The sequence below is a fragment of the Ovis canadensis genome, chromosome 7 (assembly GCF_042477335.2).
Source record: "Ovis canadensis isolate MfBH-ARS-UI-01 breed Bighorn chromosome 7, ARS-UI_OviCan_v2, whole genome shotgun sequence".
Taxonomy (NCBI): domain Eukaryota; kingdom Metazoa; phylum Chordata; class Mammalia; order Artiodactyla; family Bovidae; genus Ovis; species Ovis canadensis.
The window spans coordinates 33,454,664-33,526,752 of record NC_091251.1 but is presented as its reverse complement, the minus strand read 5'-3'; the positions used below and the strand labels follow the sequence as shown (position 1 = coordinate 33,526,752).

At 42.9% G+C, this 72,089-nt stretch overlaps 1 non-coding gene and 2 pseudogenes across 1 annotated transcript; all 3 read left to right on the top strand.

The window, feature by feature from the left end:
* Positions 1 to 37,138: 37,138 nt before the first annotated feature.
* On the top strand, positions 37,139 to 37,981 carry LOC138444046 (voltage-dependent anion-selective channel protein 3-like; annotated as a pseudogene).
* A 3,710-nt stretch (positions 37,982 to 41,691) lies between these two features.
* On the top strand, positions 41,692 to 41,817 carry LOC138444461 (small nucleolar RNA SNORD22). Its single transcript, XR_011258486.1, has one exon. It is a non-coding gene; the product is annotated as a small nucleolar RNA SNORD22 (small nucleolar RNA).
* Positions 41,818 to 54,905: 13,088 nt separating this feature from the next.
* Positions 54,906 to 71,829, top strand: LOC138444045 (WASH complex subunit 3 pseudogene; annotated as a pseudogene).
* Positions 71,830 to 72,089: the final 260 nt, after the last annotated feature.

The following is a 72,089-nucleotide window of genomic DNA, read 5'->3' as shown; positions in this document are numbered from 1 at the left end:
GAATTATCCATACTTATCCATATTTATGCTAGTACTAATGTACTTACATACAAATAGGAGTGAGAGTTTCCCCCAGCCAACACTGTGACTAGCATCACAAGGAGGGTGGGTGTACAGCAATGTTCTATCAGTTAGGGCTCTCTTGCTAAAGGAGAAACCCTTCTGTATTCCAAGGAGAAAACAGTTAGAAGCTTACGTAATGATTTGAAGAGTTGGAGAAACAGTATGGAAACTGTGGCTGATTCATGAAATCAGGAATGGGTAGATCCTAGCAAAACTGCTGACAACAGTCCCAGCTGTCTGCAACACCAAAGCAGTGGATTCCCGGGAGGGGGCCGGAAGCCGGAGCAAATCATATGTCTATCATACGTCCAAAGCGTCTGCTCACAACTGCCAGCAGAGACACTAACTTTTCTGCCTTCCAAATGTCCTGTGAGCACCTTTAATTGACAGTCTTTAACCCAATGCAGAAATGTGATACTGGGAACTGGAGCTCCAGGCTTCCCTGCAGTGCAGACAATGGAGAAAGTGGTGTGGTTGACATCGAATTGACAAAGATGATCTGGTACAAGCAAATTAAGCCAAACACCCTCATCAAGGGTGGAAGGCACACAGATGCCATCCAAGCCTGTGACTCCTCCTGTATTAGCACAGAACCTCATGAATATGAGGCCTGGGCAGAAGTAGTGGCTTAATAATTCAGCCATCTTCCCTTTCTTTCTCAGATGTCAGGCTGCCTGCAAGTCTCAGATATGGATCTGACATATCTGAGTTTCAGCTATCTCCCAGGAGACACAGGCTCAGTCTAGCAGTGCCCTCAAGCATAACGAGACTCTTCAAAGCCCAAGCCCAAGAGAGTAAGGCCCAACAAGAGGAAAGAGTTTCCTCCTACTCTGTCCAAGTCCTCCCTGGGGCATCCCTTTGTAGGGTCCAGAGCCTCCCTGATAACTGACATGAATACTCAAGGCCACATGCTTTCAATGACACCAGAAGGGTACGGTCTGAACATATGGCCCCTCAGTTCAGTTCAGTGCAGTCACTCAGTCGTGTCCGACTCCCTGTGACCCCATGAATCGCAGCACGCCAGGCCTCCCTGTTCATCACCAACTCCCGGACTTCACTCAAACTCATGTGCATCGAGTCAGTGATGCCATCCAGCCATCTCATCCTCGGTCGTCCCCTTCTCCTCCTGCCCCCAATCCCTCCCAGCATCAGAGTCTTTTCCAATGAGTCAACGCTTCGCATGAGGTGGCCAAAGTACTGGAGTTTCAGCTTTAGCATCATTCCTTCCAAAGAAATCCCAGGGCTGATCTCCTTCAGAATGGGCTGGTTGGATCTCCTTGCAGTCCAAGGGACTCTCAAGAGTCTTCTCCAACACCACAGTTCAAAAGCATCAATTCTTCGGCGCTCAGCTTTCTTCACAGTCCAACTCTCACATCCATACATGATCACTGGAAAAACCATAGCCTTGACTAGACAGACCTTAGGCGGCAAAGTAATATCTCTGCTTTTCAATATGCTATCTAGGTTAGTCATAACTTTTCTTCCAAGGAGTAAGCATCTTTTAATTTCATGGCTGCAATCACCATCTGCAGTGATTTTGGAGCCCCCCCAAAAAAAGTCTGACACTGTTTCCACTGTCATATAGAGGGTGGATAAACGACAAGGTCTTTCTTACTGCATAGCACGGGGCACTATAATCAATATCTTGTGATAAATCAGAGTGGAAAAGAACATACATGTATAACTGAGTCAATTTGCTGTACAGAAGAAATTAATACAACATTGTAAATCAACTATGGAAAAATGGTATGGAGGTTCTTTTAAAAACAAACAAACAAACAAAGAACTACCATATGATCCAGCAATTCTACTCCCGGACATATACCAGAGACAAAACTAAAATCAATAACATTTTTTTAAAAATAGAGGAGGAAGGTGATTTCAGTTGGACACACCGAGTTTAAGCTGTCTGCAGGACAGCCAGGAGAGGAAGCCAAATGGCCCTGGGGCCAGGATTCTGTGTATTCTCTTGCAGTGAACACACAACAAAATCGCCCCAGCCCTTCCAGAGGCACTGTTGTTCCTCCAGACCTTTCATGCCCTCAGGGAGCCCCTGCAGACCCATCTCCTCTCCACCAGGATTTTCCCTCAGTTCCGTCATATCAACCATTACTGTTAACAAATGCACAGCCCATGTTCTAGCTCTGGGATACTGAGTGTGGTAACTTGATCATCAAAGAGCTGTCACTTGATAAATATTTGTTGAGTGGAATTGAATCAAACTGATGGGAAAGGCTAAAACTGTTTCAATTATTTTACCTGAAGCTGCTTCCAAATCAGATTAGAGGAGAAATCAGTTAGGGCCAGACTGAGCCAAAAGCAAGAAGAGACCATTTGTATCTAGAGTCCTGGCCCCATACCCTTAAAATTCTTTTTGGTACTGCTACATCCAAATCCACCAGCTAACAAATGCTAATCCCCCGGCTGTGAAGAATCCAGGTGACACGAGGGCACTGTGGTCAACCAGAGTTGGCATTCTGGTTTAGAAGGAAGCAACTCACTCCTTCCCCTCCCCCTGCCGTACCCTCTGGGCTGGCTGTGCTTTCCCCATGGCAGAGACAAAATGTGGTGAGTTACCTTGGCCCTCTACTTTCCTTTGAATCTGGCTAGAAGGCTATGCCTGTGATGCTGGCCATGAGTACACCCAACAGAGAAGATCCTGGCTAGTCCTTGTTTCCAGTGAAAGAAGGCAAAGCTCTGCGGCCTGAGCTAGACTGGGCCTGGCTGGGCTGAGCTCCTCCTGGAGCTGGCCTGGCTTTGGGGGTGCAGAAGCACTGACCCTCTGGTCCCTGCCTCTTCCAGGGAGCTGAAACTCACAGGACAGAACTGAGCAACACAGAACCTGAAAGCTGCAACTATATATTATGTTAAGGGTCCAACCCCACTCCATCACCAATTAGAGTGCTGTGTCTCAGTGGGTTCCTTAGAAACCAGAATTCAAGGTAAAGTTTGGAGGCTGTAACACTTTACTGTGGGTCCAGACTTCAAAACTAAAGGACAAAGGGCAGTGAGTGGAGGAAGGAGGGCAAGCAGATTCAAAGAGGCCTGCCATAGAGTTATCCACAGCCTCACCAGAAACACACCAGCTGCTCAGTCATGCGCAGTGTCTGGGAGAGGCTTCGGAGAATCACAACGCCTCTCAAGAACCTGGCAGGGACTGAAAGAGCAGGAACCTTCTTTGTTAGCTCCTTCCTCTCTCCTCTCACTCACATCCGTGGAGAGTGAGCTCTCCTATACTTCCTGCTTTGTTATCCACTGCTGGGGAAGCCTCAGGTCTAACAAAGTCAGCCTGCTTTTCTAGAATCCTTGTGGTCGTAGAATATGGGAGAAAGAGCAACACAGACTTACTTCTTTTTGTCTTCACCATATATTTTTTTAAAACTGGGCATCATCCAAAAGAGAGGGTTTGTGCAGTTTGGGAGTTTAGTTGTGATGACTTAAGAGTCTTGGCCGGTGTCTAAAATCGCTGTAGTATTTCTCAAGAACTTCAAATCAGTTTTCAGAAACAGGAGAATATTAAAGAATTTATTACTTTTAAAACAGATACTTTAAAATAATATGCATTTAATTTTTTTTTAGTGCACAAAAGAAGTCTAAATAAGACAACCACAAAGGCTAGTGAATTGGACACTTTTTCTCAGCTGCCTCCCCCACTTTTTAAAAACTTTTTATTTTGTATTGGGGTATATTTAATAAACAATATTTGTGATAGTTTCAGGTGAACAGCAAAGGGATTTAGCCACATATATACATGCATCTATTCTCCCCAAAGTCCCCTCCCATCTAGGCTGTCGTATTCAGCTCCCCTTCTACTCTTTCCATTGCTGCAGCAATAAACTTTACGAGGATGTAAACGTCCTCAGTGCTGTGTCTATCTTGCTCTCTTCCCTGTGTGTTTCTAATGCAGGGCCATGGGACTCATGGGTGGTCTGAAAATGTAAGGGAGTTAACAAACCCTGGGACAACCCCGGACCAATGGGGGAGGGAGTTGGTGGACAACTGATCCCCCTCCTGACCTTTGAGTGGAGAATCCAAGGCGCACTCTATAGGGCTTCTCAGAGGATGCCAGTGGCTAGAGTCCCAGTCTCCAACAGTAGTGAAAAACTGGAAAACACATCTTTGCGCTGGCTTTCCCTTCCTCTCTGGTTTACTTTCCCCACTACCTCCTTCTTTCTCCTGAGAGTATCCTCCAAAAAATTGCCTACATGCAACCCTGTGTTGGGCTTTTACTTTTGGGGGAAATTGGAGGGGGGAGGCTAGAAGAGTTGGTACCAGAAATAATCGAAAGGAGACCCTAGAGTAGGATCCTGAATCTGAATCACTCTGTGCTCAAATGCAAGTCAGGAAGCTTCCTTGCCTGACGTCATGGAGCAGGTATGACCCCTGTCGTGCCATAGCATCCCAAGATTCCTAAGACGGAGATGCAGTGCAGGGTAATCAAGCATTGGGATACAAGGTTGCTAAGGCACTTGAACAATATGAGGGCAGTGATGATTGTAAGGACTGAGAGTTTGCTGGCTTATTAACTACTTTATAAGCCTTAAAGAAAGAAAATACAAGCTCAGCTTAGTCATCAATAACAAAAGTCACTCTGTGAGTTCCAGAAAGATCCAGCCATTTTATTATTTAGATTAACTGCCTGAACTCCGTAAAATGTTAAGAGTTTGAAATCTCTGCCCTGGAGTCTCCCTGGGGGCCATGCTTTTCCCCATCCAAGAGGCAAAGACTGCCTTTTTTTTTTTTCCCGCTTACAGTCAGCATCAGAGACTGAGGGGATGGGACAAAACAAGGATATTAGTCATGACCTTTCACTTCATTTTGCAGATGAGGAAACTGATAAGTAGGAAGTCATAGAACATAGTCAAGGTTACACACGGGGTGGTAGCAAAACCAGGAGACAGTTTAACCCTTAGAATTTTCCTTAGTGCACCCATCACATTTTGGAGGCCAGGAAAGGAGGGGAGGTAAGGAAACCTTTCTCACTTCTCCCTTTAGCAGTTATACTGACTTGACACCTGCTGTGCCCCAATACAAAACTATCTCTCTTGACAAATTTGGGTGACTATAAACTAACAGTGTATGGCCCACTATTGGGTAATCAAGCAATTATTTTTTAATGTAACCCAGGGATCACACTTCCCTTAGGATGAGTCTCCCTGAATCCCTATCCTGCTTACTCATAGAGAACCCCATTTTTTTACCAAGATTTCATGATGTTTCTGTTTATCCCCAAGATAACCTTGCTGCTTAAAGATGCAACAGTTCCATCCAAACTGTCCCTACCTCTCTTACCCCCTTGCCTTGGTCAGGACAGCTACTTATTTCTACCACAGGACAGTCTTTTCATCTCATCACTAGTTCTCCACACATGCAGAAAAATTTCCCCTCAAACCACTTTCTTTTAAGTCTGGACACAGATATATTCCTATATTTCCCAGGCATAGAATTTCACAAAATTTTGCTTCAGCCTTATATAATAATAGGACCAAGTCACACTGCAGAAAAGAAAATGTGTAACAGGTAACTAGTTGCGTCAGCTCCTAGATTGCCCAGATTATGATCATCCATAGGAAACTACCCATTAACCAGGGCTCTTTTTGCTCCGCCCCCCCCTCAACTTGCAGCAAAGTTGCAGGGCTAGAGATGGGCCATTGGCCATTTCTGTACCTGGGAACATATTTCCAGTGAAACAAAGAAAATCTAAGTTTAAGGCCAGCTTTCCACCAAGTATAATGATTTACAGAGATGCCAAATCTATGTGCAACGAAAACAAATTGTTGCATTATTTCCATAGCAGTTTGTTTCTTTCCTATCCACTCCACAGTAGTATCTTGGTTTGATTTGACATAACCAAAGGGCCCTTGAAATATTTTCAGAGTCAATAAAGCAAGGGCCCTGCTCCCTAAAGATGAATTTGAACCTTCACCATTGATGAATCAAAACTTACTGACATTGCAAATGACTGTGACTAAGAAGTCTTCGTCAATCTCCTACTGCTCAGGCTCCTGCACGGAGGTTGTGAACATTTGTCTTCTACTGCAAGGATGTTTGGAATTGATGGCATGAACCATGTTCTTAACATCCTGTGCTTTCAGTATTTGGATGTATATTAGATGAGGATTCTCTCTAGTTGCAGAATGTCCTAGAGTTAGTCTCAGGGCAAGGATGCTGGTGTCAATGTCATTGCTTATGCTCTGCAACAGGAGAAGCCACCACAACTAGAGAGTAGTCCTTTCTCGCTGCACCTAGAGAAGGCTGTCAAAAAAAACGAAGACCCGGCACAGCCAAAAAATTAACAAACAGCAAAGATCCCCTGGAGGAGGAAATGGCAACCCACTCCAGTATTCTTGCCTGAAGAACCCACGGACAAGGGAGCCTGGTGGGCTACAGTCCATGGGGTCACAAAGAGTCAAATACTGCTGCTGCTGCTAAGTCGCTTCAGTCATGTCTGACTCTGTGCGACCCCATAGACGGCAGCCCACCAGGCTCCCCCATCCCTGGGATTCTCCAGGCAAGAACACTGGAGTGGGTTGCCATTTCCTTCTCCAACGCATGAAAGTGAAAAGTGAAAGTGAAGTCGCTCAGTCGTGTCCGACTCTTAGCGACCCCATGGACTGCAGCCCACCAGGCTCCTCTGTCCATGGGATTTTCCAGGCAAGAGTACTGGAGTGGGGTGCCACTGCCTTCTCCAAGTCAGATACTACTGAGCAACTAAGCACACAGAATGTATTTTAAAAAGACTATCAAAAAAAAGAAGAAGAAAACAGGCCTGCTTAACAACAAAACCATGCAACAGAAGCATGAGATATGCCCAAAACAATAACATAATGGGAGAATGAGATCCTCATCCTGCCTGGTGATGTACGTTAATGATTCTTAGGACATGTTCTTCTACAGCATTAAAAACAAAACTATAAGGATAAGGTGACCATATACTGAAATCTGAGATGATTTACCATATCTTAGCATATATTACCACTCTTCTGCTAAATTGAATAGCACTATGACAGTCCGGGAGTTGGTGATGGACAGGGAGGCCTGGCGTGCGGTGATTCATGGTGTTGCAAAGAGTCGGACACGACTGAGTGACTGAACTGAACTGATGACAGTCCTGGCTTGACCATGAAGGACAAGAAAACTCCCCTACTTGACATGAAGGAGGAGCTGATGATGGAAATTTGACATCTATTCAAGAATGAGAAAGAAGGTCTTCTTCCTCTCCCCACTTTTCCTTTGATTGGCACTAGTTTAATTGCTAAATTGTGACTGACTCTTGTGACCCCCAGGATTGTAGCCCACTAGGGTCCTCTGTCCATGGGAATTCCCCAGACACATATACTGGAGTATGTTACCACTTTCTTCTCCAGGGGATCTTTCTGACCCAAGAATCGAAGCCAGGTCTCCTGCATTGAAGGCAGATTCTTCACCAGCTGAGCTATGAGGGAATCCCATTCCCCTTGATTATAAAAACATAACCAGTAAGTTCTCACTGCAGCACTCCCTTGCCTGGCAACCTGCATCTCTCACAAGCGTCCTATATTAATAAACTCTTCCCTTACTCGTCACTGCCTCTCCCTGAATTTTGTCTGTGCTGAAACAGAAGAACCTATGCTCTATGTCTGTGCGTGCTCCGTCTCCTCAGTCAAGCCCGACTCTTTGCAACCCCATGGACTGTAGCCCGCCAGGTCCCTCTGTCTACGAGATCATCCAGGCAAGAATACTGGAGTGGGTTGCCATTTCCTCCTCCAGAGAATCTTCCCCACCCAGGAATCAAACCCAGGTCTCCTGTATCTCCTGCCTTGGCAGACGGGTTCTTTATCACTGAGCCATCAGAGAAGCCAACCTAATTTCTACGAAGTTCAAAAAAGAATTCTGTGGTCTCAGCATCACCTTAGGGAGGATGTTAATGAGGGAGAAGGAAAGATCGAGCTGGGAGACAGGGCACCTGGCGCTCCTGTGGGCTGACTGAATACCGGCAGAGTTGTTGCACATCAATTCTGGGAAATCCCTTCTATTTAACTTGTGGCAAAAAATTTATCATGGGACATGATTCTGACACCTTACAAGTTCTTTTTGCTTTCTTTTTAAGAGAAAAAAGATGTGGAGGGGAAAAGGAAGGGTGGGGAGTTGTCTAATGCGCACAGAGTTTCAGTCGGGGAAGATGAAAAAGTTCGATGGTGGTGATAGCTACACAAAAATGTAAATGGACTTAATGTCAAAGAACTGTACACTTAAAAATGGTTACAGTGGTAAAGGTTATGTTATGTATATTTTACCACAACAAAAAATTTTATTTTTTAAATTTTTATGGAACTATAGTAAGTAGATTTACAATATTGTATACATTTCAGGTATACAGTACAGTGATTCAGCTGTATATGCTTATTTACATGTATTATATATTCTATTTTTACATCCTCTTCCATTATAGGTCATTACAAGATATTGATTATATTTCCCTGTGCTATACAGAAGGTCCTTGGTGATTATCTATTTTATGTATTTGTTGTTATTCAGTCACTAAGTCATGTTCAGCTCTTTGCAACCCCATGGACTGCAGCATGCCAGGCTTCCCTGTCCTTCACTACCTCCCAGAGTTTGCTCAAATTCTTGTCCATTGTGTTGATGATGCCATCCTCTGTCACCCCCTTCTCCTCTTGCCCTCAGTCTTCCCAGTGTCAGGGTCTTTTCCAATGATTGTCTTTTCCCATCAGGTGGCCAAAGTATTAGAGCTTCAACTTCAGCATCAGTCCTTTCAATGAATATTCAGGGTTGATTTCTTTTAGGATTAATTGGTTTGATATTTTTGCAGTTGAAAGCACTCTCAAGAGTATTCTCCAGCACCACAGTTCAAAAGCATCAATTCTTTGGCACTTGGCACTTCAGCACTCTTTATGGTCCAACTCTCACATCCATACATGACTACTAGAAAAACCATAGTTTGACTGGACAGAACTTTGTCAGCAAAGTGATGTCTCCGCTTTTTAATACACTGTCTAGGTTTGTCATAGCTTTCCTTCCAAGGAGGAAACATCTTCTAATTTCATGACTGCATTTTACGTATAGTGGTGTATATACTTTAATCCCAAACTCCTAATTTATCCTTCTCCCCTCTCCTAAAAAAATTCAAAGAAAGAAGACGCCAGCATCAGGAAGGACTTGATCCCCAGAAGCCATGGACAAGCTTGCCAAGGGAGTTGCTACTTGGACCACTTGAAGCAGCGGAGGGATTAGGAGCTGCCACCACAGCTATCAGCTCCAGGAGGAGACACTCGGACCACAGCCCATGCCCAACTACCCCCATGAAGCTAGGGACTGGGTATTCATGATTCTTTAAACCCAATAATGACAGGCTTCACATTATTAGGTATTTAGGTCCCATTGTATACATTTAAGAGAGTGATATAACAGTTTTATTTCAAAATGAACATTTGAGTTATGCCAGAAATTATTTCCTTTATAGTGATTTAAATGTAGACGTTAACTCAAGAAGGAATGAGCACTGAACTAGTTTTTCAGAATTCTTTCCAGGGTTCATGGGCAAGAGTGTGGGGACCACCGCTTTCTCTGGCACTGTGATTACCTTCGCACGTGTGAGAGTGCCGTAGACAAGCAAATGCCAGCCGGGTTCAAGTACCAGCACTCACAGGCTTGCTCTCCCACGCGTGTCATTTGGCTCTGCACTCAGAATCACCTGGACCTCCCTGGTGGTGCAGTGGGTAAGAATCCAGCTGCCAGCGCAGAAGACACAGGTTTGACCCCTGATCCGGGAAGATCCCGTATGCTGCGGAGCAACTAGGCTGATGCTCTGCAACAAGAGGAGTCACCACAAGCAGAAGCCGGTGCGCCACAGGGAAGAGCAGCCGCCACTCGCCGAAACTAGAGAAGCCCAGTGACGACCCAGCACATCCAAAAATAAATAAATAATTGGTTTTTTAGAAAAAGAAGGCACCTCCTCAAAAGCCTTCTCTGACGCCCTCAGAAAGCAGCAAGCCAGTGCCTTCTGCCCTAGATTTTCCTGGCTTGACCTCCCAGCGCTTACCTCTCTGCAACATGGTGTGTATTTCTTTGTTCACCATCTGCCTCCCCACTAGAAGGTGACCTCCTTGAGGGCCGGACCTGAGTCTCTCTTGTTCCCTGTGGCATCTCCTGAGCTTAGGACCGTGCCTGTCAGGGTGAGGTAGACTGGTTCACCCAACATTCCAGCCTCAGGACTCGCCTGGGTTCTATGGGAGATGCTGCTGCCCCCAAGCAGACCCCCAGGCCAGACACGGCAGAGAGAAGGGAGGCACAGTCACCACCGCAAGTAACAAGCAACTCGCAGCCCTGCTTAATGAAGCTCAGGGACACAGCAACACAGTTGCAGCCCCCACCTCACCTCTGCTTTCCTAGCTCTTAAAGAGTCTTCATAGACCAAACACAGTTTGAAAACTATGAGACAGAGAATGTTTTAAGCTCAAACAATAGGAATAGGCAATTTAAGGATGCAAAATAATTGTTAGCTGCTGAGAAAACACAGATAGTGCGAGCGGTGCTCCAACCTCAGAGCCAGGGGCGGGGCGGGGGGGCAGGGCAGGGTCTTAAAGAACAGAATGCTCTTCAGGCGTGTTCTGGCAGAGAAACGTGTGAGGCAGGTGCAAAAAGAGGTCATTGACATCAGCTGGCAGGGAGGAAAGTGGGAAGCTACCTATCACATCTGACATAACCTCCATCAGAGACCGCCCCAGTCCAAGTTCATCAAGAGGGTGACCCGAGAGAGGCCAGCATGTTTTAAGACAGCAGCCTAGGCCTGACATCCCTCGCAGTCTCTCTCCTGGAGGAGCACCAGCAGCAGAGCCAAGAGCAGAACATTGGTCAATCAAGTTAATCAATCAGGTTACTGTGATCACACGGTCCACAGTGGGTAAGAGCCCCTCTGAGGGGGTCCATGGGGTGATGAGTGACCCTGAGCTATTGGCTTCAGGCCCTGACTCACCTCATCACTCCTAGTCCTCTCACCATCCATAGGTAGAGAGAGGGCTTATCAGCTCTGGACTGTGGAGGAATCCAAATGACAGGGGCAGGGAACAAGGTCTCAGAGAAAGAATAGCCTGAAGAGAGGGGCTCAGCCCCAGGCTGATTTGTCATTCTCTCCACTTCTGCTCCCAGCATCCGCTTTGCCATCACCAGGCATCTGTCCCCGGATGGATGGGGCCCATGTGGTGGTCAGCAGCAAGAAGCAATGGAACGTGGACCCGGCGGTGGCAGCGCTGCAGGAGGAGGGCCTGATCGTGAACGGTACCGTGTCCCCCGCGAGGAAGGGCAAGGGCCCAGACAGTTGATGGCCACTCTGAAGGAGAGTGATTATCTTAAAACTATAACGTGAGGGAATATCCTCAGGGGCCCAGAGGCTAAGATTCTGCCTTCCAGTGTAGGGGGTGTGGGTTGGATCCTTGGTTGGGGAACTAAGGTACCAATGTGCTGCTAAAACAAAAAGAATTTAATGTTAGGGAAAACAAAACAAACAAACAAAAAAACTATAACCTTGAGAACATGGAACTTCTGGGACTGAGATTCCAAAAGATCCACTGGGAAGAGCTTTTAATATTACTCCTAAACATGACTGGTAGAGAACATCCTCAAGCCTAAAAAGAGATTCAGTTCAGTTCAGTTCAGTCACTCAGTCTGACTCTTTGTGACCCCAAGGACTGCAGCACACCAGGCTTTCCTGTCCATCACCAACTCCCAGAACTTGCTCAAACTCATGTCCATTACATCAGCAATGCCATCCAACCTTCTCATTCTCTGTCATCCCTTTCTCCTCCTGCCTTCAATCTTTCCCGGCATCAGGGTCTTTTCCAATGAGTTGGTTCTACACAACAGGAGGCCAAAGTATTGGAGTTTCAGCTTCAGCAGCAGTCCTTCCAGTGAGTATTCAGGACTGATTTCCTTTAGGATGGACTGGTTGGATCTCTTTGCAGTCCAAGGAACTCTCAAGAGTCTTCTTCAACACCACAGTTCAAAAGTATCAATTCTTTAGCGCTCAGCTTTCTTCACAGTCCAACTTTCACATCCATACATGACTACTAGAAAAACCATAGCCTTGACTAGATGGACCTTTGCTGGTAAAGTAATGTCTCTGCTTTTTAATATGCTGTCTAGGTTGGTCACAGCTTTTCTTCTAAGGAGTAAGTGTCTCTTAATTTCATGGCTGCAGTCACCATCTGCAGTGATTTTGGAGCCCAAAAAAGTAAAGTTTCTCATTCTTTCCATTGTTTCCCCATCTATTTGCCAAGAAGTAATGGGACCAGATGCCACGATATTAGTTTTCTGAATGTTGAGCTTTAAGCCAGCTTTTTCACTCTCCTCTTTAACTTTCATCAAGAGACTCTAGTTCCTCTTCACTTTCTGCCATAAGGGTGGTGTCATCTGCATATCTGAGGTTATTGATATTTCTCCCGGCAGTCTTGATTCCAGCTTGTGCTTGTAGTCTAGAATAAAGGCAAACTTTGGCTATATTTCACAAAAGTGTCCACACATGTGCTGAGCATTCTAGGGCAGCATGAACTGAAAGGTGCCCCTGGGCCTCAGGATGCTCTTAGAAGACACAGGCTGGAGGAAGGCAGGCTGTTTGACCTAGGCTCCTCTTGCTCTCCTTCACTGTCCTCAGTCTCCACTTCTGTTCATGCCCCAGCTGTCTATACTTGCCCCATTCATATGTGGCTCCCTTCTTTCTCTTTCCAGGGGAAGCTCTGTGGTTCTGGTTTCCTCCATTGAGGGGTACGCCCAGAAGCTGTAAGTATGAAGTTCTATGGCTTTAGACTCAGAGGCAGGACACCACTCCATTTGCCAAGAGAAGTGGAGAGGGCCAGGAAGATCCCAGGGCAGGCCATTGCTCGGTGGGGCACATCTCCATGAATTTGGGTGGGTGTCTCAGATCTTCCTTCTCCAGAAAGGACACATATGGCAGCCTTTTATTTATTTTTTTTTTAAATGATATTATCAATGGTCTCTACAATTGCTCCTGGAGGGATATATTTCTAGAGACAGCCTAGAAATTCAATTGAAATTCTTCTCCCACTTACCGTGTATGTCATCTGCTTTCTTTTCTGTTCACAAAAACAAGGGGCCTACAATGTCGGTAAAACAACCCTGCTGGGATACACCAAGAACTGGCACCAAACATCTGGGTGAACGGTCTGGTGCCAGGAGTTTTCAGCCAAGTGGTGAGAACCAAGAACAGCTCCTGCTCCTGCCTCTCTGAGTGCTAGGGTGCCTTCCCCTGCCAGGCCATGTCCCACAGGGACCTGGACTCTCAGACCTAGACCTGTGGACTCTCTTCTGAGGCTCTCATCCACAGCCTTTGGGATCAACAATAGAATCAGGACTTTAGTACTTTGTGAAGGACCAGCTCAGAGTGTCCCTCATCAGCCCTTTCACAAAGACTCAGGCCTGTATGATGTGGAACCCATGTGACTCCATCTGTATAAGCAGTGGTGAACTTTTGACTTCTCCTTTAGCTATTTGAGGACTCAGCATTCTGCATCACATAAAGGAACTCCATGAAATACAGAGTCAGGCTGTGAGTGAAGCAGCGTCCTTTGCAGATTTGGATTAACATGACCCCAGAAACTTCATGATGGACAAAAGATTATATACCATCTCTCTGCAGGCTGTTACCCATTCCTCTTTCTGAGATCTGATGGCTCACCAGCCCTGGGATGAGCAGAAGTCCCTGCGGAGTCATGTCTCCATTTGCAGCCCTCCACTCATCCCCACAGCGGTCAACTTCACAGCATCCCAGAAGAGCCCAGGGCTTGTGGGGAGGTGTCATCACTCTCAGCCCCACCTCGTCTTTTCATGCAGAGTTGGGTGGCCTGGGGACTGTGCAGAACTGGTGTCCTCCCTGTGCTCTCCGGAGGCCGGCTCCATCACCAGCAAGAACATCATGGTAGCTGGCTTCTCCCCCGACCTCTGAGGGACATGAGCTCAGGGCTCAGGCTTCCCTCTTGATGTGACAGCTCCATGTGATTCTGTGTTGGAACACCTCTATTAATGATAAGCCTGTGCTCCAAATACACACTCTACTTCAAAACCTTCACTGCCAGAAATAATAAAGGACAGCAGAAAAGAGGGCTTGGGGTATGAAACTGCCATTAAAACCAGCTAAAATAATGTCAGCTTTGCCAGAAAATAAAATATGTGCTTGAGAGTCTAGGAAAGGGGAAGGAGCTAAAGATAGGGAGGGAGAGGGCTCTAAGGAAGGGGGGAAAATGCATTTTGAGCACACCGGAAAATGCTTTCATGTAGATTATCTCCTAAACATCTCTATGAGCCCGATGTTTGCGTCTCTAATTAATTCTATGGTTAAGGAAGCCAACATTTACAGAGACTGAAGGAAAATGCTCTGAAAACACAGAGCTAGTCCATAAGCAATAATTGAACCCCAGCCTTGGCACAACAGAAAAAGACCACAACAGAGCCGGAGGTGTCAAGGAGTGAGACCAGCTCTTAGGATCCTCATTCTTGCCCAGATGCCCATCCTAAGCTATCTGTATTCATACAACTCAGCATTCCACAGACACGTGCCAGAGCAGTAACTATGATCTTTCATTAAATGAATTTAGATATTTGGTACCTGAAAGTCAGGGACAGCAGCAGACCTTATGGGTATCCCACCCATATCCCCTCGGCCCACACTGAACTCACAATTATCTTCAATGGACAACTCCCATACATACTGAATGCTTCAAACTCCAACACCTGTGTCTCCCTCCCTAAGGGCTTTCCCTGGTGACAGTAGTGTGACTCTGTACAAGAAAGCAGTTAATATCTGCTGAGCTGCCTACCCTAATAAGGGACGTGAGTTGGAAGATCAGTACCGCAGCTGCTTGTCACTTGGTGGGACATTGCTGGGATGCGTCTCAGAGGGTGCCCAGCAGTGGGCACTAGCCCACAGTTTAACAGTAATTTGCTTTTCAGTGGAGACACAGACATAGAGAACAGACTTATGGACACAGGGGTTGTGGGGAGGAAGGAGAGGGTGGGATGGTTGGAGAGAGTAACAGGGAAACTTACATTACCATATGGAAAATAGATAGCCAATGGGAATTTGCTGTATAACTCAGGGAACTCACCGGGCTGGGGCTTGGTAACAACCTAGAGGGGTGGGATGGGGAGGGAGATGAGAGGGAGGTTCAAAGAGGGAGGGGACATATGTATACCCATGGCTGATTCATGCTGATGTTTGGCAGAAACCAAAACAATTCTGTAAAACAATTATCTTCAATTAAAAAATAAATACATTTAAAATGAAAAAAAAAAAAAAAAGAACCTTCAGAAAAAGGAGTAACTTGCTCTTAAACACACACTTTCCTGGCTCTTCTCCCTTCCCTGTCTCATTCCTCATTCTCTTACTATTCTCCTCTGATTTGTTTCCCGAGGAAACTACTTACACCCAAATTTTGATCAGAGGGTCTGCTTTTGGTACAATCCAGACTAAACTGGGGACAAAACTTTTCATCTCACATTTATAAACAGAAGGCTAAAAATGCAAAAGTCTCATTGAAAGCAGCACCATGGCTGAAAATCTTTACCCTAAAGAATAATAAGTCAATTATTATTTACAATAAAGCACATATAGTTGGAATCAGATTACTTTTATTTTGATTGGCATGAAGAGTTAGATATCAGGATAGTTGTTGCTTAAAGTTGAAGAGAGATCATCAAGTTTGAAAAGAAGCAAAGAAAAGTAAGAATTTATGTAAATTACTAACATCAAACCCTTTCTAAGTTTATTAGGGAAGGAGATAATGAGCAAGATGGTACTGAGTACTTAAAAGCTAAGGAGGAGGTAACCCTAGAGAGGTGATACACAGCAGGGACAGAGAATGAGATGCCAGACACCCTGAAGGTCAACAATGATGTCTTCACATCTTTTCTGAATCTCTATTTTCTGACTTTGTTCTTGGATTCACAGAAAATTCCTAGAGGTATCCTCAGCCTATAAAACTGTATACACAGTGAGGAATCCGGGAAGATGGCAGAATAGGAAGGACCAAGAACCTATCTGCCCACCTAAATAACAACTGCACCAGCAGAATCTGTCTGATGTAACTATTTTGGAACTCTGGAGTTTATGGAAGGCTTGCAACTTCCAGGGGAAGACTTGGATGGTAAATTGCAGTTTATTCAGCCAATTTCAGTTCTTAGCACAGTAGCAATTACCAATCTCCTACCCTAACCACCTGGTAGGTAGGTAGCTGTGCGTTTGTTCCTAGAGGAGCTTGCCTATAGCTTCCAGGAGCCAGTGTGAACAAAAAGGACCCTATCCTCCAAATTTCAGGGACCAGTGATCTGATTGCTGCTTCTGATCACAGAAGCGCAGACCAAGAGGCAAACAGTCATTGTTATTGCACCTCCTCCCATTATTGCAAGCCTCTCCCTTTCTGACTGAACAGGTTTCTGGGAGAATTTAAAAGGTGAGGGAGTGCTCTCCACCAGGGAATTCTCTGGTGCCCTACTGGTTAGGATTCTGAGCTTTCACTGCCATAGCCTGGGTTCAATCCCTGCTTGGGGAAATGAGATCCTACAAGCCATGCAGCACGGCATATCTATATCTATATCTATATCTATATCTATATATATATACACACACACATATATACATATATATATAATGTATACACATATATATAAGCATATATATAATAAAAAGCTGACACTCTCCCCTACACACTTCATTTCTTGCTTTTTTTCCCTTTTTTGGGAGCCAGACATTAAAGACTAAGACATTCAAAAACAACTGCATATATGAGGAAATTTAGAAAGTAACCGTGCGAGCAAAAGGCTCAGAAAAGACCTAAGAAGACTTTTAAGTTTACATCTCAGGCTGATCCTCAGCATAGAGACAGCTTACAATTAAAAAATAAATAAATAAAACAGCAATCCTTGGGGAAAGGGGAGAATCTGACTTTCAGAGTTTCCCCATTATTACATTCAAATATCCGGTATTCAACTACAAAAAAAAAAAAAAAGGAATACAAAGAAACAATAAAGTATGAGCCACTCAAAGGGGAAAAAATCAGCAGAAACTGACCTTGGAAAAGCCAAGATGGCAGATACACTGGACAAAGACCTTAAAATAACTGTCTTAAGGATGCTCAGAGAACTAAAGGAAAATGTGAAGAAAGTCAGGAAAATAATTGGTGAATGAAATAAAAATATCAAGAGATAGAAAACTTTAAAAAATAATTCTTCAGCTGAAAATGAAAATGACAATAACCTGAAAAATTCACTGGAGAGATGCAAAGGCAGATTTGAGCAGGCAGGAGTAAGAATCAGTGAGCTTGAAGATAGGACAGTGGAAATTATCAAGTCTGAGAAACAGAAGAAAAATTGAAGAAAAGTGGACAGAGCCTGTGGGTCAACATCAAGTGGTCCAACTTATGGACCAGGGGAGTCTTAGAAGAAGAGGAGAGAGAAAGGAGGAGAGAGAAGGGAAAAGAGAGAATTTTTTAAAAATAATGATTAAAAAATTTTCCAAATTTGACAAAGGATATGAGCATGAACATCCAAGAAGCTCAATAAGCTCTAAGTTAGACGAACCCAGAGACATATTAAGTTGCTCCACAAATCTGCGCACGGTGTTCTTTATGGCTTTTCTCTACCACACAGCACCTCACCTCCAATTTGACTCCTCCCACCATTTTCCCCACGTCTTGCTCTCAGTCCAAAGATAAGGCTAGGACAGCACACTCAATTCAGAGAAGCGCCACTTGGGTGGTTGAAGTTGACATAAACTTATACACCAGAGATGGAATCAGCTCTCCAGAGGAAAACTTCTTAAAGCGACTCATGGCTGCAGTCTGATTTAAAGATGCCTCAGTGGGAGTTATAGGAAGAACCACTCTCTCTATCACCAGAAAGCAGACAAATTAAGTGCAATCCATAAAACTCATCTACAAACTTGAGAAACTTCAATGTACAAGGAAGTTCTTTTTCTTGATGTTACAATAAAAAAAATGAAAACAGAAGTGTACCCCATTAAGTCTAGAAATAGGAGTGTTAAAATATAAAGATATGTCATTTTCTCTCGAGCAATCTGTAGGAGAAAGACAACAGGAAATTTGGTCCAAGTTAAATATTCCTTAGCTGAGATAGGTGACAAATTGTCCATGAATTTGAAGAATATGTTAACATCTACCCAATATCATTGCCCAAATGCACAATTTATATTCAAATTGCATTTGAATATTTGAAATATTCATTCCAATATTATTTTACCTATTGTCCAAATACAGATATAAATGGTCTAAACATTCCAATTAAGAGTTGAAGATCAATTAGATTGGATTTTTTTTTAAAAAAAGCAGTACACAACTGTCTGCTGCCTATAAGAAATGCATTCTAGATATAAAAACACAGATAAGTTCTAAGAAAATGGAGAGAAGAAAGATATACCATGCTATCGAATCAAAAGAAAGTTTGAGCTATACTGATATCAAAGTAGATTTCAAAGTAAAGAATATTACCAGGAATAAAGAATGTCATTTCATGACAATAGAAGTGTCAATTCATATAAACCCTTAACGATCCTAAATGTTTATGCATTTAATAACAGTGCTTTGAAATACATGAAGCAAAAACTGGTAGAAATATGAGAAGTAGAGAAACCCACAGTTACAGGCAGCAATTTAGTGCCTCCACAAAAGATGTGAAAGATCTGCCCATTGATAACTACAAACTGAAACTTCATAGAAAAAATTTAAAAGACATAAATAAAATGAGAGATATACCTTGTTCATTGATTGGAAGACTCAGTATTGTTAGCTGTAGTTCTCTCCAAATTAATTTATAAATTCAATACAGTCTCAATCATAATCCCAGCTGGCTTTTTTCTGGGAATTGACAAACTGATTCTAAAATTCATATGGAAATGCAAATGACTGAGAATTAACAAAACAACTTTGAAAAAGAACAACGTTGGAGAACAAATGTTACTTAGTTTCAAAACTTATTTTAAAATTATAGTAATCAAGAGTGTGATATAGTTCCCCAATCTTGGAAAGTTAAATATATACCTACTTTATGACCCAGCCATTTCTCCAGAAAATATTTATCCAAGAGACTCCTGCAGACACATGTGCAGAGTGAACTCAGAGCTAGGGCTCAAACTCTCTAAATAGGCACCATGTGTGGCCATGTAGATTACAGTAGTATATCCTTTTTTGACTTCTCAAATTTTCTAAATCTCTCTTTTATCTTCATTGGAACTCAAGATATGGAAAACATCTCGAGATATCTCTGGCCTACACAACTGCACACAGATGTGGGGGGGTTGGTACACTATACAGTATCCTGTTAAGCTTTAAAAAGAACATCTCAGCATTGTAAATGATTTTCTTTCTACTTTTGCCACTTGATTCTAAGAACAATTTATTCCCAGAAGACTCATTAAGTAAATTGTCACTGCACTTAAATTCAACTGAAGCACAAATTATTTGATTTCAGCAAAACTGTCATAAATAAGGCTCATTACAATTATAGTAGTTCATTTTCTTCTGATGACTTGGTTTAGAAGCAGTGATTAGTTTCATCCCATCACTAAGCATTTATTCATCTGACTTGTGCTCTGATCCTGGCTGTTGAGAGTTCTCTTGGTTTTCCAGCAAGTTCACCTTTCTTTTTATCAAGGACAAGAATCATCATATTTCAGGACTGGGAATATTATCTAACTTTAATCCCTATTTGATGTTTGAATTCCCTCCACAATACCCTTGCAAAATGATCTTTCATCCTGTGTCTGAATAACTCTAATGTTAAAGAATTCATTATTTCTTATGGCAGTATATTTTATCTATGGACTGCTCTGGGCATGTGAAAATACTTTCTTAAACTGAGCTGAAAATTGTCTCCCCATAGCTCTTCCCCATTGGTCTTATAGCAATCTGAGAACCACCACTGATCAAGTCAATTCTCTTTTCCCCATGACACCTCCTCAAACGATAACACAGCTCTGTCATCCATACCCATCACACTTCGGTCTGCTCTGTTCTCTGCTAAATATCTCTAGTTCCTTCTCTAAGCACCTTTGATCATCAGATAAATAACACTTACTAGCATCACTCATCCCACCAGGAAGATATTGATTTGACTATAACTAGAAGCACATGAGCATTATCAAAATCTTAATTCAGTCCACACATTTTTTTCTGAGCTCCTAGCTCACACTTTATTTGTAGGATAAAACTGTTCTTGAAGCTACCTAAATCTTTAAGTATTCTGAAAACCACTCAAGCATCACCAGCAAGCATCACTTAATTCAGATGAGTCAGAGGATTTTGAGAAGATTCTCAGAGTCTCTTGGCATCCTGCAGAGGAAGCATCTTTGGACCCAGTTACAGCTGGAAGTTCAATGGGGCTGTTCTCCATTTGAGTATTTCAGAGAAGGAGAGAGGAGCGTCTTGATTTCCAAGTGAGCAGGTATCTTAATAGTCTCTACCCTTCCCCTGAGGTTACCCTTCAAATGCTAATGTCAAGCCCCCTACAGGATTGAGCCACTAAAGTTGCCCTCTGTGGGATATAACTTGATAAGGCACTCCTGTTTGGCCTCCACATTGCGGTGATCCTACTTTCTATCTCCCCTAGTTGTGTTCCTTTCATGGGAATGCTTCCTAACAAGCCATTTTCACACAAATCCCTGCCTCAAGGTCAATTTGGGGGATCCACTTCACTCCCATGTCCCCATCAAGCAGGCCCTGGATATCAATGATTATTCTAGAATCCCAACCTGAATCTCTACTTGCTAGGGTCACTCCTGAATCCAAGTTATCTTAATTTGTTCCCTTGAAAGAAGGTCCTGAGATAAAGACCTTGGTACCAAGAGTTTATTTTTTTGTTTAGGCTATGCTGGGTCTTCATTGCAGTGTGTGGGCCTCTCATTTCAGTGGCTTCTCTTGTTGCAGAGCACAGGCTCTAAGGCATGCAGGCTTTAGTAGTTGTGGGCCATAGGCTTAGTTGCCCCATGTCATGTGGGATCTTCCCGGACCAGGGATCAAACCCATGTCCCATGCATTGGCATTGTCAGGCAGATTCTTAACCACTGAACCACCAGGGAAGTCCCCAGATAGTTTATTTAGTCCTAGGAAGTAGGAGCAGGAAGTGTGACATAGGCTTGGTGAAATCCTTTCAGGGTCCTTGGTAGAAACACCCAACTGTCACTAGCATATTCCTCACTGCATTTGTATAACTAGTGTCTTCTATGTCCTCCAGGGGACCCCAATAGGTCAGCAGATTCTTGGTCACATCTTTGAGGCCTCAGCTCAGATAACCAGGCTATCTCAGCTCTGGTCCTTCTATATGATGCTCTAGTTGGCTAGCCCAGGCTTGTGTACATGGAGGCAGAGGTCCTAATACATAGATCAGAAACACACAAGGACTTCGGAGACCAGAGCTCAGAACTAGCACATGGTCACTTTTGTACTGCTGCTGCTCCTGCTGCTAAGTCGCATCAGTCGTGTCTGACTCTGTGAGACCCCATAGACAGCAGCCCAACAGGCTCCTCTGTCCCTGGGAGTCTCCAGGCAAAAATACTGGAGTGGGTTGCCATTTCCTTCTCCAATGCATGAAAGTGAAAAGTGAAAGTGAAGTCCTTCAGTCGTGTCCCACTCTTAGAGACCCCATGGACTGTAGCCAACCAGGCTCCTCCGTCCATGGGATTCTCCAGGCAAGAGCACTAGGAAAGAACAAATCTGACTTCATGTTGGATCTGTCTCTTTTACTTTAACCTTTGTATTCTATTGCTTCTGCTACAAGTTAATCACTAAAAGGATGCTGCCCAGAGCTTCTGTGTATAGGGAAGCTATAGGCAACATCCCTTTTAGCAATTAACTTATACTTAATGCCCCTCTCCGAGAACCCTGCCTCCTATGCCTGAGTGTTTAAGCTAAAATACCTTCGTTCAAGCTTGCAGGAAACATTCTGACCAGGATCACCTGTGAATGGCTGCAGGAAAGAGAAAATTAAGACATCCCCTCTGGAAATGCTTGCAACAACCCGTCCCCTTTTTTCTTTACCTCTTCACCTCCCTTCTTTGTTCTATAAAAAAGAATAGCATCCAAACCCCGGCAACATGGTTCTTTAGGACATTAGTCTATCATCTTCTCAGTCTCTGGCTTTTCAAATAAAGTTACTCTTCTTTGCCCAAACACCTCATCTCTTGACTGATTGGCCTGTGGAGCAGTGAGCAGTATGAGCCAGTAACACTTTCACTCATCCTATTGGCAAAAACAAGTCACAGTGCCAACCCAGATTCAAGGGAAGGGAAAATAGACTCCATCTTTTCATGAAAGGAGGTTTAAAATCACATTGCAAAAGGCATGGGTACAGGGAGTAGTGAAAAATTGTGGGTATTCCTTTAAACTACTACAAAAAAACTATGTAGAAACTAAAAGCAATAAATTACTGCCATATACAGCATGGATGACCCTCACAAATAGTGCTGAATGAAATAAGCCAGATATTAAAAAATGTATACTGTACTATCCTATTAATGTAAATTCAGAAACAGGCAAAACTTAAGTATAGGGTTTATAGATACATGCTGAATAAAGTATTTTTTTACTTTTTAGTTTGTATTACGGTATAGTTGCTTAACAATGTTGTGATAGTTTCAGGTGAACAGCAAAGGGACTCAGCCATACATAATACATATTATCCATTCTCCCCCAAACGCCTCTCCCATTTAGGCTGCCACATAACATTGAGAAGAGTTTCATTTGCTGTACAGTAGGTCCTTATTGGTTACCCATTTTAAATACAGCAGTATGTACATGTTCATCATAAATTCCCCAACTATCCCTTCCTCCCATCTTTCCTCCCAGCAACCATGAATTTGTTCTCTAAGGCTCTGAGTATCTTTCTGCTTTTAAGTAAGTTCATTTGTATCATTTCTTTGCAGATTCCACGTATAAGGGATGTCATAACGATATTTCTCCTTTGACTTACTTCATTCAGTATGACAGTCTCTAGGTCCATCCATATTGCTGCAGATAGCATTCTTTCATTCTTTTTAATGACTGAGTAATATTCCACTGTAGGTTTGTCTCACATCTTTATCCATTCCTTGTCAATGAACATTTAGGTTGCTTCCCTGTCTTGGCTATTACAAACAATGCCGTGATCCTTTCAGATTATGCTTTTCTCTGGATATATGCTTGGGAGTGGGATTGCAGGCTCATACAGTAGCTCTATTTTTAGTTTTTTAAGAAGCCTCCACACTGTTCTCCGCAGTGGCTGCACCAAAGTGGAGCAGAAGGACATGTGCTCATTTTTCCTGCGAGAGCACCGTAATCACAACTCGCTGCTGAGCAACCATCGACAGGAGGATGCTGGAGCCCACCAAGGAAAGACACCCCACATTCAAAGGAAAAGGAGAAGCTGCAACAAAACAGTAGGAGGGGCACAATCACGATAAAATGAAATCCTGTATCCCCCAGGTAAGTGACCCACAAACTGGAGACCAATAATACCAAAGAAGTTCTCCCAGTCTTGTAAAGGTTCTGAGCCCCAAGTCAGGCTTCCCAACCTGGAGATCCAGCACAGATACTGTGAATCCCCAGGGAATCTGACTTTGAAAGCCAGTGGGATGGAATAAAGTATTTTTTAAAGAAGGGGATTGATTATCATAAATGTTCAGTTCAGTCGCTCAGTCGTGTCCGACTCCCTGCGACCCCATGAATCGCAGCACGCCAGGCCTCCCTATCCATCACCAACTCCCTGAGTTCACTCAGACTCACGTCCATCGAGTCAGTGATGCCATCCAGCCATCTCATCCTCGGTCGTCCCCTTCTCCTCCTGCCCCCAATCCCTCCCAGCATCACAGTCTTTTCCAATGAGTCAACTCTTCACATGAGGTGGCCAAAGCACTGGAGTTTCAGCTTTAGCATCATTCCTTCCAAAGAAATCCCAGGACTGATCTCTTTTAGAATGGGCTGGTTGGATCTTCTCGCAGTCCAAGAGACTCTCAAGAGTCTTCTCCAACACCACAGTTCAAAAGCATCAATTCTTCGGTGCTCAGCCTTCTTCACAGTCCAACTCTCACATCCATACATGACCACAGGAAAAACCATAGCCTTGACTAGACGGATCTTTGTTGGCAAAGTAATGTCTCTGCTTTTAATATGCTGTCTACGTTGGTCATAACTTTTCTTCCAAGGAGTAAACGTCTTTTAATTTCATGGCTGCAATCACCATCTGCAGTGATTAAATGTTAGGATGGTAGTTACTTTGGGATTGGTAGTTACTTTAAGAATAGTGGAAAAACATTATGACTGACAAGCAACACAGAGCAGCTTCTGGGTTATTGGCAGTGCTCCATTTCTTAACCTGAGTAGTAATTAGCTGGGCATTCATTTAAAATCATTAAGTGGTAGATTTATGCCTTATTTTTCTTTGTGTTATATCTTAGAATAAAAAAATTAAATACTATATGATATGGGCATAAGAATAAAAAATGGACAATGGAGCAAAGAACTGAGAAACAATTCACACCCACAGATGAGAATTAGATAGACAGTAAATATTGCATCACAATTTAATGACAAAGGAAGAACATGTTGTTTAAAAGAAGATGCTGGAAAGACTGATTTACTATGGGGAGAAAAATAAAACTGAATTCCCTACCTTGCCTGGAAAATCCCATGGACGGAGGAGCCTGGTGGGCTGCAGTCCATGGGATTGCACAGAGTCGAACACGACTGAAGCAACTTAGCAGCAGCAGCAGCAGCAACCTTCTAACGTGTACAGAGAGCTCCAAAAAATTAAAGACCTCAAGGCAAAAGGTTATAAGCTAACGGTAAATATTGTGGATTAATGTCTTTCTGACATATGAGGCAAAAAGGACTTCTAAAGAAAAGTACAAGGAGAAATGATAAGGCCAAAGCTAATTAAGTTAATTGCATCAAATTAAGAAATTGTATTCACTGAAGCACATCATGATTAAAGTTAACAAACAGATGACAAATTAAACATTATTTGTTCTATCTAAAACTTATTTTTTAATGAATATCTAACATATACAAGGAACTCTTAAAAGATTAAAAAGCAGGAACCCCAAAAGATAAATGAGCAAAGGAAATGAAAAGATAATTTACAGAAGGAGAAATAAAAAAAGCTGGCAAGCATGTGAGAAGAAGCTCAAACTTACTACTTATCAGAATAATGCAAAGTTTTAAAATAATAAGATATTATTTTACTAAGCTGGCAAAAATAATAAAGCTGAGAATACCAAGTATTGGCAGGGATGTGGGGATAGCGGGACCTCTTATACAGCTGGTGGGCATGTGGACTCATGCAAAAAGGCTAGAGAACAATCAGACAGTTCTTAGTTACATGTCATTGCATTTCGTGATCAACAAGCCCCACTTCTGGATATATGTTTCAAGAAGAATTCCACTTAAATTCACAGGATGACATCACTAAGAAGGTTTATTCCACTGTTTGCGGTGGTAAGGAGCTGGAGGTGACCCAGTTGGAAAATAAGAAGAAGTACTGTACTACAGTTAGAAGCAACAATGACATATACCAGAGCAATATGCATCATGCCAAGTGAAAAGAGGAAGGAAATAATGAGACTTAGAGCACATATCACTTGTATAAATGAATATACCGTACCCAACAGACAATAACATCTTACAAGAACACAGACAACTGAGAGCACATACATTGAACTGGATGGTTTTCTGTGAGGGGAAAGAGGCAAAGACCTGTGGGACAACATTAAACTCACAACATTCTCATTATAGGGGTCCCAGGAGGAGAAGAGAGAGAGAGAGGACCTGAGCAGTTATTTGAAGAGATAATAGCTGCAAGTTTCCCTATCGTGGGAAAGGAGATGGTCACCCAAGTCTAGGAAGCATAGAGAGTCCCAGGTAGGATAAACCCAAGGAAGAGCACACTGAGACATGAGGTAATCAAATTGACAAAAACTAAAAGCAACAAGGGGAAAATGACAAATAACATTCAAGGAAACTTCCATAAGCTTATCAACTGATTTCTCAGTAGAAACTCTGCAGGCCAGAACAGAGTGGCATGATATGTTTAAAGCGATAAAAGGGAAGAACCTACAACCAAGAATATTCTACCCAGCAAGGCTCTCATTCAGATTTTTTGGAGAAATTGAAAGCTTTACAGACAAGCAAAAGCTAATAGAATTCAGCACCACCAGGCCAGCTTTTCAACAAATGCTAAAGGATTGCCACTAGGCAAGGACGAAACCAGCAACTTAAAATAACCTCACACACATATAGACTGCTATATCAAAACCTCATGGGAACAGCAAACCCCAAAACTACAATAGACACACACACACACAAAAAAGAAAGCAACCTAAACACAACATTAAAGATGGTCATCAAACCACGAAAGAAGAGAACAAAAGAGAAAGAGAAGAAAAAAAACCTACAAAATCAAAGCCAAGGGACTTCCCTGGTGGTCTAGCAGTTAAGAATCCACCTTCCAATGCAGGAAACACGTGTTCAATCCCTGGTCCAGGAGGATCACAAATGGCCCATGCGCCACAACTACTGAGCCCATGAGTTGCAACTACTGAAGCCCAAGCACCCTAGAGTCTATGCTCTGCAACAAGAGAAGCCACCACAACGAGAAGTCTGAGCACCTCAAGTGAAGAAAGCCCTGATGCAGAAACAAATTATATATATTTTTAAAATAAAACGTAATTAATAATAAAAATAAATAAAGTGGATAACCAACAAGGACCTATTGGATAGCACAGTATTATGTAACAAGCTAAATGGGAAAAAAATTTTGAAAAATAATAGATACATGTATATGCATAACTGAATCACTTTGCTTGACACCTCAAACCATCACAACCTTGTCAATCAACTATACTCCAACATGAAATCAAAAGTGTTTTTAAAAAAACAGCAAAGTTCCCTCAAAACAAAGGGAAAACCTCAAAGAGAACAGGGAGGTTTGAAATGAAAAATAAAATCTTTCTTCCTCCATAGTTTTTCTATTCATGGCATCTGCTGCTAATGTGAATGTGTATGTATTGCACACTTTGTAGAAGAATGCTGGGTGTGCTTACTAGCACATTTTCCTTTTAATTTCTATCACATTATTTTCTACCTTTTTCTCTTTGCTTCAGAATCTATTTTGGACGCTTATCCTTTTAAGCACCTACAAAACTATCTCCTTTATTAACAACGATACTATATTGATATACTTCAACTTAAGAGTCCTACTAATAGATATTTAAGTTTGCTTTTTAAGTTGTTTGCTATTAAACTAGTTTACTTTTCAAATTGTTATTAAACAATATCTTGCAAACATTTTGCACATAAATTTTGGGGAAATTTTAGCCACCATATTCACAATGTAAACCCCAAGTAGTGAAATTTCTCAATCAACACTGTCAAAATATACATACAATTAAATACTTGATAGATATTGGCAAACTGCTTTCCCATAAGTTGCAACAAAATAAAACCCCATCAAAAAACATCTAAAAGTACTTACTTCCCCATAATTTTGCCAGCTCTGAATATTATAAAGCTTTTCTTTTCCTCCAATCTAAAAGTTGAAAGATTATTGATGTTTTGATCTCCATGTTTTTAAATATGAATGAGATGAATATGTTTCCATAATTTTATAAACCATTTATACTTTTCCTGTGAACTGTCTGTTCTTATAACTTGCCTATATTCTTCTGAGTTGTTTTACTTTCTCTCACTCATTTGCATGAGGGTTATTTTGCAAATTAAGGCAATTAGCCATTTTATCATATGTTCTGCAATTACACTTTCACAGTCTGTCTTGTCTTTTGCCAAACAGAAGTTCAAATTTTTACACAAATTTTTCAATCTGTTCCTTTATGGCTTCTGGGAACAGATATTTTAAATTTTATTTTGTCACTTGAAAGTTTAAGTGCTTTTCTGAGAGGGCTGATTGAAGTGTCTGAGGTAAAAAGGGAGAAGGGGAATAATTGAGACAGTTGCCACTTTAAGGCAGAACAAGGAAGTTAAACAAAGAGGTGGCAGGGGTGTTGGTGGCCATAGAAATAGTAGCCCAGCTGAGGTCCATCCCAAGGGAACGACACCCCAGCAGAGCCTGCTGGGTCCTTTTGCTTAGTGGGAGCTCTGAGCTACACCAGTGAGCAGCCCAGACTGGCCATGAAACCTGACAAAACACACCTAATTCTTCCTGGTCACATCAGGGAAGGGACTTCCCAGGTAACTGAAATCCATAATTTCCCTTAAAATTGATCATTATCTGGGTCTTTGGAGACAAAAATAGGGTGTCATTGTTTATTAAGCTGGCAAAATTGAGCATACTTATAAACCTCTCAGTCTGAGTTTCTCCATCAAGTGTCCAAGAGAGATGAAGACTGAAAAATAATCATAAACACGTCTTAAACTTTGCAAATTAGGTGATGTTGAAACTGGCCAGTGAGACAAAGCAGCTCCATTAGCAATTTAATTAGAGTGCTTTTGAAGCCTGCTATGGCAGCGAGGGTAGAACTGTGGTCATTTGGTTGAACGCATCTCAGTTTTTGATTTGCAATAGAGGACATTGACAATTGGTTAGCACTGTGTATCATGCAAACCTATGATGTCAGCCTCGCCCTCTGGATTTACCTCTCCAACCTTCCCTGACATAGCACTGAACATCTGGCAGGGGGGAAGGAACTCTACAGGGTTAACAAAAAATCAGAAGGAAATTTTCATGTCCCCCATCTGCCCTGCAAGAGGTTTGCTGTTGCAAATGTCACAAAACTTGGATTATGTAGCCTGGAAGTGAATTGTACCTATATATATTAAAGAAAATTGGGGTTAAAGGGACTCCTTTGGTGGTCCATTGGCTAAAACTTCACACTAGCAATGCAGGGGGCCTGGGTTCAATCGCTGGTGAGGAAACTAGATCTCACATTCCACATCTAAAACTCAGTGCAGCCAAATAAACATTTAAAAGAAAAAAAAAAAAGAACTGAATTGTACTGTGGATATTTCTGTCTCTTGCAATTCTCTCATTAAGTTACTCGGCCATTCTGTTTTATACTTTACTAGCATTTGTACGTTACTGGCAATTTTTGAAGATAAGGTGTGAGAAGGAAGAGGAGAGTTCTAGGCTGAGCCCCATGGACAATTCTGATAAATGATGAAGAATTACAATCTTCTGAGTCATTGCACTTCACCATTGCGAAAAAACGGTCTATGGGGCGGCGGGTGGGGGGGTGGGGGGGGCGGACAAAAACTCTTTACAATGAAAACTGCCCCACAGTGTATTTTACACATGTTGATAATCCAAGTTATCCTAGTGTGCTGGGCTTCCTTTGAGGCGAACAACCTACAAATGCAGCAACAGCTCCAGCAAAATGGAAAAGCCACTTAACAATAAATTACAGCCATTTGACCTAGAAAAATGCTGAATATTTCTAATGGCTACTGGAATCTCAAAGCAAACAGAGAAAATCTTTCATTTACAAAAAAAAAAAGTCAGTGAAAAATCTCAGGAAGCAAGTGATGGGATAGGAAACTTACTGCCCGAAAAGGACAAATTCCAGAGATATGAAAACCCCTAATTACAGCATGTAAAATTATAGTGAGTAAAATACGTGGACAGACTCGACACAAGACCCTGAAAACTGTCCGTAGCAGGATACATTGATGTATTTATGACTTCTCATATGATCCTAAAAAGGTTTTTATGTCATAAACTGAAAACAACCTCTTCTGTATCCAGGTTGGTAAGTTGACAGCTTTCACCAACGAATGTCATGCTACAACATTCATTAATGGGTAAATAATGGTAAAATTCAAGAAAAATTTTCTACTGCAAAGTGGTACCTGAGACGATCAAAAGCCAAGATAAAATTTCATATTTTGTTCAGTATCTGGAAATGAAAGTTGTAACTCGGAGGATATTGGCACTGGTACTGATGGTGCCCTGTGGGCGGTTGGCTTTTGTAAAATGCTTTGCCCCTTGTGTGAGATGAGAGAGTCCTGACATAATCACAACACACTGCTTTCTTCCCAGAAAGGTGGTGGTGTCAAAAAGTCTAGGAGATCAAATGAAAAAGTTCTGGATGGTGGTACAAAAACAGTCAACTTGGGACTTCCCTCGCAGTCCAGTGGTTAGGGATCCGCCTTCCAACTCGGGGGACACAAGTTCAATCCTTGGTCAGGGTACTAAGATCCCACAAGTTGTAGAACAACCAAGCTGGCACACTGCAACTACTGAGCCTGCATGCCATTACTAAGACCTGATGCGGCCAAAAATAACATAAATTACTTTTTTTTTTAATGGTAAAGAATCTGCCTGCAATGCAGGAGACCCAGGTTCAATCCCTGGGTCGGGAAGATCCCCTGGAGAAGAGAATGGCTACCCACTCCTGTATTCTTTCCTGGAGAATTCTATGGACAGAGAAGCCTGGCAGGTTATAGTCCATTAGATCACAGAGTTGGACACAACTGAGAGACTAATACTTTCACAACTTTATAAACAAAGACCAGGTCACTCAAGAGTGTTTTTGAAGCTGGAGTTAAACCTGAACAAAGAAGGTATCAAAATCTCTGTTACACACTGAAGCCTCTGAGCTCAGCCGAGCACTTCTAACAGGGTGCTCAGTCACTCAGTCGTGTCGGACCCTTTGTGACCCCAAGAACTATAGCCTGCCTGGCTCCTTTGTCCATGGAATTTTCCAGGCAAGAATACTGGAGTGAATGGCCAGGGTGTTTAAGCTCAAAGGTGAGTGCCTGGAGTATATTCCAGAAAGTGCTGGGCCAGATTTTGCTGAGTGCTTTAAAGATAATAATGACTGCAGAAACGCATCTACCTAGAAGACCCTTTTTATCACACGAGCCAGTTGAACAAGCCAGTGAATGGCTGGGGAAAGATATTTTTGCTTCAATTGATAAGATTTAAAAGGAAATGAAATATTTGGAAAAATCATGTTGTGAAAGGAGATCTTAAAGTGTTTCTGCTCCTGTTTGGACTTGAGAGTGAGGAAGAGAGTAGGTAAGTATGAAAGTCTCAGCTTACTGGGATCATTACATGGGGCAGGAAAAAAGAAAATCGACGTGTAGAAAAGAAAAAAGTTGAGGTGATACGGAAGAAAATCGTTGGATCACACTATTCTCCCCCGATAGGAAGCATTGTATAGGAAACCATCTAGTGGGTGTCCTCTGAATCCACCCTGTTTAGTCTGAGTACATACTTATGATGACATTAACCAGCCTTTCTTGCCTCTATCTACTGCTTATTTTAGGCAATCAGTGTTCAAGTGCCTGTTCCAATTCTCTATCAAGGGCCTCCCAGGTGGTTCAGTGGTAAAGAATCTGACTGCCAATGCAGGAGACTCAGGAGATAAAATGGTTTGATCCCCGGGTTGGGAAGATCCCCTGGAGGAGGAAATGGCAACCCACTCCAGTACTGTTGCCTGAAAAATCCTATGGACAGAGAAACCTGGTGGGCTATGATCCATGGGGTCACAAAGAGTCAGACACAACTGAGTGACTGAGTACATTCTCTATCAAACTATTACTCTGAGGATGAGTGTGTTCCTTGAGCGGAAGAAATGTGACTCAGTGGTCCAAACTTGTACAGTATCTTGTTAACTGAGGTAAATACCATGATCCTCAGAAAACTAATCCACCAGGGTTTGCATACAAAGTATATCAGCCCCTTCACAGGAGGAGACCCACTAGGCATTTATAGGAATAATCCCCCTTCTTCAGAGTAAACAAGTGCTATCACAGCTTTTATCCAGTCCATTGGTTTAGGAATAATCTCCCGTGTGTCTGGTTCATACATAGGTATCTGTATTTGTTTAGTAGTGAGCTGTGGGTACTAGATCAACAAAAATGTATTCTTCCATTTTGCAATATTCTAAGCCAAGGATGTTGTCCCTAAATTAGTGACTCTCACAATCTTTTATTTTAAAATTTTAGTTACTTATTTACTTGTTTCATTTTTGACTGCACTGAGTTTTCATTGCTGTGCTCAAGCTTTCTCTAGCTGCAGTGTGTGGGAGATAACTACTTCACACTCTGTGCTCTGGCTTCAGTAGTTTCTTGGTCTTGCTGTCTTCCAACCCGGACAAACTTCTTAGCGACCAGAGGTTGTAGACATGCTGTCTGCTGTCCCAGCAAAAATTTCCCCTTCAGAGGTGGCCCTAAGACTAGCGACCACATCTCAGACTGGCTGAAATCTGAACTTGGTTCATCATCAGATTCTACTCCATCACTCTTCTACTTCCAGTTTAGCTATTACAGATAATCAGTCAGTTCAGTCGCTCAGCCATGTCTGACTCTTTGCGACTCCATGAACCGCAGCACGCCAGGCCTCCCTCTCCATCACCAACTCCCGGAGTCCACCCAAACCCATTTCCATTGAGTCGGTGATGCCATCCAACCATCTCATCCTCTGTCTTCCCCTTCTCCTCCTGCCCTCAATCTTTCCCAGCATCAGGGTCTTTTCCAATGAGTCAGTTCTTCATATCAGGTAGCCAAAGTATTGGCGTTTCAGCTTCAATATCAGTCCTTCCAATGAACACCCAGGACTGATCTCCTTTAGGATGGACTGGTTGGATCTCCTTGCAGTCCAAGGGACTCTCAAGAGTCTTCTCCATTACAGATAATAATAACCACAAATTGTATATGTAGCTTGCTTCTTGTTATTTTCCATTTCCTTACGTATTCAATGAGCCAACTCCTCGGCATCTGAGTCTACCATTTCCAAATTCCAATAATAACTTTTACCTCTACTGACTGATCACAGTGCTGACATAGTTCCACACCATGAATAACTTGGTAGCCATTCAGGAATTGAAGGTTTGTCAATCCCTGCCCTCTCAGCCTTTCTCTTCCCAAACCATGTGTTTCAGTAAATCAGGGTTGATCTAGCAAATCCCAATCCAGATTTCAACTGCAAAATTAACCAACTGTGAAGTTGGAGGAATAACTCATAAAACTACCCTCACTCCTGACACCGATTGCAATTTTGGAGAGCCTCAAATTTCAATATTTCACTAGAAGAATTCAAAGGACTCGCTAGAAGCTGTTATACTCACAGTTTTATTACAGGAAGGGGACACAGATTAAAATCAGCCAAGGGGAGAGACACACAGGGCAGAGGCCAGGAAAAGTGCCCCATGTGGTTTCTTCTCCCCACAGAAGGAAGACAGCATCACTTCCCTGGCACAGACAGATGACGGTACATGCAGAGTACTGCCAACCAGGGAATCTCAAATAAGCCTTGGTATGGAGAGTCCTCACTGGGACCCCATCGTGTAGGCATGGTTGAGTGAGACATGTCTGATCTCAGTTTCCAGTCCCTTAGAAGGTCACAATGTTACCATTCCACTGGCCCAAGGCTCTCATGCAAACAAAGACACTCCATCAGGCATAACATTCCAGAGATTAGAAATTACCTCCCAGAAGCTAGGTGCAAAGACCAGACATCATTTTTGGACAATGGTTAAATTTAAACTCGTGGTTAAATTGCTCACCATCTAACAAGTCTCAGGTGTGTTAGTCACTCAGTTGTGTCCGACTCTTTGCAACCCCATGGACTATAGCCCTCCAGGCTCTTCTGTCCATGGAATTATCCAGGCAAGAATATAGGAGTGGTTAGCCATTCTCTTCTCCAGGGGATCTTCCCAACCCAGGGATCGAATCTGGGTCTCCTGCATTCCAGGCAGATTCTTTACTATCTGAGCCATCAGGGAAGCCCAAACAAGTCTAAATCTTACTGAAAATGTCCAGGAAGAACAATCTTGACAAGTACAAATTTTGCAGTATTTCTTTCCTTTCCAAATAAGCATATAGCTGGGTGAAGGATCATGTGTCTAAATTTGGATTTTCTACATATCTTGAGAACTTGACTTTGAGGAAAGAGGAAGAACTTTGTGAACTGAATGAAGTAAATCACATGAGATTCACTAGTCTGCCCTAGAAAGTTCTGGACTTATGTGAGAGAAGAGTATCCTACCACTCATTGAAAAGCAACAAACATTCTGCTGAATTTTCAACTTCTTAATGTGCAAGCAAGCTTTCTCCTGTTTAATGAGCATCAAGAACAAGGACAGATAACATCTCATTTCAGGTGAAAATGAAATCCCTGTACACTTATCACAAGTTTGACCCAGAATTGAGTATCTGTGCAGTGAAAAAGCAAGCACAGGTTTTAAATGAAAAACGTAGACTTTATTCTTTCTTTTAGCTTCAAAAATAATATTTTCTATGCACATGCTGCTGCTGCTAAGTCGCTACAGTCGTGTCTGACTCTCTGCGACCCCATGGATGGCAGCCCATCAGGCTCGGCCGTCCCTGGGATTCTCCAGGCAAGAATACTGGAGTGGGTTGCCATTTCCTTCTCCATTATATGCACATATACGTGTACAAAAGATATCAAGAAATTTGTGTGTGTGCATAATAACTTTGTAATTGCTAAACTTTTATTTGAGCCTGATCATGTCAGTTAGTGAGAACATTTTTCAGTCTTAATAAAATAGTGTCTTAGGGTATTTTTATTCATATTGCTTTGGCTTGTGATTAATTGTTTTACTATTTAAAATTGTAAAATGTTTTTATATTATAAATAATATTAACTAAAATAATTTTACTTCCCTTGTTTAAATTAAATCTATCTAATTGACCTTTCAAAATTTGAATCCCTACTTTGGTTTAAGTCAGGTATTAACAGAAATGTATTGTGCTTGCCTTAAGAGTTTTTTAAATTTATGAGAAGGAAAGAAAGAGATTAGTTTCAAGTAAGGTTACTTAATCTTTAGCTACCTGATTCTATTCAAGACAAACTGGCCAAAAAAAAAAAAACTTTCTGGCTTTAAATATAGATAATTATGCTTGCATATATTAAATACCATGTACCATATTCAGATGGTAAAGCATCTGTCTACAATGCGGGAGACCCGGGTTCAATCCCTGGGTCGGGAAGATCCCCTGGGGAAGGAAATGGCAATCCACTCCAGTACTATTGCCTGGAAAATCCCATGGACAGAGGAGCCTGGTAGGCTACAGTCCATGGGGTCACAAAGAGTCGGGCACGACTGAGCGACTTCACTTTCACTTTCACCATATCTCATTAGTATTTCTTACAGTATGGCTGGATGATAAAGCTTTTAGACCTACTTGACCAGTGTCAGGGGGCATTCAGCTTTAAAGGATCCAATATGTTTTCTTCCTTTGTGCACCATTTTTCAAGGACTCTCTGTTCCTTATCAGTTTCTGGAAAACAGGAATGAGCAGAGCTGCACCAGTTCTCAGGAAAGAGAACTGGGAAAGAGCATCATGGGAAGGAGCACCTGCTTGGATTCGCTTCAGTGATTCCCTTCAGTGACCTTTTACTTAAAGGACTATCCATTTTGTTGCAACTGGTGGAATTTCATTCTTTTCAATGGCTGAGTGATCATTTTATTGAAGATATATAAGCATGCATTTCTGCAAATAAAGTACCCTTGTTTCACTCAAGACTTGTGTCCCCTGCGTCCTTCTTCTCGTTGACTCCAGTCCCCAGGTCCCAGTCTATGAAGACCGTGACAGGCTAAGATTTTTTTTTTAATCAAGTAGGATTTTTTTTTTAAGGGGAAAACCAAAGTCTCCTTGTGTGTACTTGTTGTTCAGTTGCTAAGTCGTGTCTGTCTCTTTGCAACCCCATGGGCTGCAGCATGCCAGGCTTCCCTATCCTTCACCATCTCCTGCAGCTTGCTTAAACTCATGTCCATTGTGTCAACGATGCCATCCAACCATCTCATCCTCTGTCACCCCCTTCTTCTCTTGCCCTCAAGCTTTCCCAGCAGCAGGGTCTTTTCCAATGAAAATGTGTGCACTACTGACTTGTAATAGAGTAAGTATCCTTTGTGGGGAGGGGAAATCACACAAAAAGAGTAGGGTAATAAATTGGCTATAGTAAACAGGTCCACAAAAAGCATCACTCTCTACTCAAAAGAACATGACTATTAATATTGGATTATTACATCTGTAACTTACTATCATAGCAGGGAACCATCACTTGTGCTGTAACAGTGTTTATGCTGGAATTACTCGAGACCTTCCCTTAAAAGATATTTCAAGCATTCCTTGAAGATAGGAAGATTGGGAATGGCCTCCCTAAGTTCCTGCTACCAGTGTGTCAGTATGACAGGTTTCCATGCCCTCTGACTTGCTCACTGTCTAAGCGCTAAGTGCTCTGAGGAGCAAAATTCCCCTGACAGCCAAGCCCAGGTCCCATTACAATCTAATTTTTGTTCAACTTGAGCACCAATACCCACTAGGACATCAGCTTTACTGCAAGATTGAAACATGGCTGCTCATCTCTGTATATTCTCATGAGTTCCTCAGTCAAAAATTATAGAAGTGCTTTTAAATAAGGTAAATATACTAAATGCTGACACAAAAAATTTCCAGGACACCTTATAACATGAAAAAAGCCAAGTTACAAAGTGGTATATGGTGTGAAGCACATTTATGTAAATATACCAAGTTATATAGTTACATGAGTTCCTGGCTGATTATATGTTCAGAGACGTAGAGGTGAAGCTAAAGATAAATTTGGTGGCAGAGAGAGAATCGAAGGGAAAAAAATTGCCCCATCAAGAACCATGGAAAATAAAGCAATTATAGGAAAAATAAAATGTTAAATGTAGCAAATGGGATGAGAACTATTAAATAAAAAATTATAGTATATGCACATATATATACATATATATTATGATTATCTGTGTAAGTATAGACATAATTATATATTTATACATAATTTTATATGATATTCCTAGGAGTCAATATCATATCATTGAATATGGTATTCCTATATCTGCCTGAAGATGGGGAAAACTGATTCTTTCTTGGGGCAGGAAAATGGAGTTATACCTTCATGACCTGAATCATATTATTATTTGTTCTGAATAAAATAATCAAAAAGATAATCAAATACTTGCAAGAGTAGGTTCTAATGCCAATTACCTGTCACTGATGTAAATCACTTTTCCCCTCAAAAGCATAGGTGGGGCTTCAGTGGTGTCCTGGAGGAGTGAACAGGCCTTCCAGTTGGCGATATGTGTAACACACCAACTTACTGTGACCTAGGAAAGGCTGCCAAAGATGTCTTCAACAAAGCATATGGCTTTGGCATGGTCAAAATAGACCTGAGAACCAAATCATGGAGTGGAATTTTTTACTTCTGGTCATGCTTACACTGATACAGGGAAAGCATCAGGCAACCTAGAGACCAAATACAAGATCTGTAACTATGGACTGACCTTCACCCAGAAGTGGAACACAAACAATACTCTTGGGACAGAAATCTCTCGGGAGAATAAGTTGGCTGAAGGGTTGAAATTGACTCTTGATACCATGTTTGTACCGAACACAGAAAGAAGGGTGGGAAATTGAAGGCCTCATATAAACCAGATTGTTTCAGTCTTGGCAGTAATGCTGATATAGATTTTTCTGGACCAACCATCTATGGCTAGGCTGTGTTGGCCTTTGAAGGTTGACTTGCTGGCTATCAGATGAGTTTTGACACAGACAAATGCAAACTGTCACAGAATAATTTCACCCTGGGTTACAAGGCTGCAGACTTCCAGCTGCACACTCATGTGAATGATGGCGCTGAGTTTGGAGGGTCGATCTACCAGAAGGTGAATAAGACTGAAATGTCAATACACCTCGCGTGGACAGCCAGTAGTAAGAACACCCGCTTCGGCATTGCTGCTAAGTACAAGCTGAACTGTAGAACGTCTCTCTGTGCTAAAGTAAACAATGCCAGCCTGATTGGACTGGGTTACACTCAGACCCTTTGACCAGGAGTGAAACTGACCCTGTCAACTCTAATCGATGGAAAGAAATTCAATGCAGAAGGGCACAAGTTCAGGCTTGGATTTGAACTAGAAGTTTAATGTGGCTTTGAATAAAGCATCAGCTTTGTCCCTGGAGGTGAAGAGAAATGAACCCACTATGTTTTGGCCTTAAAATTCTTCTGTGAAATTCAAAAGTGTGAACTTTTTATTCTTCCAAAGAATTGTAATCCTCCCCACACTGAAGCTTAGGTACCAAGTCCATCCTAACGGAGGTGCTTGAAGGCATGCCCGGAAGTTGTCACATTCATGCCACATTTCAGTTCAGTTCCTCAGTGTTGTTATCAATGTGTTGCTCAGCGACAATGTAGTGTCATGTTACAAAGGAGATGACCTGACCCTCCAGTTGTCCATCATGTCCTGCATGTCCCACAGCACTTTTTCATGACCTTATAATACACTGGTCTCTGTATGGTAGTAGAATCTTTGGTTTTGCATCACAGTAAAATAAAAGAAACCCATCACATTTGAAACATAAATTGAAAAGAAAAACAGCATAGGTGGGGAATTCCCCAGTGGTCCAGTGGTCTGAGCGCCACGCTTCCACTGCAAGGGCACGGGTTCAATCCCTGGCCGGGGGATTAAGATCCCACATTCTGGACAGCCAAAGAAACCCGAGAAACAATGACAACAACAAAAACCATACGTGGACTCATAGCCAGAAAAGGCAAACTATACTAGGCATACTTTGTCAAGAAACTGCCCGATACGGAAGGATTGTCTGTATATTTAAGACTGACTCTAAAACTGGTTGCAGAATCCTTGCTAATAAGACTTAGACATGCAATATTTGAAAAAGAACAGACTTATTCCAGGTATAATTCCTATTCCAAGGAATTAGGAATGGACACCAGGAAAAGAATAAGAGCTTCAGTTCAGTTCAGTTCAGTTCATTCAGTCACTCAGTCATGTCCAACTCTTTGCGACCCCATGAATCGCAGCATGCCAGGCCTCCCTGTCGATCACCAACTCCCGGACTTCACTCAAACTCCCGTCCATCGAGTCAGTGATGCCATCCAACCATCTCATCCTCTGTCATCACCTTTTCCTCCTGCCCCCAATCCCTCCCAGCATCAGAGTCTTTTCCAATGAGTCAACTCTTCACATGAGGTGGCTAAAGTATTGGAGTTTCAGCTTTAGCATCATTCCTTCCAAAGAACACCCAGGACTGATCTCTTTCAGAATGGACTGGTTGGATCTCCTTGCAGTCCAAGGGACTCTCAAGAGCCTTCTCCAACACCACAGTTCAAAAGCATCAATTCTTCGGCACTCAGCTTTCTTCACAGTCCAACTCTCACATCCATACATGACCATTGGAAAAACCATAGCCTTGACTAGACGGACCTTTGTTGGCAAAGTAATGTCTCTGCTTTTGAATATGCTATCTAGGTTGGTCATAACTTTTCTTCCAAGGAGTAAGCGTCTTTTAATTTCATGGCTGCAGTCACCATCTGCAGTGATTTTGGAGCCCAGAAAGTTGAAGTCTGACACTGTTTCCACTATTTCCCCATCTATTTCCCATGAAGTGATGGGAATAGATGCCATGATCTTTGTTTTCTGAATGTTGAGCTTTTAGCCAACTTTTTCACTCTCCTCTTTCACTTTCATCAAGAGGCTTTTTAGTTCCTCTTCACTTTCTGCTATAAGGATGGTGTCATCTGCATATATGAGGTTATTGATATTTCTCCTGGCAATCTTGATTCCAGCTTGTGCTTCCTCCAGCCCAGCGTTTCTCATGATGTACTCTGCATATAAGTTAAACAAGCAGGGTGACAATATACAGCCTTGACGTACTCCTTTTCCTACTTGGAACCAGTCTGTTGTTCCATGTCCAGTTCTAACTGTTGCTTCAAAAAGAAAGATATAAGCATCTGAATGCAGAGTTCCAAAGAATAGCAAGGAGACATAAGAAAGACTTAGTCAACGATCAATGCAAAGAAATAGAAGAAAACAACAGAATGAGAAAGACTAGAGATCTCTTCAAGAAAATTAGAGATACCAAGGGAACATTTCATGCAAAGATGGGCTCGATAAAGGACAGAAATGGTATGGACCTAACAGAAGCAGAAGATATTAAGAAGAGGTGGCAAGAATACACAGAAGAACTGTACAAAAAAGATCTTCAAGACCAAGATAATCACGATGGTGTGATCACGATGGTGTGATCACTCACCAAGAGCCAGACATCCTGGAATGTGAAGTCAAGTGGGCCTTACAAAGCATCACTATGAACAAAGCTAGTGGAGGTGATGGAATTCCAGTTGAGCTATTGCAAATCCTGAAAGATGATGCTGGGAAAGTGCTGCACTCAATATGCCAGCAAATTTGGAAAACTCAGCAGTGGCCACAGGACTGGAAAAGGTCACTTTTCATTCCAATTCCAAAGAAAGGCAATGCCAAAGAATGCTCAAACTATCGCACAATTGCACTCATCTCACATGCTAGTAAAGTAATGCTCAAAATTCTCCAAGCCAGGCTTCAGCAGTATTGTGAACTGTGAGCTTCCAGATGTTCAAGCTGGTTTTAGAAAAGGCAGAGGAACCAGAGATCAAATTGCCAACATCCACTGGATCATGGAAAAAAGAAGCTAGAAAACATCTATTTCTGCTTTATTGACTATGTCAAAGCCTTTGACTCCGTGAATCACAATAAGAGCTTGCTGCTGCTGCTGCTAAGTCGCTTCAATCGTGTCCGACTCTGTGCGACCCCATAGACAGCATCCCACTAGGCTCCTCTGTCTCTGGGATTCTCCAGGCAAGAATACTGGAGTGGGTTGCCATAAGAGCTTAGGGAGGCCCAAATGAAAGCAGGATGGGGAAAGAGCCTCCACAGTTTTCATCTTCGTCCACACTTAGATACCCTCCTATGTCCATAAATGTGTTGGGTCAGAATTCAAAATTATTTAAGCTCACAACATTTGATCCATTCCATTACTAAACCAATAACACACACACAAACACACAGTTATATAGATATATTAATAGATACTTTAGAAGTTAAGAGCATGGGGTTTGGAGACAAATCCCATTACTAATGGACAGTGACGATATGCGGTTTGGCAAGTTATTTAACTTCTCTATGATCCGGTTTCCCTATGTGTAAATGGGGATAGTATCACCTACCTCAATGGATTTTTATAAAGATGAGAATCCTTAATGAATCTGAGTTTGATACACAATAAGCACTTAAAAAAAAAAAAAGGCAATTGGACCCTCCTTGGAAGAAAGAGGCTGACTGTAATAGGAAACAACATCAGCTTGACCACACATCTGCTTCCTCCAGCTGAATCTTAGGCTTTGACTCTTTGGGTCTCAACACACAAGACACATGATGCCACAAGAGGCTCAAGGCGTCGACAGAGAAACGCCATTTTTTAAAGAGAACTCCGAACAAAATATGGAAACCTGACCTTGGAGAAGCATAAAATATCGACTCTGCCCTTAAGGTGCTATCAGCCTGAGTGGGGCTGGGAGAAAGCACAGGGCTGAGACAGAGGGTTTGGTTGGAAACACCAAACAGGTGTATCTAAGAAGCCTTCCCTGCAGGCAAAATCACCTTCAGAGGAGATGATGCCTGTTCTGAGTCTGGAGCAAAGAGCAGGAGCAATCCAGAGGAGGAGAATATAAGTGTAGAAATACAGGGATAGCGTTACATTTCTTGTAAAAGGAGCTTGCGATGGCAAAGAGAAATAGGCCAGGGACAGATCAACAAAATCCCAGCCTTGGAAGCCAAGGAATTTAAACTATCAGAAATCCCAGTGAAGAAATCCTCACAAGTCTTACTTCCTGTCCTAGTCCCAGAGCCTGTAAAGGTGAACCCACTGGGGCTGGCTGGGGGAGAAGAGGAAAGCTTGTTCCAGAGGGAACTGTCTGAGGGATCATGAGAATTACTCAACAAGGCAAAGAGGGGAATAAATGACTGGTTGAAAGGCAGATTTTCTTCTTTTCCCCCTAGATCTGAAGAAAGAACAAAGCACACATAATGGAATCTAATGTAGAAGATATCAAAACTGAAAAATCTTTGTACAGATTGCCTGTTCAACTTAGCATATTTGAATCATTTCAGCCTAAATAAAAATTTTTTTAAACCTTCAAAAAAAAAATAAAAATAAACTATCAGAAAAGTCAGTGGAGATGGAGAAGGAAATAGCAACCCCCTCCAGTATTCTTGCCAGGAGAACCGCATGGACAGATGAGCTGAGCAGGTTACAGTCCATGGGCTCTTAAGAGTTGGACACAACTTAGTGACTAAGCAACAACAACTGAATAGCACAGGGAAGTATATTCAATTTTCTGTGATAAACCGTAATGGAAAAGAATATTGAAAAAGAATAATATATATGTGTGTATGTATCTGAATCACTTTGCTGTACAGCAGAAATTAACACAACGTTATAAATCAACTATGTTTCAATAAAATTTAAAAAAAGAAAAAAGTTGATGGAGAGCCATTGTTGAATTTTAGCAATGAGATGGACTTGATCAGATTTTCATCTTGGAAAGATCACCTCAGCTTAGTTTGGAAGCAACAGCAGAAAAGAAGCTACAACTCTACTCCAGGCAAAATACATGACCACCTCAGTAAGATACAGTAACAGTGGGGTGAGGAGGAGATCAGCTTCCACAGCGCAGATGTAATTTTGGCAGGACTTGGTGATAGTTGGATGTGGAAGAAGTGAGAAGAAGAATCATGGCTGATTCTGAGGTTTCTGCCTTGGAATAAACAGTGGTTAACATAAAATACAAGAAAAGGAACAGCGGTCTTGGAAGCAAATGAGTACAGTGCTGTAGAAAGTCACAGAGGTCACTGTGCACTATGATGATAACGAAAAGTGTTTAAGAGGCCTTGTCTGATGGACACAATATGATTTGGTGTCTTTAAATACCTGGTTTGGGGCTTTGACGACTCAACAAAGTTAAGGCTGGAAAGAGAGCATGGCGATCTGGTGGGTATCTTCTGGGAGGAAGAGAAAGGCATGGCTTGAGCTAAAGCACAGAGAGGAGTAGCCAGCTGCCCAAACACTGAGGACCTGCACACCTGAGAGCTAGTACTGTCACTGAGATTCTCTCCAGGCATCAAGCAAAGCACCTGGGGCTGACCGCCAAGGTAAGAAGAATATGTATATATAGAATATTTTATACAGATAAATATTCTTCCCCATGTTACCAAGTGTCCCACCCACTTGGCCAGAGAATGCTATAGAACAATATATGAGCAAAGACTTTCCAAGTAGGCATACGTATTTTCAAGAAATTGATTTCCTCATTTATATGAAAGTTTAGAGCTTCCCTGGTGGCTCATCTGGTAAAGAATCTGCCTGCTATGCAGGAGACCTGGATTCAATCCCTGGGTTGGGAAGATCCTCTGGAGAAGGAAATGGCTACCCACTCCAGTATTCTGGTCTGGAGAATTCAATGTATTGTATAGTCCATGGGGTCGCAAAGAGTCAGACACAACTGAGCAACTTTCACTTTCATGAAAGTTCAGAAAAGGGAAATATATATAAAATTAATAGAGGCAGAAAGTGGATCAGTGGTTGCCTGGGGCTGGGGGTGAGAATGGGGATTAACTATAAAGGACGGGAAGGATCTTATTGGAGTGATGAAAATGTTCTGAGACTGTCTTAATGAGATTGTTGCAATGTCACTGTATACTTAATTTTATAGGTAAAATATACTTCAGTAAATTTGCTTTTTAAAAGGGAAATCAGTCTGCAGATCTTCAACTTCTATCTGTGGTCTTTTTGAGAAATGATCTTCCTGAGAATGCACCTGTGTTCAAAGTTATGCAAAATCTCCTTTTCTACCTCCCCTTCCCATTAGCCAAACTTAAAAAAGGAAGAAAGTCACATTATTCTACTGTGACTCAGAGTGAAAAAACTTCCCAGTTGCCAAGAAAAACATTCTAAATATTGGTTTCTGGGATGCTTCATTTAATATTTAAATGCCTTAGGATTTCTTATCTTTCTCTCGTTTATATTTAATTTTGTTAAGAGTATAGCCTGGTATTAGAAATCAAGTGTTTCAGCTTGTGTTGGGCTGTTGTGAATTTAGATAGAATGGGGTGGGGTGGTGGTGGCAGTGGGTGTGTGGATAGTTTTCATTTAAGGACTTTTCCACACCTCAGCTCTCATCAAGGAACACCCATGGGGAGTGGGATGGGGAATTATACAGGAACAAAGCAAAGATAATATTGATACAAAAAAAAGTCAGTGTTGAAACTAACATTTTCAAGAATTGGATTGGCTAGATATTGAAGAGATTCAGAACAAGCTTCCTCAAAACATGCCACTTTGTCATTTGAATTATTTTGACTTGAAGTCAATCAATGCCTAAAAGACTCAGGAAGACCTTTTTATAATACCTCTACCTTTGATGCCTAAAACAACTTAGAGGGCCTAGTCTAGGAAGAGAACTATCACCAAAGACAATCACAAAGAATATGGCCAAAGATATGGGAAGCTGGCAGGGAACTTCAATGTCCTCTCTATGTCCCCATTGTCTCTGCATGGCAGGGCAATAATTTCTTTACCAAATATTTGCCCTTCCCATCTTCCTATGAATTACCTTCCTCCACTTTGAAGCCCAGGCCCCTACCTTCTCTCCTTAGCTCAGAATGACATGCAAGCTTCAATTGCCTGTCTTTGACCCTCTTATGTCTATGTGAGGTTCCCACAAGTATGAAGTTACATTTGTTTTTCTCCTGTTAATCTGTCTTATGTCAATAGAGAGGGCATATGTGTGTCTTTGGAGCCAGATGGCCTAGATTCAAATTCCAGATCTGACTCTTACTAGCTGGGTCACCTTGGGGAAGTTCTTTAACCTCTCTTTGCCTCATTTTGCCCATGTGTAATATGGGGATACTAAGCCATGTCGTGTGGGGCCACCCAAGATGGATGGGTTATGGTGGAGAGGTCTGACAGAATGTGGTCCACTGGAGAAGGGAATGGCAAACCACTTTAGCATTCTTGCCTTGAGAACCCCATGAACAGTACGAAAAGGCAAAATGATAGGATACTGAAAGGGGAACTCCCCAGGTCGGTAGGTGCCCAATATGCTACTGGAGATCAGTGGAGAAATAACTCCAGAAAGAATGAAGGGATGGAGCCAAAGCAAAAACAACACCCAATTGTGGATGTGACTGGTGATAGAAGCAAGGTCTGATGCTGTAAAGAGCAATATTGCATAGGAACCTGGAATGTCAGGTCTGTGAATCAAGGCAAATTGGAAGTGGTCAAACAGGAGATGGCAAGAGAGAACATCGACATTCTAGGAATCAGCAAACTAAAATGGACTGGAATGGGTGAATTTAACTCAGATGACCATTATATCTACTACTGCAGGCAGGAATCCCTTAGAAGAAATGGAGTAGCCATCCTGGTCCACAAGAGAGTTTGAAATGCAGTACTTGGATGCAATCTCAAAAATGACAGAATGATCTCTGTTCATTTCCAAGGCAAACCATTCAATATCACAGTGACCCAAGCCTATGCCCCAACCAGTAACACTGAAGAAGCTGAAGTTAAATGATTTTATGAAGACCTACAAGACCTTTTAGAACTAACACCCATAAAAGATGTCCTTTTCATTATAGGGGACTGGAATGAAAAAGTAGGAAGTCAAGAAACACCTGGAGTAACAGGCAAATTTGGCCTTGGAGTACAAAATGAAGTAGGGCAAAGGCTAATAGAGTTTTGCTAAGAGAACGCACTGGTCATAGCAAACACCCTCTTCGAACAACACAAGAGAAGACTCTACACATTGACATCACCAGATGGTCAACACTGAAATCAGATTGATTATATTCTTTCCAGTCAAGATGGAGAAGCTTCACAGAGTCAGCAAAAACAAGACTGGGAGCTGACTGTGGCTCAGATGATGAACTCCTTATTGCCAAATTCAGACTTCAATTGAAGAAAGTAGGGAAAACCGCTAGACCATTCAGGTATGACCTAAATCAAATCTCTTATGATTATACAGTGAAAGTGAGAAATAGATTTAAGGGACTAGATCTGATAGACAGAGTGCCTGATGAACTATGGACAGAGGTTTGTGACATTGTACAGGAGACAGGGATCAAAACCATCCCCATGGAAAAGAAAAGCAAAAAAGCAAAATGGGTGTTTGGGGAGGCCTTACATATAGCTGTGAAAAGAAGAGAAATGAAAAGCAAGGGGAAAAAGGAAAGATATAAGCATCTGAATGCAGAGTTCCAAAGAATAGCAAGGAGACATAAGAAAGCCTTCTTCAGCGATCAGTGTAAAGAAATAGAGGAAAACAACAGAATGGGAAAAACTAGAGATCTCTTCAAGAAAATTAGAGATACCAAGGGAACATATCATGCAAAAATGGGCTCAATAAAGCACAGAAATGGTATGGACCTAACAGAAGCAGAAGATATTAAGAAGAGGTGGCAAGAATACACAGAAGAACTATACAAAAAAGAGCTTCATGACCCAGATAATCACGATGGTGTGATCACTCACCTAGAGCCAGACATCCTGGAATGTGAAGTCAAGTGGGCCTCAGAAAGCATCACTACGAACAAAGCTAGTGGAGGTGATGGAATTCCAGTTGAGCTATTGCAAATCCGGGAAGGTGATGCTATGAAAGTGCTGCACTCAATATGCCAGCAAATTTGGAAAACAGCAGCGGCCACAGGACTGGAAAAGGTCAGTTTTCATTCCAATCCCAAAGAAAAGCAATGCCAAAGAATGCTCAAACTACTACACAATTGCTCTCATCTCACATGCTAGTAAAGTAATGCTCAAAATTCTCCAAGCCAGGCTTCAGCAGTATGTGAACTGTGAACTCCCAGATGTTCAAGCTGGTTTTAGAAAAGGCAGAGGAACCAGAGATCAAATTGCCAACATCCACCGGATCATGGAAAAAGCAAGGGAGTTCCAGAAAAACATCTATTTCTGCTTTATTGACTATGCCAAAGCCTTTGACTGTGTGGATCACAATAAACTGTGGAAAATTCTGAGAGAGATGGGAATACCAGACCACCTGACCTGCCTCTTGAGAAACCTATATGCAAGTTAGGAAGCAACAGTTAGAACTGGACATGGAACAACAGACTGGTTCCAAATAGGAAAAGGAGTACGTCAAGGCTGTATATTGTCACCCTGCTTATTTAACTTCTATGCAGAGTACATCATGAGAAATGCTGGGCTGGAGGAAGCACAAGCTGGAATCAAGATTGCCAGGAGAAATATCAATAACCTCAGATATGCAGATGACACCACCCTTATGGCAGAAAGGGAAGAGGAACTAAAAAGCCCCTTGATGAAAGTGAAAGAGGAGAGTGAAAAAGTTGGCTTAAAGCTCAACATTCAGAAAATGAAGATCATGGCATCTGGTCCCATCACTTCATGGGAAACAGATGGGGAAACAGTGGAAACAGTGTCAGACTTTATTTGGGGGGGGCTCCAAAATCACTGCAGATGGTGATTGCAGCCATGAAATTAAAAGACGCTTACTCCTTGGAAGAAAAGTTATGACCAACTTCGATAGCATATTCAAAAACAGAGACATTACTTTGCCAACAAAGGTCCATCTAGTCAAGGCTATGATTTTTTCCAATGGTCATGTATGGATGTGAGAGTTGGACTGTAAAGAAAGCTGAGCACCAAAGAACTGATGCTTTTGAACTGTGTTGTTGGAGAAGACTCTTGAGAGTCCCTTGGACTGCAAGGAGATCCAACCAGTCCATTCTAAAAGAGACCAGTCCTGGGTATTCTTTGGAAGGAATGATGCTAAAGCTGAAACTCCAATACTTTAGCCACCTCATGCAAAGTGTTGACTCATTGGAAAAGACTCTGATGCTGGGAGGGATTGGGGGCAGGAGGAGAAGGGGACGACAGAGGATGAGATGGCTGGATGGCATCACGGACTCGATGGACGTGAGTCTGAGTGAACTCCAGGAGTTGGTGATGGACAGGGAGGCCTGGCGTGCTGTGATTTATGGGGTCGCAAAGAGTTGGACACGACTGAGCGACTGAACTGAACTGAATTGAATATGGGGATAATAAAGCATCTATCTTCAGATTGTTCTGCAGATTGACTTGACTCATATAATGTATTAGAATAATATTAGCCTTATAGTAAATATTTGATAAATGTTACCTGTTGCTTTGTGTGGCTGAAGACATTATATAAATGGCATCATACAATTAAAAAAAAAATCTGTCTTATGTCAGTTTAATGAATACACCAGCCAATAGGTCAGAGAAATTTTTTTCCTCCGCAACACTATCTTGTACTTGCCCCTTCAGAATTATGCCTTCCTGGTCTCTACTCTGTTTTGTGCTCTTGGAGGCTGTCTATACCTGACCTGTATAGATTACATCTGCCTTCCCAAAGAGTTCTGACAATGGAGGGCGCCATAGATGGTAATAGTATTGATAATAGTAGGTCAGAGAAGGGCAAGGAATTAAGTTGTAGTATTAACTCCTTTGGCTCTCTCCTGCAGGGGTGCCTGAATCTTGCCAAAACACTTGACCTGAAGTCACAGCTCGCGATGGGCAGCCCTCTAGCTCTCTTTGTTGGGGTAACCCACTTAAAGATGCTTGCTCCTTGGAAGAAAAGCTATGACAAAGCTACACAGTGTATTAAGAAGCAGAGACACAACTTTACCAACAAAGGTCTGTATAGTCAAAGCTATGGTTTTTCCAGTAGTCATGTATGGAAGTGAGATTTGGACCATAAAGAAGGCTGACTGCCGAAGAACTGATGCTTTCAAAATGTGATGTTATCACTCATTATCAGAGAAATGCAAATCAAAATCATAGGGAGGTACCATTTCACACCAGTCAGAATGGCTGCTATCCAAAAGTCTACAAGCAATAAATGCTGGAGAGGGTGTGGAGAAAAGGGAACCCTCTTACACTGTTGGTGGGAATGCAAACTAGTACAGCCACTATGGAAAACAGTGTGGAGATTCCTTAAAAAACTGGAAATAGAACTGCCATATGACCCAGCAATACACGCCGAGGAAACCAGAATTGAAAGAGACACGTGTACCCCAATGTTCATCACAGCACTGTTTATAATAGCCAGGACATGGAAGCAACCTAGATGTCCATCAGCAGATGAATGGATAAGAAAGCTGCGGTACATATACACAATGGAGTATTACTCAGCCATTAAAAAGAATACATTTTAATCCGTTCTAATGAGGTGGATGAAACTGGAGTCTATTATACAGAGTGAAGTAAGCCAGAAAGAAAAACACCAATACAGTATACTAACACATATATATGGAATTTAGAAAGAGGGTAACGATAACCCTATATGCGAGACAGCAAAAGAGACACAGATGTATAGAACAGTCTTTTGGACTCTGTGAGAGAGGGAGAGGGTGGGACGATTTGGGAGAATGGCACTGAAACATGCATATTATCATATGTGAAACAAATCGCCAATCCAGATTCAATGCACGAGACAGGGTGCTCGGGGCTGGTGCCCTGGGATGACCCAGAGGGACTGGATGGGGAGGGAGGTGCGAGGGGGGTTCAGGATGTACACCCGTGGCAGATTCATGTCATTGTATGGCAAAACCACTACAATATTGTAAAGTAATTAGCCTCCAATTAAAATAATAAATTCATATTTTAAAAATTAAAAAATAAATAAATAAAAATGTGATGTTAGAGAAGACTCTTGAGAGGCCCTTGGACTGCAACAAGATCAAACCAGTCAATCCTAAAGGAAATCAGTCCTGAATATTCATTGAAGTTGAAGCTCCAATACTTTGGTCACCTGGATCCAAAGAGCTGACTCATTAGAAAAGAACTTAATGGTGGGAAAGATTGCAGGCAAGAAGAGAAGGGGATTATAGAGGATGAGATTGTTGGATGGCATCACTGACGCAATGGATGTGAGTTTGAGCAAGCTCTGGGAGTTGGTGATAGAAAGGAAGCCTGGTGTGCTGCAGTCCATGGGGTCGCAAAGTGTTAGACACAACTGACTGACTGAACAGCAACTTCCTCTTCTTATCCCTTCAGGCCTGGACGGTAGCTGTTGCTGACTCCCCTGTTGCTGACTCCAGGTACCACACAATCCCTGCACCTTTCCTATACCTTATCTCTGAAAATAGTCCCTTCATGAAAACTCTCTTTAATTGATCTGGTTTGATTCTGTCATCTATTTCCTGACAGTATTCAATTGATTTAGGACCTGCATATCTCCTGCTACAGTAATCTCTTAGCTGCCAGATCAAACTGTGCTGAGCACAGACACACTCACACAGAGAGAAATTGTCTCTAGAAGGCAAAAATCTAACCATGTCAATATCCGACCCTTTCACCTTTCTTATTAAAATCCAATGTCTCCCCTCTGTCCTCTAGATAAAGCTCAGGTTCTCTATCTCAGCATTCAATAAGTGCCACCATCTGGCCCTTGACTAATTCCCTAGCCTCATCTCCAGGCCATCCCCACTTCACACTGGATGTTCCAGGAATATCAAACTCTCTGTAGTTTCTCCCACTGTGCTTTTCTCTCCTTGCCACCTTCCTTGCACTTGGTGTGCCCTCCCATATTCCTAAACTCCTTATTTCATTCATCCTTTAAGAATCAGCTAAGGAGGGACTCCCCTGGTAGTCCCGTGGTTAAGAATCTGCCTTCCAATGCAGGCTACACAGGTTCGATCCCTGTCCAGGAAACTAAGATCCCGCATGCCTCATGGCCAAAAAACCAAGATGTAAAGCAGAAGCAGTATTGTTAGGGGAAGCACGCTGATTGAAACCGCCCACCCTGGCCAGGCACCATAGTAACCGTTTGCATGGGTTGTTTTAAGACAGGAGATCCTGATAAGGAATACGGAACTAATAAGCCACCACCAACCGGAAGAGTTGGGGAAAGGTTGAAAGGAGACACCGCGTGTCCGTCCACTGCCCAGAATCCCTCTCGCTAGCATCCATCTTGGCTGAGCGGTGCGTGGACCACCAGGAAAGACTCTGAATTAGAATGATTGGCCAAAGACCACCCAGAAACTAATCCCATCACCAGAAAACCTGAGACTGCGAGGCAGTTCTCATAGACTTTAAAAACGGTCCACATCAGGGCTTCCCTGGTGGCTCCATGGTCAAGAATCCACCTGCCAATGCGGAAGACATGGGTTGGATCCCTGATCTGCGGAAATTCCCCCTGCCATGGAACAACTAAGCCCATGCACCGCAACTATTGAACCTGTGCTCTAGAGCCCGGGAGCCACAACTACTGAGCCCACATGCTGCAACCACGGAAAGCCTGAGTGCCCGAGCCCGTGCTCCACAACAAGAAGCCTCCGCAATGAGAAGTATACACTTCTTACCAAAACTATAGAGTAGCCCTCGCTTGCCACAGCTAGAGAAAAGCTGGTGCAACAACAAAAGACCAAGCCCAGCCAAAAATAAGTAAATAATTTTTTAAAAAAAGGTCCACATCACAAATAAATAAATATTAGAAAGAGAGAGAGAGAGGAAGGGAGGAAGGAAAAAGAAGAAAGGAAGGAAGGGAGGAAAGGAAAAACAAAAGAAGGGGGGGAAAGGTGGGAAGGATGGAGAAAGGGAAAATCCATCTGTACTGTGATCCCTTTCTGCAAAATTGAATACATGGATTTTATATGAGAATGGATATGCAGAGAGGTAGCTAAGGGAATTGTTTTAAAAAAAACCAATATTTAACTTGATATCAAATTTTTACTTTCTTTTGTTGAAGGATAATTTTTTATAAGGCAAAGTCATACTGTCATACAAATATAAAATGAACAAGTACCAAAATTTTTACTTAACTCAATAATTCATGAAGGGAACCACTAAGATATTATAACTGATTCAAAAGTGAATTCAAAGAACCGCACATAGAGGGAGACCATAAGGAAAACTAAAATAAATTTGCTTAATAGATGCAAAGCTGATTTCTTCCACAGTGGAGGGAAGGAAACCAATTGAATCTCCTCCAGACAACATTTATTTGCATCTGTGGATAGGCATCATTTGCATTGCTATCAGTTGTAAATAACTCAAAGGCAATGAAAGGTGCAGTGACCCCACAGAATCTGATCACCTGAAGAGTATGCTAGACAAAGCCTGGCTTACCATGGAAGACATCAATCCATCTCAAAGTCAGATTCACTATGAAGCCTTTCACAGCTTTTCCCTGAATTTTCTCAAATATATATTTTTTAATTTTACAGTGAACATTTACCCCTTTTTAAAAAAGCACGCATCTTTTAAAGTAAAAATAACAATAAGAAAAGTTCCTTTTCCTGAGTCCACTCTGGTATTACTTTCCCCAATATGTTTTATCTAACCACTGCAACCTCAATGTTTGGAAACTGTGTTCATCATATTTACCTCCTAACACTATGGATAATAACCGTTTTTGTTTGTTTTTTTTTTTTGTCTGCAGACCCAGTTCAGAGTATGAGAACTGTTGAAGCAGGAGGGAAGAGGGCAGGGCACAACCTTTTAGGGGCTTCCTGCATAGCTCAGTTGGTAAAGCATCTGCCTGCAATATGGGAGACCTGGATTCAGTTCCTGAGTTGGGACGTTCCCCTGGAGAAGGAAATGGCAACCCACTCCAGTATTATTGCCTGGAGAATCCTCTGGACAGAGAATCCTATGGACAGAGGGGCCTGGCATGCTACAGTTCATGGGATCGCAAGAGTCAGACACGACTTAGTGCTATCTTTCTTTCTTTCACAACCTTTAAAAGTGTGACATAGCCTGAGGACACGACATAAACTGATTAGAACCAAATAGGTCCAAGATGGCAGATGAGTCTACTTCTACTAGATCGTGAGCCTCAGAATACACTCATTTTAACACATCAGCTAAATGACACACTCACAGGCTCCATGGCAGTTCCAAGGCCAATCATAAAGGTCAGAAAGTGGGCCGCCATGGCCCAATTCCTGGAAATGCCCATCCCTTTCCCAAAATAGCTAGAATACTCCTCCCACTCATTAGCCTGTGAAATTATCCACTCCAGTCTGTGAAATCGCAAACAGTTGGACACAACTGCGTGACAAAGCACGCACATAAAATCTGACATCCCCATACCATGGTGCTGCTCTTGCCTTCTGAGATGGCCCACATTCTGTCGATGGAGTATGTTTCTCTCTAAATAAATTCACTTCTTTATCATTTCGTTTCCTACTGAATTCTTTCTATGTCATGACATCGAGAATCTGTGCTTCACTAAGTCCTGAGACCAGGTGAGTGATCTCAGTTAAAAGACCACGGGTTCAAGCCCCAATCTGTGTGTACAATTTCACTTTGAGTACCAAAGGTAAAACTATGATAGAGGCATCCTTGTATTCCACGCACTCAGTACATATCAGGTTCCCATTAAATTTTTGTTGAAAAAAAATGAGGAAACTAGTACACTCCTAGATTCTGTATCTTTTTTTCCAAAATAAAGAAAGATGTGAAGGAAACGGGGCGGGGTGGGGGTGCGGATGAGAAATGCATAGCTTTTTGATTTCCCCAGGTAGATTCTTCCTTGTCAAAAAGACTGAGAAATGGTTTGGGGAACGGAGATCGAGGGATTCTGTTCTTGGACAAGATGAAGCCCCAGAAATTTAAGAATAAACTGCCTGGAGTGACACTGACAAAAAGTTAAGTAGGAGGACAAGGAAACCCTTCTATTTTGAATCCCTGGCTACAGGGGAGGTAAGGAACCATAATAAATGAGTAGGAACCATAGGACCTAAGTTTCTGAGATAAAAGATTATGAATTTTTGTGTATATAGTTTGCTTCAAAAGCATCACCTGCTTTGATATTTGCCGAAGATTTACTAAAGTTTAAGTGTTTAAATAAGGGAATTGGTTTTATGTAAATCAGTTCAGAAGTATAGATTTGTGGAGATTTGAGCAAAGGGTCAGAATCCTAAACATCAGGAAAACACAAGTTCACTGTGCACACAAGGCCTGATGCCATCCTAAGCCTGAGCACTTAGAAACTGAGAATGGCTTCTTGAAAGTAAACGTTTGCAGGCCAGAGTTGAACTGACACAACAGGACAGCGCAGGGGAAGAGTGTGACTAAGAAATTCAACCCAGGGGTCTAAAGGGGCCCCTACAACCTCACTAGCTCACTGCAGCCAAACCTCAATTCATTCATTTTTCCCCATTCCTTTAGCAAATATCTGTTAAGCAAGTTCCAGGTGGTGGGCACCCTGTTAAAATGCAACACAGTCCATTAGAGTTCGTGCCATAAATGCTAGAAGGGGAGTAAGCACAGGACACTAGGTCACATGGAGGAGATAATACATCAGAAGGGATCCCCCTGATGCACTGAAAACAAAGAAGAGGCCGGGGGAGGGAAAGCAGGCAGGCCAAAGCCCTGCAAGCAGGGTGAGCTGCATCCAGAGGCTGGAGGCCAGGGGTCCCTCAAGGATAGGACGATGAAACACACATCAACCCTTATAAGAAGCTACAGAGCTGCTTATATTTTAGGCACTTTACAAAGCCCTTTCACACCTCAATTTGCTTGGTCTTCAGGCAGCAAACCTGTAGAGTACATGTTCCTTATCCTAAGGGTCTCGATGAATAAATAATTTTTGAACCTGTGTGAGAATAGGTTAGGATTTGCTTCTAAACAGCAGAAACCACTCCAGTTAGTTTAAACAGAAAAGATTTCATGTGGGAAAGTCTGTGTTCAGGAAACCATGAGAAGGACTAGAAGAAAAGGCTCTAGGCTGAGCTTCCCAGGGTGATCCCCAGACCGCCTGGGATCCAGCCCAACCAGGGAGGTGTTGCATCAGCTCCTTATGCAGAGACAATGCTCTCTGCAACTGTGACTAACTTTCTAGAAACCTCTCTAGACCAAGCTCACCAAGAGAAAGACCCAACAGAAACCAGTATGTTTAGGCCCCTGACCCGAGCTTGAAGGGGCCTCCTGCCCTCTAAGTCCTCGCTGTCCGTGAGGAGCACCAGCAGGGGAGCCAGGGGTAACAGCAACCCCATCAACAAAGTCGCCATGGTCACAGGCTCTACAAATGGGTGAGAGAACATCTGGGGGACCTGGAAATTGTGGGCATCTCTAGATTTTGTCGACCTCGTTGTCTTAATTCATCCCCACAGAGCAGAGCCTACCAGGTGGAAATGACATAGTTTATTTGGGAATGTGACCCTAAGGAGAAACACAGAAGGAAGCAGGAAAGGAGAGAAAGCCAGCATGGGCCGGTCATGAAGTTGGTTGCCACTACAGGCCACCGGGTGCTAGATTCTACAGGTCCTCCAGGCAACTTAGGAACTACATCTCAGAGCATCCATCAGGGAAAGTCAGGGGGACAGTTCAGCCATTCGTGCCCTTCCTCCACTGATCAACAGTCACCCTGGATGGAGTTAGACCCCGTGCTTCCAAGTTGTGTGCTTGTAGGTGCCCAGTGGTTTCACAGACTGGAGGCAACAAACTCTCAGGTTGCAGTCATTTGAATAGAAGATGAAGGTCAGTCATGTCCGACTCTTTGAGACCCGTGGACTGTACCCCACCAAGCTCCTTCATCCATGGGATTCTCCAGGCAAGAATATTGGAGTGGGTTGCCATTTCCTTCTCCAAGAAGGTGAAGCTAAGAGCTGATATACACAGGCAGCCTGTCCAACACACCCATGAAGGGACGTGCCCTCTTGACTCTCTCTGGTCCTCTGATCATCCGTGAGCAGGGCATGAGGTTAGCTGCTCCAGGATAGTAGGAAATTCACTTGGGGCCTTAAGGCTAGAAATGCAGCAAGAAAGGAAGGGCTCAGCCCTGGGGTGACTGTCACGTCTTCTCCATCTCTCCTGCAGGATCAACTTCACCATTGCCCAGTGTCTGGCCCAGGATGGGGTCCACGTGGTGGTCAGCATCAGGAAACAGCAGGTGAACTGGGCAGTAGCAGCACTGCAGAGGGAGGGGCTGGGCATGACAGGTACGGTGTGCCACACGGGGAAGGGCGAGGACTAGGAGAGGCTGGTGGCCACAGTGAGAGGCAGTCAAGGAGGTAGAGATGGAGCCACAGGGATACTGCTGCTTATAGCCAGCCTTAGGGAAGGACATGACACGCATCAAGTCAATTCTGTTTCATTTGGCCCCTGCTCAAGAGGTCCACAGTCTGCCCCACAGATCTAGACAGGAAGTGGAGATGCTGGTGTGCAAGAGAAGGTGTACATGCTCAATTCTAGCATCAATATATTGGCAGTATGTACAGAGTGTCGTCGACTAGGGAAGCTCACTCAACCCTTGGTGTCTAGAGGTTTTATTGGGAGTCAGTCACAAAACACTCACATGATTGATCTTAGCTACTCACCAGAGATCAAACTAATGCGATGTGTCACCATGAAGGGATTTAGTGCTCTTCTAGATATGAAGAGATGAAAGGATTGGGATCGTGAAATAGGTTCCTAAAAGCATCTAACTTCCTAAAGACTTGTTCCACCTGTTTCCATGGAGCACAGAGTGCCTCACTCTCCACCCTGAACTCCCCTCAGCGGCTGTTGAAGGTCAGCAGCTGCAGCAGCACAGGGTTCAATCTCTGCAGAGACAGGAGACAGAAGACAGATGCCCTGGTTGTTGCTGTTCAGTCACTGGCAAATGCTCTTGGCAAGTGCCAGTTTGTAGTTGACACTTTAAATTTGATTCAGAGACGGCGTCTCCAGACATGCTTCGCCTTCTCCCTTCATTCAGCTAAGCAAACATCGTCCAACAACTTACTCCATGGTGGTCATGGCATCACACAGTGCCTTAAGGCTCAAATATTTATGCACGATCAGTACACAGGTGACCGTTAAAGTTTTAAAAAGTCAAGAAAGATGAACCTCTGTACTGGAGAGGGACACAGGTCTGCAGGGACATCTGAAAACTAAGTAGCTGCAACAACCGTGGGGGCTGAAGACTCTGCATGTATATGATAGACACAGGCATGGTGCTGACCACCCCATTTCCTCTCCTGCAGACATGGAAAGACTAGTGCTTCAGCCTCCCTGACTGCTAAATTGAAGCTATGTCATAATTTCTGCCTGTTCCTGGCTTTCTTAAGATTCCCCTAAGAACCCTGGCTCACCCTCTCTCCTGTTGGTATGATTGGAAGTAAAGAATTCTGAAATGATGGCATTGCCAGGTAGAAGCAGCCAGATTCCTTGAGTTTCTACTTGAAGAACAGCTGCCCAGGAGGGACATAGAGCCTGCACTCAACTGTGACACAAGCAATAAACTCTTCCTGGGTTAACCCACGGAGATGTGAGGGTTGCTTATTACCTAACCTAGCAGCCCGCCCAATTACCGTAAGTGAGTAGGGAGGGAGAGGGTCGGGTAGTCACTTTTCCCCATCACTAGTAGTAATCTCAAGCATAGACTCCCTGAAGCCCAGAAAAAGGAAGGAATTGGACTCCCTACGCAAGTCTGAGTCAGGGGCAAGAGCCTCCTCATAGCCTCTCGCCTTCCTGGAGACTGTCTCTAAGATAGCCATGACTTTTCCTTCTGGCTAACTCCCTCCTACTCACAAAGGCTATGGCCTCCCCAGTTGACTTCCCAGGGCGTACCACCTGCCACCAACTTCAGGAGGAAGAACAGCTTTAGGGGATAAGCACGTGCAGAGATTGAGATGCCAGAATATGACAATGGACAGCTACCCACCAGGGCACTGGAGCACTGGAGCTGGGAGGCTATTTCCAGAAGTCACCCAGGATATGAGTTGAGTAGATTTCTTTATTCCTCCTATTTAGAACTTACCCCAGTCCTTCCCAGGTCCATCCTAGCTGTTCCGTGGCTTCACGCCCTGAGGGCATTGAAGCTATAAACAGGTTCTTGGATGCCTTTCTCCACCCTTGGATACCTGCCTCACTTTTTTCACTACAGTGATGTTGTTTAGCAATGGCATATAAACTTTCTAAGCTGAAGGCAGTGTGGGGTCATTTGGCCATCACATAGTGGCTACTTGATAAATTCCTGTTGAATCGTTAGGATAATTAAGGGAGCTTGGATCAGAGGCACACCCTTAGCATCTCCAAATCAGATGTGAAGAGAAACCAGTAGCCACACTAATCCGCAAACAGAAAACAGCCAATCCCACAGCAGGACCAGTGTTCCACAGTCAAATGCAGAGCTGTGAAGTTCTGGCTTAGAACTTAGAAGGAAGAACTCTTCCCTTCTCCAGCCCCACACACTGTCCAGTTAACGTTTCCTGTGTCTGAACCAAAATGCTGGGATACAGAATCACTAACCCTCCCTCAGGGCCCCTGAGGAATTGATACTCCCTGGGAAGGCTTGACATTCCCTGGGAGACAAAGAGAGATAGAACCTGAGGGCACTGACCAAACCTAACAATTTTATCTCAAATCTAACTGGCTACCAGAAATGTAACAGGAGCCATGGAGCGAGTCCTCCATTTGTGAATTATTGTTACACCAATAGAGGATACTAAACTGAATGAGGGCCTGGATTCAGACTCTGTAGACAAATGGTGGCCCGCCAGCCCTCCCCTGATGTATTATCCACCAGGATAGAATACATGGTTCTTCGATGCTTGCAGGCATCCCGGCAGGTCTCTCTCTGCTCCCACACGTTTGCACAGAAGCAGAACTCCTAAGAAGAAGGAAGCTGAATCCCTTTGACAACCAAGGTTCCTACAGAATCTCTGAGGAGCTAGAGTTGCCCTGGCCGAGACCAGCTGGCAGGTCCACTGATGTGGCCCCTGAGAGAGAACTGTGTAGGGAGAGAAGGAGGTAGACGCAGTGGAAAGAGGACTCAGCTGATGCCAGAAACTGCCCTGACCCTGTCAGCCCCAAGTCAGGTTTACGCCCTCCCACCAAGGGCTCAGGGCTGTTTTGCGCAGGTGTAACCCAGGGGAGAGGGCATTATGTCTCAACACACACACATACACATTTTATACCCACGCGTAACCCTCTAGGAGGTGGCTCCTCTTACTGGGAAGGCGGGGGTGGTGGGTGAGGGCTGGAGAAGCTGCCAGGTGATGACACACAAATGGATTTTCCACCAGGCTGCTTTGTCTGAAGTTTTATAATCTAACTGACAAATATTTGCAGCCCAAAGACAGGAACAAAATAGTAAACCACTCCCCAATTCTTTCCCTGATTTCTAGATATTCTTAAACCTCATTCATTTTGTTTTTAAAACAAAAAATGTAAAGAATAAAATTTAAGTGGCTTATAATACCACATCTCAGACATTTTCTACTAACCATTTACAAATGAAAGCAATATGATACTTGGATATAAGTCAAATATTACAGAAAGGTATAAATTGCTTTTTAAAAATCTGCCATTTCACGGCCTGGATGGAAGGGGAGTTTGAAGGAGAATGGACACATATATATGTATGGCTGAGTCCTTTCACTGTTCACCTAAAACTATCACAACTTTGTTAATTGGCTATGGTGGTGGTTTAGTCACTGAGTCGTGTCTGACTCTTGTGACCCCATGGACTGTAGCCTGCCAGGCTCCTCTGTCTACGGGATTTCTCAGGCAAGAATACTGGAGTGGGTTGCCCTTTCCTCCTCCCCAGGAAGATCCTTTCGGGGATCTTCCTGACTCAAGGATTGAACCTGGGTTCCTGCATTGCAGGCAGATTCTTAACTGAGCCACTAGGGAAGGCGATGGCTATATGCCAATGTAAAATAAAAAGTATATTTGCTATATACCCTAATATAAAATAAAAAGTTTAAAAAAAAAATAAAATAAAAACCCTGCTATTTCATTCCCAAAAGGAGAATCACTCCAAACAGTGATGCCAGCTGGGTGGCCAGTAATCCAGTTCTAAAACCCTATGCCATCATCTGCTTTTTTAGAACACACTGGTGCCCACCATCCCTGCTTGAGTTTCCCAGGAAGCCAACTCTGAGACAGAGATTAACATGTAGGAGGTTTGCTGGGGAGTTCTTTTGATACCAACACCTGGGAAAGGAAAGAGGGGGAGGAGGGTTGGGCAGAGGATAAGGTCTAGCTGAATGCAGTCTCAATGGAATGTCTCAGTCAGTCCTGCAGGGAGCTCTGAGGATGCAATGACCCTTCAGAACTCCCCTGAGCTGAAGTGAGAGGCCTGGGCTCCATACCATCCATTCATCGACCACTGGACATGGGCTGCTGGAAGGGGGCTTCTCTTTGGCTCTCTTCAGAAATCCCTGAAGGGTGTTGATTGCTAAGGACTTTCTGCCAGCTGCACTCCCAGCAGTTGAGATAATAAGTGTTCTTAACTTGAAGGGTAATTTGGGCAGCAAATGTAAGCAACCGCCACATAACCCAAGCTCTGGGACTAGTCATACCTATTATATAAACTCTGGGGTACTCTTTGTCAACAAAAAAATGTCCCTGGGGATTATGTGCTCTGTCCTCTGCTCATTTCCAGGAACACAGAACTTTGACATCATGGAGCCTGTGCCCTCACCAGCCTCAGAATCTATTACAATAATTTCTTTATGGCTCAATCATACGGCTCTTGGCAGGAGGCCTCAGTTCCCCACAATATGGGCCTCTCCTTAGGTCTACCTCGCAGCATGGTAGCTGGCTTTTCCCGGAGCAGGTGGTCCCGGAGATCTAGAATGAGGGGGAAAACTCAGCATCATTCCATTCCCAATCTCAGACACCACAAGTCACTACTTCTGCCACATTCTATACTTTACAAAGCAAGTCACTAAGCACCTCCTACTCTTAAGGTGAGGGGAACTAGGCTTCACCTTTTGAAGAAGTAGTATCAAATAACTGGACATATTTTCAAACCACAACATATATAGAGAAGGATATTTCCCAAATCAACAATGATAGATACTTCTGAGAAAGGGAGTTGAGCGGAGGAGTCAGGTAAAATGAAGTTTTTGTCTTCTCTCTGTTTTTTAGTAATAAGATTGTATTCTTGTCACACTCTTGTAATTAAAAATTAAATATTTTTGACTACTACACATGTGGCAAGCAATGAAACTGGTAGGAAACCAGAAGCTCACCTAAGGGACAGACTGTGACTTACCACCCATCTCCATCATGGTGTCTCCTGCCTGAACCCACCCAGAAGACATAAGGGAACAAGGAAGAAAATGAGTATCGCTAAGAGCTTCTCAGAGGAGTCATCATTTTCCTAGCACACAAACAAGGAATCAGATGACTGCACTTTATTGAGAAGTGAAAGGTTGGGAAAAAACATTAGAACCATTAGTCTGCTTCCTCCATTCTTCATCCATAATTTCATTTAATGTGGAAATCATCCTACTAGTTTTGATGGCTTGATTACAGACTTTGGATGGGGTGCAGACCACCCAGGGAAAGTGTCCAAGAGGGCCGAGCTGGGGGACTCTACACCCTGGTGGGCCTCCTCAATCTGGACCCGCAGGTCCACTCCCATTCCTGTGTTCCACATAGACCTCTCATTCTTCAACAGCTAGGGCCAGCGCCAGCATCTCCGCGCAGTTAGGGGAGCCCTGTGGGAGAATCCATCCCTGCCCCAGCAGAGAAAGCACAAAGTGGGTCGTTAGGGGCTATCCCCTGGGAGCTGAGGGCCTCCTTGGAATTTTCTCCCTCCTGGGAGGCAAGGTGTCGCCACCCTTCCTGGGCCTTTGCTGACCCCTTCAGGCAAGGGAAGGAACTTCAGCTATGTCCACACAAGCACAACACTCCCACCTCTTCAGGCCCCCAGGCTCTGTCCCACATGGACAAAACCTTGCCCATCAGGGCATCAAGGAGGAACAAATAGGACCTTCTCTCCTTCTCTTCCTATAAAGGAAAGTAAGTGTGACTTATTCTACCCATTTTACAGACTAAGAACCACTCTGTGGACCCCCAAAAGCATTGTGAGAGGCACCCAAGGTTCAGCCACTAGCTGTCTCTAACCTAGATTCACAGCTTGTATTTGTCTTTTGTGTGTGTGACTCACTGTTGGAGGAGATCGTCATTGGATAACTTCTGGTTTGGAAGACTTTGGGGATTTGAATTTGAAATTTTTGCATTTTGTGGGATCCAACAATGGATACTTCTGGTTTGAAGAGTCCCAGATAGGGAGATTTGGAGCACCCGGAGAGTAGCTACAAGGAAAGAGCCACCCATGGGAAGTGGGATGCAGGCATCCGTCTTGAGTTGGAAGGGAACATGTGGGTGTAATAAATATCTCCACCTCCCTCTGCGCCCTCCATCTCCATGTCCTGCTGATGCCAAGAGCAGCCAAACCCAACCAGAAGCCAGAACCCATCAAAGTATGTTCATGATGTCCATATGGGCCAGCCTCTCTGTCTGGGAGTGGATGGGTGGAAAGAAGACACCCAGAGCAGGAGCCAAGAGAGGAAAAGAGCTGAGCTGCTTTTAGCACCTGTCTCTATTAATGATGTGACCAAATTGAGAAAACAATCCATAGCGATTCAGGAGCACACCTAGGGAAGGCAGGGGTTTGTGGTGCACAGGGCTGTGCAACAGAATTTTGATTACACTTGGTCCACTTGGTTTTGAGATTTATTTTGAAGGAGTTATTAACTTGAGCTTTAAACACGAACAAGCAGAATGATTAATTCTAAAACTGCTGCTGTTGCAGATCTTATCCTGAGTGCATCCTCATTAAAAAGAGAAAAATTCTTCCAAGTCATGAAACACAGTACCAGTCGATTTGTGTGAATGTGGAATCAGGAAGCAAGGGTCTGTGTCAGGAAGGCTTGAGTGTAGGACACCAGAGAAGTCCGATGGAAAAGACAAACGTCTTTACACCTTAGAGGAGATGCAAAAGATTTAGGACAGGTCTTCTTAGCAGATGGTGATGCTTCCTCTTGGTCAGATGACCTGCCTATTCTGGGGTGAATCATCTCCATTTTATTCTTTTCAACATGAGGGCTGTTGGTGAAAGAACAAGATGATTGAGAACTCACTCATCTCTTTGATCTAGGAAAGCTGGAAACTTTCTCTGTATGCATTTTTTAAAAAATTTCATACAACCCTAAATTCGATCTTCCATCTTCCCTAAATTCTATCGGTACTTTATCTTTTGTGGAATCTTTTGGGTGTCCACAAACAAGTCCTTCATAATAAGATAGTGTTAGAACACTTTCTTATTTTAGGTGGGTAAACCAAGGTCTTGTTCTCATTGATTTTAATAAAAACTGAAGGAATGAACACATCAGTGTCAAGTACAGATGAATTCAGCAGCCATTTTTCACAAAGAGGACATGGAAGGGAGAAACTTCAGGTGATTGTCAGCAATTTTAACACCTGGGTATACAGTCAAGTTTCCTTTAATTGGAGCCTTCGGGTGAGCTGGGTTTTTGTCTCTTTGCTCAGAACCTCTGAAGGGGAAAGTTAAGAAAAGTTGAGTGTATTGCTCTTAATTGCTTCTTCCCATTCCTGCAGTCCAAGAATCTAATGAGGTGAAACTAGTAGGAAAACGTTTGCTGTGCTTCCACATACTTTGATAGGTGGAAAGACAGTCAACACAAATTTTCTATTCGTTTGCTCACAAATGTGAGCCAATTTGGAGGTAGACTAGAAAGGATCGTTAACTCTGAGGTCAAGAGTTTGGTGTTCTAATTCCACTGTTTTACTAACTAGCTGTGTGTGCTCAGGGAAATTTTGCTTTTCTATTTCTTACAGCTTTCCAGCAGAATGATTGGAACATAGCAATTAATCTACATTCAGGAAGCTAAAATGTCAGGTCCTAGGAGCAAGGGAGGTGGGGTATGGTAGCTGAGAGTGGTCACAAGGACAGGGGTCACACCACACAGGACCTCAGAGACCTGCTTAAGCATTTTACTCTTTATTCTAAGATCATCAAGAGGGCCCTGAAGGGTTTCAAGCAGGGGCTGACATAACTACATACTGGCTTGAAAAGATCATCCTAGTTCCATTTTGAGAAATGCATCAGAATCCCCTATATAACATTTGAAGTTCATTATGTCAATACATGCTCACATTACATGTGTTCCTATGCTACCGTATAATAAAGAATTTGTCTGGTCTTTGTCCCTGATTCATGGCACAGAGCTTCTAAAACTCTTGGAATTCCCCAGGTGATAGAAGTATATTTATTATTCCTGAGCCCCTGGGCCATACTTAAGTTTATATTAATAAGATGACTCAGGGACTTCCTTGGTGGTCCAGTGGCTAGGACCCTGTGCTTTCAATGCAGGGGGCACAGGTTTGATCCCTGGTCAGGAAACTAAGATTCCATATGCTGTGTGATGAGGTCAAAAGTAATAATAAGATGACTTGAAGTGAAGTGAAGTCGCTCAGTTGCGTCCGACTCTTTGCGACCCCATGGACAGTAGCCTACCAGGCTCTACCGTCCACGGGATTTTCCAGGCAAGAATACTGGAGTGGGCTGCCATTTCCTTCTCCAGGGGATCTTCCCAACCCAGGGATCGAACCCGGGTCTCCTGCATTGCAGACAGACGCTTTACCGTCGGAGCCATGCTTCAGGATGGGCTGGTCACTGGGAAGACCAGCCACCCTATCGGAACTTTAAATGATGTGTGACCAGTCCAATCTTACTGCCACCGTGGGGAGACGGCTGGCAACTGCATTCAGTCACCGGGTCAACAATTTAATCAATCATATCTATGCAATGAAGCCCCAATAAAAACTGAACCCTGGAGCTCAGGAGAGCATCCTGGTTGATGAACACATCAGTGTGCCAAAAGGGTGAGGCATCTTGGTTCCCCAGATACAGCAGAGAAACTCCGTGTTCAGGACCCTCCCGAACCTCACCCTATGTATCTTGTCATCTGGCTGCTCACAATCTGTATTCTTTATAATAAAACTGTAATCATATAGTGCTTTCCTGAGTTCCATGAGTTATTCTAGAGAATTACCAAAACTGAGGGGAGTGTGGGAACCTCCTGGATTCGTAGCCAGCTGGTCAAAAGTGTGGGTGACTTAGGAACCCCCAAAGTGTGCCTTGCAACTGAAGTGAGGGCAGTCTTCCGGAGGACTGAGTTCCCACTGGTGGGGTCTGCACGAACTCCAGCGGGTTAGTGTCAGAATTGGATTGCAGTTCACCAGGTGGTGTCAGACCAGTGTAGGTTGAAACAGAATCCCAGGCTATTTCGTTTTGTGTGCTTGTGTGCTAAGTCCCTTCAGTCATGTCCAACTCTTTGTGACCCCACGGACTACAGCCCGCCAGGCTCCTCTGTCCATGGGATTCTCCAGGCAAGAATACTGGAGTGGGTTGCCATAGCCTCCTCTAGGAGATCTTCCCAACCCAGGGATGGAACCTGTGTCTCTTTTGTCTCCTGCATTGGCAGATGGGTTCTTTAGTCATTCTCAATCAATTTCAAGTCAAAAAACCTTTTGTCAAAAGCAGTTTTTAAAAATTGTACCCAGACTAAGAAATGGACATATTTGTCTGCATTGGAGAAAAACCACTGGCTTTGAGCAGCTCAAAATTCAAATCTGGTTACCTGGTGGCCCCCCTGAAGCCTCAGTGCCATTCATGCCTCTGGTTATTAGCCCTAATGTAACTTGGGAGTGAAAGCTTGCTTTTCCATTACTGGCAATACTGCAGCCCCTGATATTTGCTTCTGAGATGTGTTACTTTCACTGGGCCTGGGACTCTGCATGTCTGTCATCTGCAGCCATGCTGTGTGGGCTTCCTTCCCAATAAACAATGTGGGCTGGATATTTTGGTGACCTTTGAAACAACCTTTCATAGTTGTTTAAACTAGTTGCTTACATAAGCATTGTTTGCCAACTCTAAAACCCTCCATTTTCATATCCTTTCTGAACCAGCACACTCCTTGATTTCCCTGCAAACTAATAAATATTGAACTACGCTTGCAATCTAAAATTTTATTGAATATCTTCTAGAAATGACTACAGTAAAATTTCAGGTTAATGGTAGGCAGGAAAAAAAAAGTGTCTTCCAGAATACTGTCTTAACATGGCCCATTTCAGTCCAGACAGATCACAGGTTACACATTCAATATGCCCAAGCTAGGCTGAATTGGAAAGGTCCTTTTTTTTTTGGCTGTGCTGCATGGCATGTGGGGTCTCAGTTCCCCGACCAGGGATCAAACCCATGCCCTTTGCATTGCAAGTACGGAGCCAGGGAAGTCCAAGACACTGGTATTACATGATTTAACAAATTCTGCCATTAAAGTTCTTTAGACCTTTTCTGGACTTCCCTGGTGGACCAGTGGCTAAGATTCTGTGCTCCCAATGTGGAGGGCCCAGGTTGGATCCCTGGTCAGGGGACTAGATCCCACATGCCACAACTAAGTGTTCACTGAAGTTCCTGCAGGCCACAAATGAAACCCAATGCAGCCAAATAAATAATTTTTTTAAGTTTTTTAGGCCTTTTAAATTATTTGTATTATAAATTTGGTTATCAAGTTTTTCATAACTAGAGATAAAAACCCATTACAAATGATTCGCAAAAACAGCTCTCTTCTAAGGTATCCACAGTGTCAATGCTTCTGATCCCAGTAGCATAATAATAATTGTCCAGAAGGAAAATCCCCAGTTGTCCATCACCTTTATCATGGATCGAGCTGGAAGAACTCCACCTGGCCACAGAGGAATTATGTTTGTTTTTCTGCCTCCCATTATATTAAATGCCCTTTTACCACTTTCCTCTTTGCCTTACCATCCTGGACATTCTAATCATTCCTCCCAGAAAAACACAGAAAAAATAAATGTTTTGATGTTTAGAAGTTGTTAAAAGGAAAGGGTTGGCTGGCATTGTCCTTGTTGTGCCACTGGCCGCAGAGCTCTTGATAATTCAGTCTCTGGGCTGAATTCTGATTCATCTCGAGGTTCAACATCACTGTCACTACCGTCATCAGCCTAAGGCTGGCTTTGCAAGAATCACATAGAACCACGGGGTAGAGAAAGAGCTGGCGGATCTTGCCCTCAGCTTCGTATGTCACCTTCTTTATTTCATGCCACCAAGACAAAGCTTAATTACAGGTTCTTACCCTTTTCCAGCTGAGCTATTTAAAATCCTAAAAGATGATGCTGTTAGAGTGCTGCATTCAATATGTCAGCAAATTTAGAAAACTCAGCAGTGGCCACAATACCGGAAAATGTCAGTTTTCATTCTAATCCCAAAGAAGGGAAATGGCAAAGAATGTTCAAACTACCATGCAATTGTGTTCATTTCATATGCTAGTAAGGTTATGCTCAAAATCCTTCAAGCTAGGCTTTCAGCTGGGAAAGACTGAAAGCAAATGGAGAAGGAGGCAGCAGAGGATGAGATGGTTGGATAGCATCACCTGGACATGAACCTGAGCAAACTTTGGGAGATGGTGAAGGATAGGGGAGCCTGGCCTTACTGCAGTACATAGGGTTGCAGAGTTGGACATGATTTAGCAACTGAACAACAAACCTTAGTCAACTTTATCAAGACTTCTAGGGGATCATTAGAAATATGTCATCACTAATTGTTCCAGAGTATATAAGACAAGAACAGCATTCTCTATTTTGGAGGAGAAGAGGAAGAAAGTATATGGCATATAATATATGTCAGTTCAGTTCAGTCACTCAGTCATGTCCACCTCTTTGCGACCCCATGGACTGCAGCACGCCAGGCTTCCCTGTCCATCACCAACTCCCAGAGCTTGCTCAAACTGTGTCCATATATATATATACACATATATGTAGTTACATATGTGCGTAAGAGAGGTGAAATATCTCACATAGGCCTCAGTGCACGTGTGCTCAGTGATGTCCGACTTTTTGTGGCCCCATGGGCTGTAGCCTGCCAGGCTGCACTGTCCATGGAATTTTCCAGGCAAGAATACTGGAGTAGGTTGCCATTTCCTACTCTAGGGGATCTTCCCAACCCAGGAATGGAACCCAGACCTCTGTGTCTCCTGCACTGGCAGGTGGATTCTTTACCACTGGTGCCACCTGGGAAGCCCATTGCACAGAATAATACCAAGCTCTTATGAAATGGCTTGAATATACCAGCATACCCTTCACAATCAAGTCCTGTACCGGAGCGGGTTGCCATTTCCCTTCTCCAGGGGATCTTCCCAACCCAGGGATCGAACGGGGGTCTCCCTCATTGCAGGCAGATTCTTTACCATCTGAACCACCAGGGAAGCCCCTACATGTGTATGTATTATCTATATATAGATACACAAATATATACACACATACATATTTTGGCTCTTTTTGTTTGTATGTGATTTCTATACCTTCTCACATAATTTTTCCAAAATATTTTCCCTTAAGAGAGTATTCAGAGGTATTTTCACGTAGTAGTTACCAGAAAAAAAGAAAATCAGAGTGCTTTAATAAGCTTTTATGGTTTTCATCAAAAATAAGTGTCTTTTTAAATATAACTGGTCCTTGTAATTATATAAATGTAGTCATATTAAACCCAGTAATGTAATTGATGAGACGTTTTTGATCTGCAATAATTCGACCAACTACAAAGCCAACTAAGATATTTAAGTGTTATTTTCATTCCCAAAGAAAAGAAAGGGGAATGAAAAAAAAGATAAAACCTTCTTGGTCACAGCTAGAACCCAGAGGACTATTTCACCTGTCTCTTGGCATGAATTTTACCTCAAACGCACACATACAAAAATCTCCTTCAAACAAACATCTGCCATTAGCTCAGACCTGATCAATAAAGTCAGCAGAAGCAGGGCACGCTTCGTACCATTAGAGAGAAAATACACCCACATTATTCGGGAGACCTGAGGAGAAAGAGATCCAAAAAAAATTTTCCCCTTGAAAATAGTAAGAAAAGTAAATGGCCGTCTTTTAGATTCTGTGAATGGGGTGATATGGCTGAAATTTATTATACAGGTCTTCAAAAGATCCTTGTGCTGCTTTAGTTTTTAACCATTTTTTAAAATTTGGCTATAGTTAATTTACAATGTGTTAGTTTGGGGTATACAGAAAATGACTCAGCTATAGATAGATAGATACTTTTGCAGCTTCTTTTCCACTACCGGTTATTACAACACATGGGGTATATTTCCTGTGCTATACAGTAAGTCCTTGTTGTTTATCTAGCTTATGTATACTAGTGTATATATGTTAATCCCAAACTCCTATTTGTCTCTTCCCTGCCTGCTATCCCCTTTGGTAACCATGTTTGTTTTCTATGTCTGCGAGTCTATTTCTGTTTTGTTAGGTTCGTTCACATCATTTTTTAGATTCCACATATAAGTGATATCATATATTTGTCTCTGTCTAACTTCACTTAATATTTCATTTCACTTGTTATACAGGGTCTTCAGAATGTCCTTGTTCTGCTTTAGACTTAACTCTGTTCATTCTGATAATGGGGTAACACGTGTAATGAGATGAAATGGAAAAGTCTCTTCTGCTGAAATGGACTTCTGCTCTTCAAGCCATAGGACAGAGTTTGTCCTCTTAGCTACAGAAATCATTTATTTCTTTAGGATCTGAATTAAGACAGCACAACCGTTCTGTGAAGGGCTCAGGATACACACCAAATGGTGTCCCTTGGTGTGAGTGGAACTCACAGGAGCAGGGTCAGTGGGGCCCGGCCCCCCCACCCCGTGTCCTATAGAGAGATGCGCTGGAGCCCAGTGAAAGACATGTGCTGAGAAGAGCCCCAGAGGGCTTGACGCACCCCTCTAGCCCTCTGTTTTATGAGATGTGTATAAAAGCGTCCTCACATGAGGGACTAAACATTTTATTTATGCACACCAAACATTTTCTTTATGCACACCAAGGCCTTCCCTCCCTGGTGGCTCAGATGGTAAAGAATCTGCCTATAATGCAGGAGACCCGGGGTTTCATCCCTGGGTGGGGAGGATCCCCTGGAGAAGGGAATGGCTACCCACTCCAATATTCTTGCCTGGGGAATTCCATGGACAGAGGAGCCTGGCGGGCCACAGTCCATGGGGTTGGAAAGAGTCGGACATGACTGAGCGACTTTCACATGCACACCAAGCAGTTCTCATCGTAGGCGCCCACTGTCTAGGGGGATTCTCTGATGCCTCCGTTTCCAGACCCTGGAAACAAGTCCCCGGGGGGACATTGAGTCTGAGAGCTGGCTCACTGCCAGGCAACGTAGAGAGACAGGATCCCCCTGTCAGAGTCACACTCCAGACAGTGCTGCTCGTCTCCACGACACGCAAGTGCATAGTTGCACAAACACACCTACACAACATACACAAGTCTACTGTTGCTGGGGAGAGATGGGAGTAATTAACAGACTTCATTTTTTTAAGCAGGTTTTTAGTTTCAGGCAATGATGATGTGTCAATACAATAGGTGCATCAGTGGCAACTATATTAGGTCTCTGTGTTTAAGGCAGACTTACGTTAGAAGCGGTCCCCAGGCTAGTTGGAATAAGGTGACTGGTTGGATTTCTAAGAACTTATAGAGCTTGGGAGTCTGTTGCATCCCACATGAAGGGCAATTTGGCAAGGTCAAGAATGAACTGTCGATTCGTTTCTCACATGATAGTATACATGTTTCAATGCCATTCTCCCAAATCATCCCACCCTCTCCCTCTCCCACAGAGTCCTAGGTTCGATGCAGGATACAGGATGCTTGGGGCTGGAGCACTGGGATAACCCAGAGAGATGATATGGGGAGAGTGATGGGAGGGGGGTTCAGGATTGGGAACTCATGTACACCCATGGCGGATTCATGTCAATGTATGGCAAAACCAATACAGTATTGTAAAGTAAAATATATATATAAAGAGCACACACACACAAAAAAGAATGAATTGTCTCTGTCTCTCTCTCATTCTTGATGTTAGAGTTCCATATCCACCAAGCTCTTTTTTTTTGTTACTAGAAAAGACAATAATCTTTCTAATTTTCAGAGGGATGGTACGGGGAGGGAGGTGGGAGCGGGGTTCAGGATGGGGAACTCATGTACACCCATGGCGGATTCATGTCAATGTATGGCAAAACCAATACAGTATTGTAAAGTAAAATATATATATAAAGAGCACACACACAAAAAAAAGAATGAATTGTCTCTGTCTCTCTCTCATTCTTGATGTTAGAGTTCCATATCCACCAAGCTCTTTTTTTTTGTTACTAGAAAAGACAATAATCTTTCTAATTTTCAGAGGGATGGTACGGGGAGGGAGGTGGGAGCGGGGTTCAGGATGGGGAACACGTGTACACCTGTGGCGGATTCATACTGATATATGGCAAAACCAATACAATATTGTAAAGTAATTAGCCTCCAATTAAAATAAATAAATTTAAATTTAAAAATATATAAAATAAAAGTACCTTCTCTTTCTGCTTGTTATCAAACATGTATTTTCCGTATTGTTTAAAATGTGTGTAAGAGGGGACTAGGAAGGGCATTGGGAAGCTATTACCGGGTTGGGCGGGCTGGGCTGGGGAGGGGTTTGGGGGTGAGCCCTGGGTCCCCCGCTCACTGAGGAGACGGATGAGGATGGGCTTCCTCTCATGGGCTCAGGCATAGACCTGACTAAGGTGCCAGCTACTCAACAGAACAGAACGGTGGCATTTCTAAGCAAGTTTGCGATGCACACTGTACATTTCCTCAACTGCTTTTCCAGTTTGTGAGGAAAAACTAGCAGCCCTTTCTCTTCATATCCAGCAGATTGAAACAACTCTCAATATTTTAGATGCAAAGTTATCATCTATTCCAGGCCTAGATGATGTCACATTGAAAGCATCTCCTGTGAATGTCACGAGGATCACAAATGGAACACGTTCTGAAGCCACTTGAGAACAATCACAGCAGAACAGTTTACAGGACTCTGGACCACAGGAAAGTGAAGTAACACCAGAAAATACCTTAACTGTAGCCAAGGGTCCAAGATATGCCAGATATCTCAAAATGCTTCAAGTGGGTGATCCAGTGATGGCAATAAGAGACAAAATGATATCAGAAGGACTAGACCCAGATTTTCTTGAGAGGCCAGATGCTCCAGTGCCTGATGGTGAAGGTGAAAAAAACACAGAAGAAAGTTCAGATGGCAAATCTTCTTTTAGTGACGAAGCTTAATTTTCATAACAATTACATATACGGTGTGTTAGCGAACCTTTACATCCTATTACAAAGAGAGCCTGAACTATAATTCTTAGTTATAAAAACAGCAAGTGGCTACAGATCTGCCACCAAGCTTTCTCTATGTTAAAAAAAAAAAATAATAGAGCATTTATTTTTTTAAAAATGTGTAAGACCCTCCCACTTTGGAGAGCAAGACCTGGACTTAACCTTGGACTCTTCACTCACTAGTTCTAACTTACTAGGGATGGAACTAGTTTATCCCTAGAAAGT